The 52,932-nt window shown below is 45.0% G+C and overlaps 1 protein-coding gene and 1 pseudogene across 2 annotated transcripts; both read left to right on the forward strand.

Annotated features, from left to right (window-relative positions):
• Positions 1 to 6,024: 6,024 nt before the first annotated feature.
• LOC101104171 (etoposide-induced protein 2.4 homolog) lies at positions 6,025 to 19,445 on the forward strand (annotated as a pseudogene).
• Positions 19,446 to 41,849: 22,404 nt separating this feature from the next.
• On the forward strand, positions 41,850 to 52,002 carry HAUS5 (HAUS augmin like complex subunit 5). Of its 2 annotated transcripts, XM_004015168.4 has the most exons (19): positions 41,850 to 42,002; positions 42,779 to 42,841; positions 42,933 to 42,965; positions 43,100 to 43,124; positions 43,680 to 43,785; positions 43,865 to 44,024; positions 45,405 to 45,474; positions 45,567 to 45,649; positions 46,134 to 46,191; positions 46,346 to 46,470; positions 46,656 to 46,719; positions 46,827 to 46,957; positions 47,183 to 47,345; positions 47,564 to 47,644; positions 47,746 to 47,891; positions 48,076 to 48,187; positions 48,265 to 48,397; positions 50,370 to 50,502; positions 50,670 to 51,788. In XM_004015168.4, exons 1-19 carry the CDS (start codon positions 41,905 to 41,907, stop codon positions 50,785 to 50,787), a joined length of 1,902 nt encoding a protein of 633 aa, XP_004015217.2. In that variant the 5' UTR covers positions 41,850 to 41,904; the 3' UTR covers positions 50,788 to 51,788. The 2 variants fall into 2 exon arrangements, with proteins under 2 accessions (XP_004015217.2, XP_060254479.1); XM_060398496.1 differs by lacking the exon at positions 43,680 to 43,785 and having other exon boundaries at positions 50,670 to 52,002.
• The last annotated feature ends 930 nt before the right edge of the window (positions 52,003 to 52,932 follow it).

Genomic DNA, 52,932 nt, shown 5'->3' on the forward strand with positions numbered 1-52,932 from the left:
TGAAAATTCTCAAAGAAATAATAGAAAATCAAAAACAGAAGTATATAAATCGAATACAGCATCACCCACTGGAGTTTCTCCCGAGAATGCAAAGGTTGTTCAATATTAGAAAATCAATGTAATCCACTATATGAACTGTCTAAAAAAAAGGAAAACCACACGATCAATCGATACAAAAAAGGCATTTGAGAAGAGTCAATATCCATTAAGATTAGAAACTCAGCAAACCAGAACAGGAAACTTCCTCATCCTGATAGTGTCCACAGAAAACCTATAGCTAACATCGTATGTGATGGTGAAAGTGCTAAAGCTTTCTTCCCTCATATATGCAACAATGCAAGGATGTTCACTCTCATCACCCCTATGCTGCACCAGATTGGAAGTCCTAATTAGCACAATAAGTTAGAAAAGGGGGAGCGGGTGAGGAAAGGGCATAGAGGACTTCACTGGTGGTCCAGTAGTAAAGAATTTGCCTGCCAGTGCAGGAGATACAGGTTCAATCCCTGGTCCAGGAGATTCCACATGCTGCAGAGCAACTAAGCTCATGTGCCACAACTACTGAGCTCACAAGCCCCCACTACTGAAGCCTGTGCATCGAGAGCCCTTCTCTGCAACAAGAGAAGCCACTTCAGTGAGATACCTGTGCACTACAACTAGAGAGTAGTCCTCACTTGCCACAACTAGAGAAGGCCCTCATGCAGCAACAAAGACCCAGTGCAGTCAGATAAACAAATTTTAAAAGGGCATACAAAAAGATATTAAAGCTACCTTATTTGCAGATGACATGATTCTCTGTGTAGAAAAGCCCAAAGAATCTGAAAAAAAAAATTTAATGAAATAAAACTCCTAAAACTGATGAGTTTAGCAAGATGCAGGTAGCAATATCAATATTCAAAAATCTACTGTATTTCTATACGCTTGCAATAAACAATCAGAAACCAAAATTTAAAATGTTTTTAAAATACCATTTCCAGCAGCTCCCAAATAGGCAAGTAGTTGGGTGTACATCCGAGACTTCCAAGGTGGTACTAATAATAAAGAACTTGCCTTCCAATGCAGGAGACACAAGAGATGTGGGTTCTATCCCTGGGTTGGGAAGATGCCCTGAAGTAGGAAATGGCAACTCACTCCAGTACTCTTGCCTGGAAAATCCCATGGACAGAGGAGCCTGGCATGCTACATACAGTTCATGGGGTCTCAAAGAGTCAGACACAACTGAGCACACACACATTGGGTGTAAACCTAATGTATCGTGTGTATAAGTTGTGTGTGTAACTAGATGGCTGATGAAAAAAATAGAAGAACTAAACAAATGGAGAGTTTGCCCACAGTCGATAATTGGAAGGTTTGACACCTCTCTCAACTCATTCTGAAATTCTTATGCAATTCTTTAATAAATATTTTTTATTGAAGTATGGTTGATTTACACTGCTTCAGGTATACAGCAAGGTGATTCAGTTATACATACACACATAAATTATTTTTGAGATTATGAAATTCCTATTTAAAGACAAAAAAGATTTGTAGATCTAGACAAGCATAGTCAAAGTAATTCTGAAAATTAAGAAAAAAGTTGGAGTACTCACATGACCCAACTTTAAGAATCATTATAAAGCTACATGAATTAAGACAGTACGGTATTGGCAAATGGATAAATACATAAATCAACAGAACATAATAAGGAGTACAGATAGAGACGCACAATAAATACAGCCATTTTATTTAGAATGGAGTGCAAAGGTAATTTACCAAAGACATAGAAACAGTTTCAAAGAAATAGAAATAGTGTTAGATTAATTGGACCACCATATGCAAAACTTAATGTCAACTAAAACTTCACATTTGAAATTCAATATAGAGCATAGATTCAAATGTAAATTGTATTATAAATCTATTAAACTTTAAGATGAAAACATAGGAGAAAATCTTTCTGACCCTGGTTAAGCAAGAGTCTTAGGCATTATACCAAAAGCACCTTCATAAAAAAAAAATTTAGATTCCATCCAAATTAAAAACTTTTGATCTGCAGTGCACACTATTAGAAAATGAAAAGAAGAACTACAGAACCAGAGAAAATATTTGCAAATCATACATCTGACAAAGGACTTGTATCCAAAATATATAAAGTGAAAGTGAAGTCACTCTGTCATGTCCGACTCTTTGTGAACCCATGGACGTAGCCTACCAGGCTCCTCTGGCCATGAGATTTTGCAGGCAAGGGTACCGGAGTGGGTTGCCATTTCCTTCTCCAGGGGATCTTCCCAACCCAGGGGTCGAACCCAGGCCTCCTGCTTTACCGTCTGAGCCACCAGGGAAGTTAGGCTATAAAAGACCCTCAAACTTAACTGTAATAAAAACAAAGCAATTGTTTTAAAATGGGCAAAAGAGATGAACTGATCCTTCTTCAAGGGGGATATATAGGTGTTAAGTACATGAAAAGACGTTAATTCTCACAAACAGCAGCCGCCACTGCTGCAGAATTTGACTCAAATCGTTTAATGACCCCTCTCAAGGCACCTAAAGCAACCCAAGACGCCTAGGCTTACATCACTCTTTCCTCAAGCGGCGCTTTTTCCCTCAAGGCACCTGGGGAATAGATCACCTGAGAGAGTAGGAGGAGCCTGAACCCCTACAGACCAATCAGCAGCCACTTGAGTACTGGCTTCTCCAGCACACACAACCTCCAATCAGCCAATAGAAGTGGAACTACAGAGGCGGGGCCTGCCTGGTCTCCATGGTAATCCCTGGCAGGGCGGAGTGGGAGAAAGGCTCTATGTAGCCTTGGTAGTACCAAATCCAGGTACCCTAAAGGAGGGAGGTGGGGGGGGGGGGGGGGGGATTAGAAGAGGTAGGGAGAGAATTTATGGAGTGACAGGTGCCAGGAAGAGAGTTAAGAGGGGTAGGGGAGAATCAGGCCGAAGGAGAGTTTCATGAGCGGGCAGAGAGGGTTTATTAAGAAGAGTAGTTAGAGACAGTACAAGTTTAGCAGAACAGGGGGGTTGTGTAATTAGTAGAGGAAGAAGGAGTTCAAAGCTGGTTTCAGAAGTAGAAAGAAGACGTTAGGAGGACTCAGGGCAGGTCTTTATAAGGGACAGAGAAGAAGCTATGAGTGGATAAGAAGAGACTTCGAGTTTACAGTTGCTTAAAGAAGGTCTTAGAGGAGCCAAGTGAGAGGATATGGGCGTGGGGGATAGATGAGGGGAAGAGTTACAGGTGAACAATAAGGGTCATAACAGGACCATGATAAATGCTTAGGGGCAAAATGAGTGATATTATTATAAAAGGGACAAGCAGAGAGCTATTAAAGACATTAAAGTATTATAGGGTGAAAGTCTTTAAGGGGACAATGTTTTATATATGAAATGTGAATGTGTTAGTGCTGAGTGAGGATCTTCTCAGAAGGGTGGTTTATAGGAACAAAGAGAAGGTTGCTTGGGGGACAATGAGGGTGTTCATGGAAACAATGTATTACAGTGGGTCAGCTGAGGTACAAGGAGGTCAAGTGAGAGTCCTCAGAGTCAGAAAGAACTTTAGGGGGACAATGGAAGGCGTCAAGTGAGACATGCTGTAGCGAGCAGCAAGGCAGTTGTGGAAGACAGGCAGTAGCTTACAGGAGATGGAAAAAATGTCACAGAGAACAGAGGGGTTATAGGGCATGGGGTGGGGAGGAGAGAGGGTCTGGGAGTTATGGGGCAAATGGATTTATTTAAATGGATAGTAAGGTTTGAGGGAATACAGCGTGAGTTCAAGGGAGTCAGTGAGTCTTTTAAAGAGTGTCAGTGAAGATTTTATAGGAATCAAGGACAATCAAGGAAGGAAGTTACAGGGAATGGTAGGTCCAGAAGCCATACTGAGCCATAACCCACTCCCTTTCCCCAGGCATTTGAAATTATGGCTGAGACCCCCGCCAAGGACTACTTCATGCTGGCGATCGTGACCTATATCCTGTGCTTTCCTTTAGGCGCTGTAGCCTTGTACTATTCTTCCGAGGTGGGAATGTGCGTCGTGTCAGTCCTCACCTTCCCCTCCCTCTCCATCCTGGTCCTGTGTGTGTGTTAGTTGCTCAGTCATATCCACCTATTTCCAACCCCATGGTCTGTAGCCCGCCGGGCTCCTCTGTCCATGAAATTCTCCAGACAAGAATACTGGAGTGGGTAGCCATTCCCTTCTCCAGGGGATCTTCCCAACCCAGAGATTAAACCTGGGTCTCCTGCATTGCAGGCAGATTCTTCACCATCTGAGCTACCAGGGAAGCCCTAACCCTGGATAAATTTCATCCATATTCTCCACCCTTGCAGTGCCTTCACCCCCTCCAATAACCCTTTTAAGCTCATCTGTTCCTGTTCTGTCTCTCCTCTCAAACTCAGACAAGGCGCCACAACCGTAGGAATGAACGAGCCTTGGCAGTCAAGACCTCCCGCAAAGCCTTCAGTTATTCAGTGGCAGGAATTATTTTGGCATGCTTCGTTGCTCTCAATATCTGGATTATATTTGTAATAGGCACTTTTAGACGGTAAACTCATCTCCAGCTCATGAAGAAAACCACAAAAATATACAACAGCATTGATTACCGAAGCTCTCAGTATCCATTTGGGCCAGTGTTTGGTGTGCCAGGTGTTCTAACTTGAAGCACCGTGAGGTGGCTGATGGGGGAAGGAAGTGGTAACTCAGGCAGCCTATTGGACAGAGCTCAAACCAACCCTGGGACCCTGCCAAAGGAGTGGGGCTCATGGGAGATAGTGTAGGGCACTGTTTCTCTAGGGCAACCTCCCCTCCCGCCCACATACATGCCACAAACCTGTTTATGTCAACCAAGGGCCTTGACTGAGCTGCCTGACTTTGGGAATACTGCAGTCAACTTCAGATCAAATCCCCACCCTCTCAGAACTTATAAACCAGGGGGGAAGACATATCACCAGATAGTGACCATCCACATTAGAACTATCTGTAATTGGGGAAATCCAGTGCTGGGTATTGGAGGCTGAACCTAATTTGGACCTAATCTGGGGTACTTGTGGTCTATCAGGAAACCAGAGAGTCAAGCAGCTGTGAGTGAACTGACTAGAATTCAGGCCACGTAGGATTGTAGAGTTTCCATAACAGCTATGGTTGCCTCCTCCCCCCACCAACAGCATTGTTTGTTATTTAGGCATCAGTCAACAATACTTTATCAGCACCTACACTGTCTTGGCCACTAACTGGGAAAGCAACAGAGCAAAATGAATCAGACCTCTTTCTAATGGAGCTTATGCTCTGGTGAGAAGAAAACCATAAACAAATAGACCTCTAAGTAAACAAGGTTAATTACAGGGAATGTAAATTCTATGGAGAAAAATATCACAGGGTAATAAGCTAAAGCAATGCCAGTACTGGTCCAGCAACTATTAGTGTTAATTACACAAGATAGGTGCAGAAATTGCCAGCTTAGTTCAGTTTAGTCGCTCAGTCATGTCCGACTCCTTACGACCCCATGAACTGCAGCACGCCAGGCTTCGCTGTCCATCACCAGTAATTGCCAGTAGGTATGCTGAAAGTGAAAATGTTAGTCTTTCAGGCCTGACTCTTTGTGACACCCATGGACTGTAGCCCACCAGGCTCCTCTGTCCATGGGATTCTCCACTCAAGAGTACTGGAGTGGGTTGCCATTCCCTTCTCCAGGGAATCTTCCCAACCCAAGAATTGAACCTGTGTCTCCTGCATTTCAGGCAGATTCTCTACCTTCTGAACCACCAGGGAAGCCACATGTTGAAACTTACAGCAATTTGACATTGTCATGGAATCCAAGTACAAGATCAAGAATCTTGTTTCAATTAAAAATTAAAAAATAAAGAGTCTGTCTGGTTGAACCAAGTATAGGCCAGAGTATGGGTGCAGCAGCCTTGGCCCCAGAGCACGGGGGCAGGAGTGGGTGGCGGGGAAGGCTGGGCTGGGAGGAGCTGAGCGGGTCCGCGTGGGGCGAGAGGCCCGATTAGATCTGGAGCCCGGGTGGCAAAGCAGCTGTGTCCCTCACAATGAAAGGTCTGGGGACACCTCTCTCTCCTTTGTGTAGTTGATAGTTTGGGCAGTGGGGAAATGGCTTACAGTGTCAAAACCTTTCTGCAGGACCCTGCCAGGGGAATCAAAACCTCCATCTGGGGAATTTGTACCTTCCCGAAGCTAAATGCTCGAATTCAACAAAAGAGAGAAGAGCAGTGTCCAAGAAAGGCAAGCAGTGTCCTGGCTCAGAGGAGAGCCCAGAGCACTGAGAGGAAGCAGGAGAGTGAACCACATGTTGTTAGGAGAATTTTTCAGTGCTGCACTTGGAATGGTGGAGTTTTCTGGTTCAATATCCTCTTGTTTCATCACATGTTTATTCCTGCGCTTCAGTCAGTAGTGGCCCAGATTGTTGGTGATTCCATCACTACACGGGGATGTTTGGTCATGGCTGGAGATTTTCCCCGGGTCAACTTTCAGAGCTCTCTCGGTGCACTCCCTCTTTGCACTCACCAAAGTCGTAAGCTCAATTTGGTTCCATGATATAGCTGACCTGGCATCCAAGGTATCAGGAAGGAAGCCTCCCACATTCCCTGCTGCTACTGCTGCTAAGTTGGTTCAGTCGTGTCCGACTCTGTGTGATCCCATAGACGGCAGCCCACCAGGCTCCCTCATCCCTGGAATTCTCCAGGCAAGAACACTGGAGTGGGTTGCCATTTCCTTCTCCAATGCATGAAAGTGAAAAGTCAAAGTGAAGTCACTCAGTCGTCTCTGACTCTTAGCGACCTCACGGACTGCAGCCCACCAGGCTCCTCCGTCCATGGGATTTTCCAGGCAAGAGTGCTGGAGTGGGTGGGGTGCCACTGCCTTCTCCGCCCACATTCCGTAGTGTAGCAAAATAATTGCTGACATGCTCTTCAGCCTTTCGATGCAGGCTCTCTTCTTCCTCCAGGGGATGTTTGTGAGTCTCTCCTATCTACCTGGTTAGTCTGGTTAGTCTTCTGCATATGTCTCTTTTCTACTCACTACTCACAGTCCATGGAATTCTCCAGGCCAGAATACTGGAGTGGGTAGCCTTTCCCTTCTCCAGGGGATCTTCCCAACGCAGGGATTGAACCCAGGTCTCCCGCTTTGCAAGAGGATTCTTTACCAGCTGAGCCACAAGGGAAGCCCAAGAATACTGCAGTGGGTAGCTTATCCGTTCTCCAGCAGGTCTTCCTGACACAGAAATCGAACTGGGGTTCAATTCCTGCAAATTCTGTACCAACTGAACTATCAGGGAAGCTCTACTCACTATACTGCTTCAATGGATGGTTCCATAAAGGAATTGAAATGCACCAGCTGTTGTCAAATACAGAAAGGAATTGGCCTTGCTTTGGATTTGGTTTGCCCCTGGCTTTCCTCACAGCAAGGCAGTCCTCCAACATTGTCAGTGGCTGCCTCTTCTCTTTCCTCTTCCCTTTATTCCTTATCAGCGCCAATGAAGCAAAGATCCCTGGCAAAGCATACTTTTTCCAGTCGCACCTCTTCTCCTTAGTGATTTTCTTAAGCAGCAGACTCTTCCACAAGATGGGTGAACCTGCAGTAATTTCCACTTGTGCAGAATTTCTTCACCACACCCATCTCCTGCCCGAACTGAAGGCTGCTGCGGGGCCCCTGAGTCAATCACCTGCCATCTGGAGGAGATGGGAGGGACACCACAACAGCTCTTTTCCTAGTTCACCTCCATCCCCTCCCAGGGAAGGCAGGGCCCACCATGCCAAAGGCCCTAGACACATGCCCTTCTCTTTGAGGAATCCGGACTTTTGTCTCTGGTGCACGTAAGGCAGAATCTTCCTGACACCACTAGGGACTTTAAACACTGGTGAGTCTGAAAGGACCTCAGGCTTTTCTGCAGCTCTTCTCTAACACTTGCCAGCCTCATGCCTGGATTGCTTTGAATACTCTTTCTCCCTGCGCCATTTCCTCTTCCTCTTACCCTTCCTGCCTCCCACCACCCTTGGATGAATGGATTTTTGTGATTCTGGCTGCTGTATTTTGTAGATCTATTATTTTGGGGGTTTTTTGTGATGCACATATATTGGCTGTGGGAAGGACAGGAGGCTCTGCTGCTCCTGGTCATTCCCTTTTATAGCCATCACTGTCTTGTTTCTTTAACTCAAGTTAGATTTTGTTCTCTTGCTCCACTGCAAAAAAAAAAAAAAAAAAAGGAGAAACAAGCCTGAAGGGATGGGACAGGGAGAAAGACTGCACAGCCACATCTGCTGGGTTTTGAGGAATGATTTTCTTTCTTCCCCTTGAAGGAGAACAGCTTTTTCCACTGGTACATTTAAAGCTCACTTGACGATAGGGAGGTACCAGTTTTGGACAAGTGCCACTGCAACATGGAATGCTCAGAGAGCCTGAATGTTGGCCACTACTAGGTCTGGCTGGTATTTCAAAGGAATATTGGGTGCTGCAAATAGGAACTGAATGGGTAAACTTATTAAACCCATTAAACCTGAAAAAAAAAATACAGCCCCAAAATATCAATCCATGACAGACTGGAAAAGACAGCAAAAACAGATCCTATACTACAATCACAAATAGTTTGAGATGCAGTGAGCTAGGGGACACTGAGGTCTAGAAAGTATATTGTTTCAGGTCATGCTAGTGGCTGTAGTAAATATACTAGCTCACAAAATAGAAATATATTTCACATTCTCAGAACCTCAAATTTGGGCATTTCAAATGACCCACAAATAATTCAGGGATCCCATCTCCTTCTATTTGGTAATTCTACCATCCCCAGAGGACTGAGTCCTTTGAATTCAGGTAGAAGTAGACAGTGAGACTCCCAACTTGATTTTTAAAAACACTTGGCCTGCAAGTGAGCACTTGTACATTGTTGGTAAGAAGGTAAACTTGGACAACCACTATAGAAAAAAAAAAAAGGAGGACCCTCATGAGTATAATTTATAGATTAATTATGATTGTCTATCAACTGATGCAACAATTTCACTTTGGGGCATATGTCCTAAAGAAAGAAAATCACTGCTTCAAAAACACATCTGTTCACCCTTGATCACTGCAGCATTATTGACAATAGGCAAGATAAGGAAACAACTCAAGTGTCTGATAAAGGATGAATATCATCCACATAAAGAAGATGTGATTCATGTACAGAAAGGAATATTATTAAGCCATGAGAAATATGAAATTCTGCCATTAAGACAACAGAGATGGACCTTGAGGGAACTACCATAAATGAAACAGGTCAAACAGAGAAAGATAAATACTGTATGATACCACTTACATATGTAATTTTTTTAAAAAATATATTCCTATAGAAACTAAAACTAGAATGATGGTTGCCAGGGGCTGGAAAGTGGGAGGGAAAGGGACAAGCTGGTAAAAACTTTTTAAAAAGTAGAAAATTTCAGTTACAAGGTGAATAAGGTTTGAGGGTCTAATATATAACCTTATAACTACCATTAACAATCCTGTATTGTGAACTTAAAACTTGCTAAGAAATTAAGTCTTAAGCATTCAACACCCCCCCCAAAAAATAAAGAGGTAACTGTGTAAGCTAGCAGATGTGTTAATTAATTTGATTATGGTAATAATTTCACTACAGATATGATACAAATGAATAATCATAACAAAACAGAAACAGAGTCATAGATACAAATAGTTGCCAAAAGGAGGATAAGTGGAACAGGTGAGGGAGATTAACAGATCCAAACTTCCAGTTAAAAAATAAGTGAATCACATCTATGTACATCACGGGGAATATAGTCAGTAGTAATGAAATATCTTTGCACGGTGACTGATGAAACTAGACTTATCACAATGATTATTTTGTAATGTATAGAAATATAAAATCACTATATTATTCACCAGGCATAGGTCAATGATGCTTCAAACAAACTCATAAAAAAGAGATCAGATTTGTGGTGACCACAGGATGGGAGTGGGGGAGGAGGAACTGGATGAAAGTGGTAAAAGGAACAAACCTCCAGTTATAAGACGAATCATTACTAGAATATTACATACAATGTGATAATATAATCAACACTGCTGTAAGTTCTATATGTAAATTGTTAAGAGAGTAAATCCTAAATCCTAAGAGTAAATCATCACAAGGCAAAAAAAATGTTTTTTCTGTTATTTTGTATCTGTATGTGATTTGGTTTATTGCAGTGATCATTTCATGATGTAAGTCTGATCATCACGCTGTACACCTTAAACCTGTGCAGTGCTGCATGTCAATTCTATCTCAATAAAAATGCAAGAAAAAACACATACATACATATATATTCCTAGAATTGGTAACATGCATTTAGAAGATCACAGGGTACAATATCAACAAGCAAAAATCTAGGATATTAGCCAGTGCTAGCAATGAACAATAAGAATGCATATCTTTTTAAAATACCATTTTAAATAATTTTAAAAAACTAGTCGAGTGTATATCTAAGAGATTATGTGTATGCACTGTCTATTTAAACAACAGCAGCTGACAAAAGAAATAAAAGACTTAAAAGCGTTCCCACGATCATTAGTTGAAAGGTTCAACATCTCTCAAGTAGATATGAAATTCTAATACTATTCCTATTAAAAGACCAACAAAATTTGTAGATCTAGACAAGCATAGTCAAAACAATTATGAAAAATAAGAATAAAGTTATAGAACTCATGTTACCCAATTTTAAGAATCATTATAAAGCTACATTAATAAAACAGTGTGGTATTGGCAAACAGATAAATACATAGGTCAACAGAATAAGGAATGCAGAAAGAGACACACAATAAATATGATCAATTTATTTTAAAAAGAAGCCCAAAAGCAATTTATGAAAGATAAAAAGGGTATTCATGGTGTTTAATTGGATCACTATAACCAAAATATAATTAATCTCAACTAAAACCTCATGTCTTATACAGATGTACTCAATACAGACCATAGAGCTAAATGTACATTGTAAATCTAACACTTAGAAGAAAACATAGGAAAAAATCCTCCTGAGTTAAGCAAAGAGTTCTTAGACATGATACCAAAAACACCTCCATAAAAGAAAAAAAAGTAATTTAGATTCCCTCAAAATTAAAAACTTTTCTCTGCAATGGACGCTGTTAGAAAATAAAAAGATTAAGCTACAGGCCCAAAGAAAATACTTTCAAATCACATATTTGATATCTGGATTCCAAATATATACAACCCTCAAACCTAACTGTAATTTAAAAAAAAACAAAAACCTATTTTTTAATGGGAGAAAGACCTGAACTGACACTTCACCAAAGGGGATGTACAAGTGGCAAATAAGCATGTGAAAAGCTGTTCATCCTTGCAAAGATCACCCTCCACCTGCCACTGCTAAATGATCCCTCTCAAGGTGTCTGAAGCAACCTAGGTCTCTTAGGTTCATATCACTCTTGCCCCAAGCAGTGTCTCTCCCTTGCTGGGACTGATCAATCATCAGAGAGACTAGGAGGAGCCTGAACTCCTTCAGAGCAACCAGCAGCCAGATGAGAATGGGCTTCCTCACCCCAACACACAACCAATCAATCAGTAGAAGTGGAATGATAGAGTGTTTTAGGATAGGAGGTGGGGCCTGTCTGGTCTCCATGGTAATCCCTGGCAGATTGGAGTGAGGGACAGCCCCTATGTTACCTTAGTAGTGCCAAACCCATATGCCCTAATGGAGGTGAGGGGGGCAGGGAGAGAATTTATGGGGTGACAGGAGGGAGAAAGGGAGTTAGAGGGAGTGGGGAATGAAGGCTCAAGGGAGGGCTTCATTAGAGGGCAGAGAGTGTGTAGAGAATTATTCAAGGAGAATGGATTTTGGAGAACTGGAAGGTTGCAATTCGTGGAGGGAGAAGGAATTCAAAGGATCACCAAGCTCGTTTTAGAGGCAGAGAGAAGGTGTCAGGAGGAACAGGTTAGGTCTTTAAAAGGGGACAGAGAAGAGGCTACAAGTGGACAAGGGGAGGACTTAGAGTTTATATTTGCTCAAATAACATCTTAGAGGAGCCAAGTGAGAGGATATGGGGGTGGGGGAAAGGGAAGAATTTACAGGTGAACAATAAGGGTCATAACAGGACCATGACAGATGCTTAGGGTCAAAATGAGTGGTATTACTATAAAAGGGACAAGCAGAGAGCTATTAAAGACATTGGAAGTGTCATAGGGTGAGAGCTTTTAGGGGGACAACGGAGGTTTCACACATGAAAAGTGTGTTAGTGTTGAGTGAGAGTCTTCTTAGTAGTGTGGTTTATAGGGACAAAGAGAAGGTTGCCTAGGGACAAAGAGAGGGTGTTAATGGAAACAAACTGTAACAGCGGGTCAGTTGACGTACAAGGAGGTCAAGTGAGAGTCCTCAGAGTCAGTAGGGACTTTAGGGGAACAGTGGAAGGGGTCAAGTGAGACATGCTGCAGAGAGGAGCAAAGTAGTTACCGAAGACAGGGAGGAGATTATAGGAGATGGAGAGAAAATGTTACAGAAAACAGAAAGAGGTCATAGGGCATGGGGGTGGGGAGAAGAGAGGGTCTGGGAGTTATGGCGTAAAGGTATTTATTAGAGTGGGTAATAAGGTTTGAAGGAATATGGTGTGAGTTAGAGGGAGTCAGTGAGACTTTTAAAGAGTGTCAGTGAAAATTTTATAGGAATCGAGGACAGTGAAGGAAGGAAGTTACAAGGAATGGTAGGGTCCAGAAGCCATGCTGAGCCATCACTCACTCCCTCACCCCAGGAATCTGAAAGTGTGTCTGACGAGGCCCCCAGGGACCACCTCTTGCTGGCAATCTTGGCCTATCTCCTGTGCTGTCCTTTAGGCAATGCAGCCTTGCCCTGTTCTTCCCAGGTGGGAATGTGCGTCATGTCAGTCCTCACGCTCCGCTCCCTCTCCATGCTGGCCCCGACCCTGAACCAATCTCATCCATGTTCTCCATCCTGTTGGCTCAGATCCTACCCTGCATCCCTGCAGTGCCTTCACCCCCGCCCCCCCGCACCCCCCACAGTAACCCTTTTAAGCCCATCTATCCCTGTTCTGTCTCTCCTCCCAGACTCAGACAAGGCGCCACAACCGTAGGAATGAACGAGCCTTGGCAGCCAAGACCTCCCACAATGTCTCCAGTTTTGTACCAGCGGGAATTATTATGGCATGCATTGCTGCACTCAACAGCTGGATTATATTAATAGCCACTTTTAAAGGATGACCTCGTCTCCAACTCATGAAGAAAACCACCAAAATATACAACAGTTATTAACCTAGGCTCTCAGTATCCATATGGGCCAATATCTGGTGTGCCAGGCGCTTTAACCTGAAGCACCTTGAGGTGATTGACGGAGAAAGGAAGTGATAACTCAGGCCAGATCTCAAACCAACCCTGGGACCCTGCTGAGGGGTGGGGCTCTTAGGAGACAGTGTAGCTCACTGTTTTCCCAGGGCAGTCTCCCCTCCTGCCCAAATACATGCCATAAACCTGTTCATGTCAACCAAGGGCCTTGACTGAGCTGCCTGACTTTGGGGATACAGCAGTCAACTTCGAATCAAATCCCCACCCTCCCAGAACTTACAAATCAGGGGGGAAGACATATCACCAGATAGTGACCATCCACAGTGGACCTATCTGTAATCAGGGAAATCTAGCAGGGGATAAAGGAGGCAGGACCCAATCTGGGTACTTGTCATCTATCAGAAAACTAGGAAATCAAGCATCTGTGAGTGAACTGGCTAGAATTCAAGTCAGGTAGGATTGTAGAGAGCTCTCATTACAGTTATGGTTGCCTCCTCCTTTTTCCACCAACACCATTGCTTGTGATTTAGGCATCATTCAACAATGCTTCCTGCTGCTGCTGCTGCTAAGTCACTTCAGTCGTGTCCGACTCTGTGCGACCCCATTGATGGCAGCCCACCAGGCTCCCGCATCCCTGGGATTCTCCAGGCAAGAACACTGGAGTGGGTTGCCATTTCCTTCTCCAGTGCATGAAAGTGAAAAGTGAAAGTGAAGTCGCTCAGTCATTTTCGACTTCTAGCGACCCCATGGTTTGCAGCCTACCAGGCTCCTCCGTCCATGGGATTTTCCAGGCAAGAGTGCTGGAGTGGGGTGCCACTGCCTTCTCCGAATGCTTCTTGAGCGTCTACTATTTATCAGGCATGATAACAGGAACTAGGAATGCAAAAGAGCAAAAGAAATCAGACCTCTTTCTGATGGAGCTTACAGACAGAGCTCTAAATAAACAAGATAGTTACAGGGAATGTAAATGCTATGGAGAAAAATAACACAGTATAATAAGTTAGAGCGGTGCCAGTTACCGGTCCACTGACTGTTAATGTTAATTACAGCAAGCTAGGCAGAAATTTACAGTAGGTGCATTGAAATTTACAGCAGTTTGACAGTGTCATGGCCTCCAAGTATAAGATCAAGAGTTTTGTCCTCTTGAACAAAGTATTACCCAAAAGGATCAATACACAACAGACTGGAGACATATAAAGCAGATCCAATGCCACAGTCAAAACTAGTTTGAGATGCACTGGGCTAGTGGGCACCAAGGTCTAGAAAGTGTACTGTTTACAGTCATGCTAGAGGCTGTAACAAATAAACCCCCTCCAATCAAGAGCTCACAAGATACAAGTTTATTTCACATTATCACAACCTCAAAATGTGGGCATTTCAAGTGACCCACGTATACTTCACTAATCCTATCTCCTCCTGCTTGGTGATCCCACCATCTCCAGAGGGCTCAGAGTCCTTTGAACTCAGGCAGAAGAAGACCACAAGACATTTGCTTTTTAATTTTATTTATTTTTGCCTGTGCTGGATCTTCATTGTCGCACATGGGTTCTCTCTACTTGTGGTGCGTGGGCTTTTCATTGCAACGGCTTCTCTTGTTGCAGAATAGGTGCTCTAGGGCATGCGGCCTTCAATAGTTGTAAAGCTCAGGCTGAGATGCCCTGTGGCTTGTGGGATCTTTCTGGACCAGGGATAGAACCCATGTCCCCGATCTTGGCAGGTGGATTCTTAATCATTTGACCACCATAGAAGTCCTGCACCAGCTTTTTTAAATCCCTGGCCTGAAAGTGAACACTTGTACACTGTTGGTGGGAATGTGAACTTGGACAACCACTATAGAACACAGAATTGAGGACCCTCAAAAATATAATTTAGATATTAACTATGATTGTCTATCATATGATGCAGCAATTTCACTTTTGGGCACATGTACAAAAGAAATAAAATCACTGCTTCAGAGAGACATCTGCTCTCCCTTGATCACTGCAGCATCATTCGCAATAGGCAAGATAAGGAAACAACTCAAGTGTCTGACAATGGATGAATGGATAAAGAAGATGTGTTATATGTACGGAGATGAATAGTATTAAGCCTTGGGAAATATGAAATTCTGTCAATTAAGACAATACAAATGGACCTTGAGGGAATTACTATAAGTGAAATAGGTCAAATCAGAAAAATATAAATACTGTATTATATCACTTATATATAGAATTTTCAAAAAAAAACCATAGAAACAAAATAGAATGAAGGTTGTCAGGGGACAAGGTAGGGGAAGGTAGGGGACAAGCTGGTAAAAAAAAAAGTAGAAAATTTCAGTTATAAGGTGAATTTGGTCTGAAGGTCTAATATATAACATTGTAACTATGGTTGACAATACTACATTTTGTACTTAACATCTGCTAAGAAGGTGAATCCTAAGCATTCAACACTCCCCCAAAACAATCAAGAGGGAGCTGTGTGAGCTGATAGATGTGTTAATTAATTTGATTATGGTAATAATTTTACTACCAACATGATACAAATGAACAATCATAACAAAACAGAAAAAGAATCATAGACACAGAAGGGGGTGTGGGAATAAGTGGAATAGGTAAGGGAAAACTAAGAGGTACAAAGTCCTAGTTAAAAAATAAATGAATCACATTCATGTACAGTATGGGGAATATAGTCAGTAGTAACATAATATTTTTTATGGTGATGGATGATAACTAGACATCACAGCGATTATTTTGTTCTGTATAGAAATATCAAATCATAATATTGTGCACCAGGGATAGGTAAATTATACTTTAAACAAGCTCATTTTAAAAAAAAGGAGACCAGATTTGTGGTGACCAAAGGAAGGGAATGGGGGAGGGGGTATTGGATGAAACTAGTAAAAGGTATGAACTTCCAGTTATAAGACAGATAATTACTGGGATATAATGTTGTTGCTGTTGTTCAGTTGCTCAGTCATCTGACCCTCTGTGGCCCCATGGACTACAGCACACCAGTCTTTTCTGTCCTTCACTATCTCCCAAACTTTGCTCAAACTCATGTCCGTTGAATCAGTGATGCCATCCAACCACTTTATCCCTGTTGTCCCCTTCTCCTCCTGCCTTCAGACTTTCTCAGCATCAGGGTCTTTTCAAATGAGTCAGCTCTTCACATCAGGTGGCCAAAGTATTGGAGCTTCAGCTTCAGCATCAGTCCTTCCAATGAATATTCAGGACTGGTTTTCTTTAGGATGGACTGGTTGAATCTCCTTGCTGTCCAAGAGACTCTCAAGAGTCTTCTTCAACACCACAGTTCAAAAGCATCAATTCTTTGCTGCTCAGCTTTCTTTGTAGTCCAACTTTCATATCCATACAAGACTACTGGAAAAACCATAGCTTTGACTAGATGGACCCTCAAGGCACTCCTGGAATTGATCAGTCACCAGAGAGAGTAGGAAGAGCCTGAGCTCCTTCAGACCAATCAGCAGCCTCCTGAGTATTTGGCTTACCCTAGTCATCACACACAACCTCTAATCAGCCAATAGAAGTAGAAAGATAGACTAGGAGGCGGGGCCTGCCTGGTCTCCATGGTAATCTCTGGATAGTGAAGGAAAGGCTCTATGTAGCCTTGGTAGTAGCAGATCCAGTTGCTCTAATGGGGTGTTTGAAGGGGCAGGGAGAGAATTTATGGGGTGACAGATGGGAGGAAGAGAGAGAGGTGGGGGGAATAAAGGGGGGAAGGTTCATAAGGGGACAGAGACAGTTTTATAAGTAAAGAAGTATCTAGAGGGAGCACAAGTTTAGGAAAACATGGAGGTTATAATCAGTGGTGGGAAAAGGAGTTCAAAGGATAACCAAGTTGGTTTCAGAGGTAGAAGGTTTCAGTTGGGGACAGGGCAAGTCTTTATAAACGGATAGAGAAGAGGCTTTAAGTGGAAATGGAGGGAACTTTAGTTCACAGTTGGTCAAATAACAGAGGAGCCAAGTGAAAAGTTATGGTGTGAGGGGGAGAAGGGGGAAGTTTATGGATGAAAATAAGGGTCATAACAGGATCATGACAGATTCACAAGGACAAAATGAGTGGTATTATTATAAAAGGGACAATGAAATGAAATGTTAGTTACTCATTCATGTCTAACTCTTTGCAATCCCATGGACTGTAGACTGCCAGCTTCCTCTGCCTATGGGGTTCTCCAGGCAAGAATACTGGAGTGGGTTGCCATACTCTTCGCCAGGGGATCTTCCCGACCCAGGGATCAAACCTGCATCTCTTATGTCTCCTGCATTGCAGGCAGATTCTTTACCATCTGAGCCAGCAGGGAAGTTATAAAGGCGACAAGCAAAGAAAACTATTAAAGACAATAGAAGTATTATAGGGACTTCCCTGGTGGTCCAGTGGCTAAGACTCCTTGCTCCAAATGCAGTGGCCCTAGGTTCAATCCCTGGTCAAGGAACAAGATCCCACATGCTGCAACCAAAAATCTGAAGTGTCACAACAAAGACCCAGCACAGCCAAATAAATGTTTTTTAAAAGACATTCAAAGTATTATAGGGTGAAAGATTTTAAGGGGACAATGGAGGTTTTACACATGAAAAGTGTTGAGTGAGGTTCTTCTTAGTTGGGTGGTTTATAGGGACGAAGAGAAGGTTGCTTGGAGGACTATGAGAGTGTCAATGGCAACAAAGCATGACAGTGGGTCAGTTGAGGTACAGGGAGGCCAAATGAGAGTCATCAGAATCAGCAGGGAATGAAGGGGGACAGTGGAAGGGGTCAAGTGGGACAAGCTGTAGAGATCATCAAGCAATTACAGAAGACAGAGAGGAGCTTACAGGAGAAGGGGGAAATGTTAGAGAGAACAAAGAGGGATTCCAGGGCATGAGGGTGGGGTGGGAGGTTGCTACCAGGTCTAGTGGTCAGGGAGGCATCAAAAGAGAGAGGGAGATGTTACCGGGAGACAGTGAGAGTTTGCAAGGGCCAAGGGGGTGGTCAATGAAGAACTTATAGGAACCACAGAGAGATGTGTTGGTATAAAAAGGGAGGAGGTCAGAGAGACTATGAGAGATCAGAAGCCATACTGAGCCGTAACCCACTCCTTCCCCAGGTGTTTGAAATTATGTCAGAGGCGTCACCCAGCGAGGACGACATCATGCTGCCAACCGTGGGCTGCTTCGTGTGTTGTCCCTTATGCACAGCAGCCATGTTCTACTCTTCCCAGGTGGGAATCTGCATCTTGCGAATCCCAACCCTTCCCTCCCTGTATCTGGCTGTGACCCTGAACCACCTTCTTCCTTGTCCTTCCTCCTTGGTTTCAGGCCCCTACCCTGGGTCTGTAGACTCCCAATGGCTCACCCCCATTCAGTAACCCTTATAAGCTCATCTATTCCTGTTCTGCCTCTCCTCTCAAACTCAGACAAGATGCCACAAAAATAAAATGAAGGAAGGGGTCAAGTGAGGAGTGCTGTAGGGGTGTGCAAGGCAGTTAGAGAAGATGGTGAGGAGGTTGTAGGAGGCAGGGAAAGGGCTATAGGGAACAGAGAGGGATTAGAGTGTGTGGGGGTGGTGTGGGGGTACATGAGTTCTAGGGGACATCAAGATATTATAGTAAGGTTAAAGGGGGTATGGCACAACTAGTAGGGGTCAATGAGACGTTTTCAAAGAGTGTCAGTAAAGATTTCATAGAAGCCAAGCAGAGTGAAGGGTAGGAGGTATTGGGAATCATAGAGGCCAGAAGCCACACTGAACCATAACCCACTCTTTCTCCCCAGGCTTTTGAAATTAGGTCTAACAAGCCCCCAAGCGACCACCTCTTGCTGGCGATCTTGGCCTATCTCCTGTGCTGTCCTTTAGGCACTGCAGCCTTGTACTATTCTTCCCAGGTGGGAATGTGCTTCATGTCAGTCCTCATCCTCCCCTCCCTCTCCATGCTGGCCCTGACCCTGAACCAATCTCATCCATGTCTCCATCCTGTTGGCTCAGACCCCACCCTGAGTCCTTGCAGAGCCTTCAACCCCTCCAAGAACCCTTTTAAGCCCATCTGTTCCTGTTCTGTCTCTCCTCCCAAACTCAGACAAGGCGCCACAACCGTAGGAACGAACGAACCTTGGCAGTCAAGACCTCCCACAAAGTCTTCAGTTTCGCTGTCTCGGCAATTGTTTTGGGATGCATCATCATACTCCTCACCATGAGTGTATTCCTAACAGTCTTACTTAAGCGGTAACTTCCTCTCCAGGTCATGAAAAAGCAACCAAAAAAATATACAACAGTGTGTCTAACCTTGGCTCTAGGTATCCATGGGGGCCAAATGAGACTCCTGCCTCTCAGAGTCTGGCATTCTGAGTGCTGCCAACCTGAGCCAGTGCCATGAGGTGCTTGCTGGGAGAAAGAAAGTGGTAGTTCAGGCAGCCCCTCAAACCAGAGCTCAAGACCACCCTAGGGACCCCACCAAGATGTGGGCCATGGGAGACGGTAGCATGCTGACACCCCACGGCAGCCTCCCCTCTGTCCACATTCACGCATTGATGCCACACATCTACCTATGTGGACCAGGGACCTAGACTGTGCCGCATGACTCTGGGGACATAGCAGTCATCACCTGAGATCAAACCTTAGGCTGGAAGACAGACATCACTAAATAGTGACAGTCCATAGTGACCCCATCTCTAAAGGGTAAAACCTAAACAGAGGGATTGGAGGAGGCTGGACCTAATCTGGGATACTTGTGGGTCTATCAGAAAACCAGGGAGTTGGGCAGCTGTGAGTGAACTGGCTAGAATTCAGACCAGGAAGGATCATAGACAGCTTCCATGACAGCTATGGTTGCCTCCTCTCCCCACCAACACCATTGCTTGTAATTCAAAAATCAACAATATTTTCTGAGCACCTACTATGTATCAGGCACTAGACTGGGAATTAGGAAAGCAACAGAGCAAAGTAAATCAGACCCCTTTCTGATAGAGCTTAAGTTCTAGTGGGAAGAAAACCATTTAAAAAAAATAGACCTCTAAATAAACAAGATAATTACAGGGAACAGTAAATGCTATAGAGAAAAATAACAGAGTAACAAGCTAAAACAATAATGTAATGAACATTAACAGCTGGTCCATCAAACTGCCAATAGTTGTTATAAGACAGGTACAGGAATTGACAGTAGGTACCTTGAAACTTATAGCAATTTGAAGTCATCATGACATACAAGTATAAGATCAAGAATCTTATTAAAGTATAGACCAAAAGGATCAATCCTGACAGATTGAAAGTGAAAGTGAAAGTCACTCAGTCGTGTCGGATTTTTGCGACCCCATGGACTGTACAGTCCATGGAGTTCTCCAGGCCAGAATACTGAAGCGGGTAGCCTTTCCCTTCTCCAGGGGATCTTCCCAACCCAGGGATAGAACCTAGGTCTCCTGCTTTGCAGGCAGATTCTTTACCAGCTGAGCCACAAGGGAAGCCCAGGAATACTGGAGTGGGTAGTCTATCCCTTCTCCACTGAATCTTCCTGACCCAGGAATCAAGCCTGCATTGCAGGTGGATTCTTTACCAACTGAGCTGTCAGGGAGACCCTCCATGACAGATTGGAGATACCAAAAACAGAATCTATGCTACAGTCACAAATAGATTGAGATGCATTGGGCTAGTGGGTGCTGAGGTCTAAAAGGTATATTGTTTAGAGTCATGCCAGAGGCTGTAAAAAATAAACCCTCACCAAATCAGCAGCTCACAAGATACAAGTTTATTTCACACTATCACAACCTTTCCATGTGAGTATTTCTAGTGACCCATAGATTAAGCCAGGGATCCATGTTCCTTTTACTTGGTGATTCCACCATCTCCTAAGGGCTCAGAGTCCTTTGAGTCTGGGCAGAGGATGAAAGAGTTAAAACCTCCACTTGTTTCTTAATTTGGCCTGCAAGGAAATCCTTGTCCACTGTTGGTAGACTGTAAATATGAACAGCCACTATGGAAAATAAGACATGTGTGTGTTTAGTCACTGAGTTGTGTCCAGCTCTTTTTCAACCCCAAGGACTATACTCCACTAAGCTCCTCTGTCCATGGGATTTCCCAGGCAAGAATACTGGAGTAGGTGGCCATTTCCTTCTCCAGAGGATCTTCCTGACCCAGGGATTGAACCCAAGTCTCCTACACTGCAGGCAAGATGCTTTACCACTGAGCCACCAGGGAAGACCAGAAAATAGGATGGAGGTCCTCAAATATTAAAATTATAACTACATATGATGCAGCAATCTCACTTCTGAGTATACATCCAGAGGAAATAAAATCGCTATCTCAGAGAGGTACCTGGAGTCCCATATTCACTGCAGCGTTATTCATAATAGACAAGACATGGAAACAAATGAAGTGTCCATCATCAACTTAAGAAATAAACAGAATTTGGTATCTATATACAAAGGAAAATTATTAATCTGTGAGAAATATGAAATCTTGCCACTTGAGACAACACAAATAGACCTTGAAGGTGTTATGAAAAATGAAAAAAGTCTGACAGAGTCAAGTACTGTATGATATCACTTACACGTGGAATCTTAAAGAAAACAAACTCATAAGAACAGAAACTAGAGTAATGGTTGTCAGAGGGTGGAAGGTGGTGAGGAAAAACAGACAGGCTGGTAGGGAATTCCCTGGTGGTCCAGTGGTTAGGACTCAGTGCTTTCACTGCAGAGGCCATGGGTTCCATCCCTGGTCAAGGAACTTAGATCCCATAAGTGAGGCCACACAGTCCCCCAACCAAAAAAAAAGGATAAGCTGATTTTTTTCAAAAAAGTTCAAACTTTCAGTTATATAATAAATAAAGTCTGAGGGGCTAAAATATAATATAGTAACTGGAGCTAACAATACCATTTGGTATACTTATAATTTACTAAGAAAGCAAATCTTAAGTGTCCTCCCAACCTCGCAAAAAAAAGGTGAAAACTGTGAGCTGATGGATGTGTGAATTAACTTCACTATGGTAAAAATTTCACTATAGACATGTATATCAAATCACCACATTGTACATTTTAAATATATTACAATTTTATTTGTCACATATACCTCAGTAAAGCAGGGGAAGGGTTTTGAAATAAAGCTTTGGTCTTAAAATAACATGCATCACTTTTTTTCTTAATCACTTTTGTCTCAGTCTTGTACAGAAGTAGTTTTATGGTCTCAACTGGATGTAAGGGCCTCTGAGACTAAGCCCCCAGACAGATCCGCAGAACCTTCCCAGACCCTGAGATGAAGCCCAACTGCAGGATGTCCAGATGCTGGCTGAGAAGCCAGAAGCAGACAAGGACCCACAGGCTTCACAGACGTTGAAAATTCGGGGCCGCCTCCAGCTGAGGATCACCCAGGTTCCTCTGCTGCCCTGGTCAGCTTTCCATCCCTGGCATCCTGGCTTGCCTCGCCTCTCTCCAAATGCCCAGCACACGGCACCCACTGTGTCCCAGCCTCAGGGCCAGCACCAGCCTCTGGGGAGCCCTTGTGTGAGTCAGAAGAGGTGCCCATTCACCTGGGCAAGTGAAGCAGCTCCCATGCGCTCCCCTGTTGGGTCAGGTCATGGGCAATGGGTACAAAACCGAAACAGCTCTAGGTGGCAGCCCTGCCCAACCACTGTCACTGACCCCCATGAGCTTCTTCCTCCCTGCCCCTCCCCGCAACCTGCAGACCCAGAGAGCCACCCTCCAGCGAGACGTGATCTGAGCCCAGGTCAGCTCTGCTACCACCCTCTGCTTCAATGCCTGTTCTGCCCTCTGCTCGTTCATTACCTTGTTCTTGATCGTTTTCTATTGCAGTTGCGGTCATGGCCCTGGACCAGGACTGACAGACTCATCTTCACCTCAAGCAGTAGGACAGAGGAAGGCGGGGGAATGAAATGCTTACTCCATTTTAAGACACTTTCAGGAAATTTTACACACACATACACACACCTATTCTGCTGCCAGAATTTAACCACACATTGGCCAGAATTTAACTACAAGGCCTCTGGCTACCTCCCAGGGAACCTGGAAAATACAGCCTATTCCAGGAGGCCAAGTACCTGGATAAAATGAGAATTTCAGGTTTGGGGACTACCTATATGTGCCACCTTAATTCTAGTCTGGAGGAACAAGTATACCTGTGATAGTTTTTGTTTGGAAGACTGAACATCAGGAATGAAAACTAATAGAATTAAAATGGCAGTTGCAGAACGTGCATTGGTATGAATCAAACCAACTTCCAATCAATCTCATAAAAACCCAAGATGGAAGTGTATGCGATTACCACGTTGAGTGCAAAACCTTGTACTGGCTTTATTTTATCTGGCCTCAGGTATCGTCTGCAGAATTGTCTGTCCATGACTTGATGTTATGTTAGAAAAGATTTCTGCCGGTTAACACAAAACAAACAAAAAAGCCAAGATGAACAAAGTTGTTCTCTCCTCTGTGGCACATTTGGCACCCCACCCCAGTACTCTTACCTGGAAAATCCCACGGAGGAGCCTGGTAGGCTGCAGTCCATGGGGTCACTAAGAGTTGAACACGACTGAGTGACTTCACTTTCACTTTTCACTTTCATGCATTGAAGAAGGAAATGGCAACCCACTCCAGTGTTCTTGCCTGGAGAATCCCAGGGATGGGGGAGCCTGGTGGGCTGCCGTCTATGGGGTCGCACAGATTCGGACACGACTGAAGCGACTTAGCAGCAGCAGCAGCAGCAGCAGTGCTTCTCAGTGTGTCTAATTACAGCTGGAATTGCTCTTATCTGTATCGGCTGAGGAGGAGGGCAGGGCAACCCACTCCAGTATTCTCGCCTGGAGAATCATATGGACAGAGAAACCTCACGGGCTACAGTCCCTAGGGTCACAAAGAATCAGACATGACTGAAGCAACTTAGCATGGCATGGCACATGTCGGTTGAGAGGGTTGAGAGTTACTCAGATTTGAAGTTGGCTGCACTGTTCTTAAAATTTATCTGGTACATTGAGTCAATGTCTGTGTTTTTAAAATACAGGATGGATCATTTACAATCTGGGATCATGGAACTTTGGATTTATAAACACAAAGTGTAATTCCCAGGCATTTGTTTTTTAATTTTTCACTGGAATATAGTTGATTCAAAATATTGTGTTAGTTTTAGGGGTACAGCAAAGTGATTTAGTTATTCATATATCTATTCTTTTTCAGATTATTTTCTCATATAGGTTATTACAGAGTATTGAGTACAGTTGTCTATGCTATACAGTAGGTCCTTCTTGATTATCTATTTTACATATAGTAGTGTGCATAGGCCATTTAGTTTTTTAAACCCTAAAGAAAAGAATTATCTTGCCTTTAATCTCTTTTTTACTTACAGAATTTACTCTGTTGTTCTTTTATTAACTTAATCTTTCAGAGCTTTATCAAAGTATAATCGACAAGACTACATGATATTTTAAAATACAATGTGATGAGTTTTGACACAAGTAATACACTCATGAAACCATTACCACAATCAAGATAATGAACATATTCATCACCTCCGGCTTATTTCTCCAGCCACTTTGTCATCCCTCCCTCCCATCTCTCCCCAGGTGACTACTGATCTATTTTCTGTCACTATAGATTAGTCGGTATTTTCTAGAATTTTATGTAACTGGAATTACAAAGTATGCACCCTTCTTTTCTCTGATATCTTTCAGTCAGCATAATTATTTTGAGATTCATCAATGCTGTTCCATTATCAACAGTTCATTCCTTTTATTGCTGACTACTTCATTATATGATTGTGCCACAGTCTGCTCATCTGTTAACCTGTTAGTGGACACTACGATGGTTTCCAGTTTTTGCCTAATACAAATAAAGCTGCTGTGAGCATTCAAACACAAGCATTTGTATAGGTATGTGGGTACATGCTTTCATTCCTTATAGACAAATGACTAGGAGTAGGATGGCTAGATCATATGTTAAATACATGTTTAGCTTTTAAGAAATTGCCAAAGTCTTTTTCCAAAGTAGTTGTACTATTTTACATTCCTATAAGCCATGCATGAGAGTTCCAGTTGCCCCACATCTTTGCCAAGTCCTGGTATGATTAGTCTTTTTATTTTAGCCATTCTACTAGTTATATAATGATATCTCACTATGAGTTGAACATGCCTTTTCCTAGTGACTAATACTATTGAGTATCTTTCTGACTACTTATTTACCATCAATACTTGGTGATATGTTTGTCAAATGCTTTGCTTTTTTTTTTTTTTTTTTGTCTGCAACAAGTGGCTTACGGGATCTTAGTTCCCTGACTAGGCATGGAACCTGTGACCCCCGGCAGTGGAAGCATAGAGTCTTAACCACTAGACCACCAGGGAAGTCCCTTGCCCATTTTTACTGGATTGCTTCTTTCCTTTAAAAAAAAATATTTATTCATTTGACTGTGCCAAGTTTAGTTCCCTGATCAGGGATGCAACCTGGTTCCTCTGCATTGGAAGTGCAGAGTATTAGCCACTGGACCAGCAGGGAAGTCCACGTTTCTTTTCTTTATTATTGAGTTTTAAGAGTTCATGATATATTCTGGAATCAAGTCCTCTATCAGATTTGCCAGCATGTACCATGTCTTTTGTTTCTCTCAACAGTGTCTTTTGAAGATTGGAAATTTTAACTTTGATGATGGCCATTTTGTCAGTTTCTCTTTTATTACAGATCATATTTTTGTTGTTAGATCTAAGAAATCAAGGATTTCTTAACCCAAGGTTTCTCTTAACATCCTCCTCTAGAAGTTTTATGGTTGTAGTTTACATTTAAGTCTAGGATGCATGCTGGGTTCATTTTTATTAGATGCAAAGTATGCATCTGAGTTTACTCTTCCGGATGCATGCATGTGCGCGCTCAGTCATGGCTGACTCTTTGCGACCTCAGGGATTGTAGCCAGCCAGGCTCCTCTGTCCATGGGATTTTCCAGGCAAGCATGCTGGAGTGGGTTGCCATCTCCTTTTCCAGAGAATCTCCCTGACCCAGGGATTGAACCTGAGTTTCCTCATTAAAGACAGATTCTTTTACAACTGACCCACCAAGGAAGCCACATATAGATGTCCAATTATTCCAGGGACATCTTTTGAAAAGATTGGCCTTCTCCACTGAATTGCCTCTGCATATTTTTTAAAAATTCAAATGCTCAGATACGTTAAGATCTAGTTCTGGGGTAAAAATAGGTTGTACCCTTCTATTGATCTATTTCTCTATCTTGAGATTAATACCATACTTTTTCATTTTCCATGCCGTATAACAGGACTTGAAGTCAAGGAGCGTGACTGCTCCCCTTCTGTTCTTCTTTTTCAAAGTTCATTCTGGCTATTCCAATTCTTTTTTATTTATATCTGAATTTATGAAGACTCTTATAAATTTCTAAAACAAATTTTAAAGGCCTGTGAGTATTTTCATTGAAACTGCACTGACTCTATAGATAAATTTGAGGAGAACTGACATCTTAGCAGGGCTTCCCAGGTGGTGCTAATGGTAAAGAACCTGCTTGTCAATGCAGGAGACATAAGAGACACAGGTTGGATCCCTGGGTCAGGAAGGTCACCTGGAGGAGGGCATGGCAACCCACTCCAATATTCTTGCCTGGAGAATCCCATGGACAGAGAGCTACAGTCTATAGGGTCACAAACAGTTAGACATGACTGAAGCGACTTAGCACACACACACAACACCTTAGCAACATTTTATTTCTTTCTATCTATGAGCATGGTATACCTCCCCTTTTACATAGGTCTTCTTTTAAATCTCTCAGCAATGTTTTGTAGTTTCCAACGTACAAATATGGCATATCTTTTGTCAAATTCATCTCAAATTATTTAATATTTTTGACATCAGTATAAGTGGCATTTTTATTTTTTTTTAAGTGGCATTTTTAAATTGTGGTAAAATACATATAACACAAAATTTACCACCTTATAAATATTAAATGTACAGTTCTGTGGTGTTCAGTACATTTCAGATTGCTGTTCAACCAATCTCCAGAACCGTTTTCATTTTTATAAAACTATATCTCTATGTCTATTAAACACAACTTCCACTCTCTCCCTGCCACCAGCCCCTAGAAATCACAATTTTACTTTCTGTCTCTACACAATTGACTACTCTAGATTCTTTATATAAATGAAAATCATAGAATATTTGCCTTTTTGTAACTAGCTTATTTGTTTGTTTTTTGCTTGTTTGGCTGCACTGCATGGCTTTCAGGATCTTAATTAACTGATCAGGGATTAGTTCAAGTTCTAACCACTGAGCATCCAGGGAGCTCCCTGTAACTAGCTTACTTCACTTAGCATAATGTCCTTAAGGTCCATCCATATTATAGCATTTATCAGAATTCTTTACTTTTTAAAGCTGGATTTTGTGTGTGTGTGTATATATATATATTTATAATATACATACATAAAAATGTTTTATCCATATAAAAGACATGTATGGTATATATACCCAGGCTCTTCTGTCCATAGAATTCTCCAGGCAACAATACTGGAGTGGATAGTCATTCCCTTCTCCATAGCTTCCTGACCAAGGGATTGAACCCCAGTCTCCTGCATTGCAGGCAGATTCTTTACCATCTGAGCCACCAGAGAAGCCCAATACAAACATCAGTTCAGTTCAGTTCAGTTCAGTCGCTCAGTGGTGTCCGACTCTTTGCGACCCCATGAATTGCAGCACACCAGGCCTCCCTGTCCATCACCAACTCCCGGAGTTTACTCAAACTCACATCAATAGCGTCAATGATGCCATCCAGCCATCTCATCCTCTGTCATCCCCTTTTCCTCCTGCCCCCAATCCCTCCCAGCATCAGAGTCTTTTCCAATGTCAATTCTTCTCATGAGGTGGCCAAAGTACTGAAGTTTCTGCTTCATTATCATTCCTTCCAAAGAACACCCAGGGCTGATCTCCTTTAGAATGGACTGGTTGGATCTCTTTGCAGTCCAAGGGACTCTCAAGAGTCTTCTCCAACACCACAGTTCAGAAGCATCAATTCTTCAGTGCTCAGCTTTCTTCACAGTCCAACTCTCACATCCATACATGACCACTGGAAAACATACATGTATGTATATGCATGTGTGCTAAGCTGCTTCAGTCGTGTCTTACTCTTTGTGACTCCACGGACTGTAGCGCACCAGGCTCTTCTGTCTGTGGGACTGACTCCAGGCAAGAATACTGGAGTGAGTTGCCATGTCCTGCTCCAGATCTTCCCCATCCAGGGATTGAACCCTCATCTCCGGCAGCTCCTGCACTGCAGGTGGATTCTTTACCCCGAGCCACCCACATATATTATCATGTATTATAAATATGTGCTTATATATACATATGCAACATTTTGTTTATCCATTCATCCATCAATGTATACTTGGATGGCTGTCACCTTTTAGCTATGGTGAATAATGTTGTTATGAAGATGGGTATGCAAATTCTTTTGAAAACATGAGTGTTTTTAATTCTTTTGAACATATACCCAGAAGTGAAATGTTTGGATCATATAATAATTCAATTTTTAATTTTTTTTAATTTTTGAGGACTGCCATACTGTTGTCCATAGCAGCTCTGCCATTTTGCATCCCTACCATCAGTGCATAGGGGTTCCAATTTCTGCACAACCTTGTCCTCACTTGTTATTTTCTGGGGTTTTCTGATAGTAACCATCCCGATGGATATGAGGTGATAGATATATCATCATGGTTTTGATTTTTCATTAGGGAATGACTGGTGATGTTGAGCACATTTTCATATACTTATTGGCCTTTTACATATCTTCTTTGAAGAAATATCTAGTCCTTTGTCCATTTTTAATCAGATTATTTTGTTTTTATGAGTAGTAGGGGTTCTTTATATATTCTGGATATTAGCCCCTTATCAGATATATGATTGGCAAACATTTAATCCCATTCCATCATAGGTTGCGTTTTCACTGTTAATGTTCTATGATACATACTAGTTTTTTTTTTATGTAGTCCATTTTATCTATGTTTGCTTTTGTTGCCTATTCTTTTGTTGTCATACCCAAGAAATGACTACCAAATCTAGTGCCATTAAGCTTTCCCTGATGTTTCTATGAATTTTGTGGTTTTAGATCCTATGTTTAGGCCTTCGATCCAGTTTAGTTAATTTTGATGTATGGTGTACTTCATTCTTTTGCACGTGGATATCCAATTTTTCAACACCATTTGTTGAAATTACTCTTCTGCTTGGTTTTATTGTAATTTGCTCTCCTTTTTTCAGATACTCAAAGTGGAAGCTGACATCATTAACTTGAGATGATTTGCTATAGATCAAATGTTCATGTCTTCCCAAAATTCACATGTTTGAAGCCTAATCCCCAGTGTTATGGTATTTAGATGTACAGCCTTTGGGAAGTGATTAGGTCATGAGCGCAGGTATTAATGCAAACTATTGAGCATAAGATAGGCTCAAGGATGTATTGTGCAACATGAGGAATACAGAAAACATTTTGTAATAACTGTCAGTGGAAATAAACATTTTAAATTGTTTTTAAATTTTTTTAATTTTTAAAAAGATAGACCATATCTTTGATTATAAAACTAACTTTAACAAATTCAAAGAATTTAAATCATACAAAATCATATTATCTGACTGTGATATGCAGAATTCTAATGTGCCCCACCCCTAACCACAAAAGAACTCCAGTCCCAAATCTCTGAGATTGTGACTATGATGGGATATCACTTCTGTGATTTTAAGTTACAGCTGACCTTAAGAGAAGATTATATGGATGGACCTAACCTAAACACCGGAGAAGGCAATGGCACCCCACTCCAGTATTCTTGCTTGGAAAATCCCATGGATGGAGGAGCCTGGTGGGCTGCAGTCCATGGGATCGTGAAGTCGGACACGACTGAGCAACTTCACTTTCACTTTTCACTCTCATGCACTGGACAAGGAAATGGCAACCCACTCCGGTGTTCTTGCCTGGAGAATCCCAGAGACAGAAGAGCCTGGTAAGGCTGCCATCTCTGGGGTCGCACAGAGTCAGACACGACTGAAGCGACTTAGCAGCAGTAGCAGCAGCAACCTAAACACATGATGAGGCATTTAAACGTGGGTCTAGAGGTAAGAGACAGAAGTCAGACACAAAGCATGAGAGTGATTTTGATGGAAGGAGATTCTCTGTTCACAGCTTTGAAAATGAACAGGACCACACACCAAGGAATGCAGGTGTACAGCTTTGAAAATGAACAGGACCACACACCAAGGAATGCAGGTGTGCTATAGAAGCTGAGAATAGATCCTGGCAGCTCACCTGCAAGGAAGAGGATGGCATCAGACCCTGAGCTACAGGGAACTGAATTTGGTCACAACCCACATGAGTTTGGAAGAGTATCCAGAGCTACAGAAGAGACATTTCAGCAGACACACTGATATCAGCCTTGTAAGAGCCTGAGCAGGGAACTCAGGCACATCATTGCTGGATTTCTCATCCTCAGAACTGTGAGCCAATATATGGCTGTTGTTTTAAACCACTAAGTGTATGTGGATTTGTCATATAGAAATAGAAAACTAATGCGCTGACCATAATAAAAGTAATGCAGAAACAAATAACTGAAAGTTAACAGGAAAATCTTCAAACACTGGGAAATAAATCCTGCAAGTCAAAATAACTCATGAATCAAGGGAAATTAGAAAATGTATTTAACACATCAAAAAGGAATAGGGCTTCCCTGGTGGCTCAGCGGTAAAGAATCCCCACACTAATGCAGGAGACATGGGTTCCATTCCTGATCCTGGAAGATCCCACATGGTGAGTAGCAACTAAGCCAGAAAGTCGCGACTACTGAGCCCATGTGCCCTGGAGCCAGTGCTCCGCAATAAGAGAAGCCATTGCAAAGAGCAGCCTGCATGTCACAACTAGAGGGTAGCACCGACTCCCTGCAACTAGAGAAAAGCCCACACACGCATGAAGACCAAGAACAGCCAAAAAGAAAGAAGCGTAGACCTTATCAAAAAATGTGGATGCAGCTAAAGCAGTGCTTAGAAGTAAACATATTATACTCAATGCTTATTATATTAGAAAATAACATCTCAAATTAACAATCAAATATATAATGTAAATCTATCAAACATTTGGAAGAAAATATAGGAGAAAATATTTCTGACACTGGGTTAGACAAAGAGTTCTTAAACATGATACCAAAGCACGTTCCTAAAAGAAAATATATATATATATATATATATATATACATATATATATATACATATATACTCTATCAATATTAAAAACTTTTGCTCTGCAAATGACAAAAAATTAAAAGATAAAGACCCAAACATAATAATTGCAAATCGCATATCTGACTAAGGGCTTGTATGCGATACAGATAAATAACTCTAAATAAGATGAAAAGAACATTTAAAAAAAAAAAAACTAAATTGCAGTAAAAATAACTCCTAGAATTGATCAATCACGGGAGAGCTTAGGACAGACCCGCACTCCATGAGACCAATCAGCTTTGGTTCCCACCCCAACACGCAACTTCAAATCAGCCAATAGGAGAAGGTACAGGCTAAGAGGCGGAGCCTGCGTGGTCTCCATGGCAATCCCTGGTGGGATGGAGTCAGGGAGAGGCTCCATGTAGCCAGATCCAGATGCCCTAATGGGGGTGTTTGAGGGGGCAGGGCGGGAATTTATGGGGGGACAGGGTGGGAGGAAGAAAGCCAGCATGGGTTGAGGGGAATGAGGGGACAAAGAGTGCTTCATAAGGGGAAGGGAGGGTATTAAGTATTTAGAGGGAGGCACGGGTCTAGGAGAACAGGAAGGCTGCTGTCATTAAGAGTACAGGAAGTTCACAGGATATTGAAGCTGGTTTCAGATGTAGCGAGAGGGCATTAGAGGGCAACATGACAGGTCTTTATAAGGGGACAGAGAAGAGGCTATGTATAGACAAGGAGAGGACTTAAAGAGTTTATAGTTGCTCAAAGAAGGTCTTAGAGGAGCCAAGTGAGAGGTTATTGGTGCGGTCGGGGTGGGGCGGTGGAGTGGGGAGGAGTTGATAGGTGAACAATAAGGTTTATAACAGGACCATGACAGATTCATGGACAAAGTGAGGAATATTAAAATGGAGCAAGAAGAGAGCCACTAAGGTCATTAGAAGTTTTCATAAGTTGAGAATTTTGCAGGAACATAATGAAGGTTTTACACATGAAAAGTCAGAGTGCAAGTGTTGAATGAGGGTCTTCTTAGTAGGGTGGTGAACAGAGACAAAGAAAAGGTTGCTTGGGGAATGATGAGGGTTTGTTTTATAGGAACAAAATGCTCTTAGGGTGTCAGCTGAGTTTTCAGGGAGGCCAAATGAGAGTCCTTGGAGTCGGTAAATGATTTTGTGGGGACAATGGAAAGACCAAGTAAGATGTGCTTAGGGATCTGAAAGGCAGTTATAGAACATGGTGAGGAGTTTACAGGAGATGGGGAAAGCCTTACAGAGAACTGAGCGGGATTATAGGGTAGGGGGGATGGAGGTGGAGTGGGGGGCTGACAGTTCTAGAGGACAGAGAAGGTATTAAAGGGAATAGGGGGAGGTTAGAGAGAACGCAGTAGGAAGTAAATGGAGTCAATGAGAGTTTTAAAGGGTGTCAGTGAAGACTTTACAGGAAAAGAGGAAGGTCAAAGGGAGGAGGTCAGAGGGGATGTTAGAACCCAGAAGCGATACTGAGCCATAATTCACTTCCTACTCCCAGACGTTTGAGATTTTGCGTGCCAAGCCCCCCAAAGACTATATGTGCCTGTCCATTTTGGCCCTCTTCCTGTGTTTTCCCATAGGAATTGTGGCAGTGATCTTCTCCATCCAGGTGGGAATCTGAATCATGCCAATCCTTGCCTTCCCCCACACTCTCCATCCTGGCCCTAACGCTGACTCAAATTCTTCCTTGTTTCCTGCCTCTGGGTTTATGTCCCCACCCTGTGTTCCTATAGTCCCATGGCTCACCCCTCTCCCACACAAGAACCTTTTTATGCCCCTCTATTACCTCCAATCAGACAAGGCACTGCAACAGATGGAACAATCGAGCCATGGCAGCCGAGACCTCCCACCAAGCCTTCTACATTGCAGTCCTGGGGATTGTTATGGGAAGCGTCATCATACTCATCATCTTGATTTTCACCATGATGGACTTATTTTCTCGGTAACCTCCTCTCCAGCTCATGAGGAAAAAAAAAAAGCACCAAATATATCCAAAACTGTTCCTTACTTTGGTTCTAAGTATCCGTTTGGGCCAAATGAGACACCTACCCCTCAGTGTCTGGTGGGTCAAGTATTGCCAACCTGAGGCAGCACCTTGAGGTGGCTGATGGGGGAGGAGGGCCACTGGACCAGAGCTCAAGACCAATCAGGGACCCCGCCGAGATGTGGACCATGGGAGACAGGGTAGAACACTGTTCTCCTCTGCCCATAGTCACGTATTCATGTCATAAATCTATTTATGTTGACCAAGGGCTTTGAATGTGTTGCCACACTCTGGGGACAGAGCAGTCACCACTTAAGTACCACTGGTACCTCCTCTGAACTTATAAAACAGGTTGAAAGACAGTCATATCACCAGACAATAACAGAATAGAGGGTCCGGTCTCTACTGGAGGAAACCTAGGGAAGTGGGTTGTAAGAGGTCATGTTGGGTGCTGTGGTCCACCAGAAAACTCGGGAGTCAGCAACTGTCAGTGAACTCATTGGAATTTGGAATTCTGGTTGTAGAGCTTCTGTAATAGGTAGATTACCTCCTCTCCCCTCTAACCACCAAGTATGAGGCTTATTCATCATTCAACAAGTACTTATTCTGTTGAGTAAATTGAATATTCTGAGCACTTATGATGTACCAAGCACTGTACTAGGTACTAGAATCACAACATAGAGCTTACATCTGGGAAGTTTTCCCCACGTTGTAGTGGGCAGAAAACCACAAACAAATAGAAATAAATAATTACAGGGAATGGTGAATGTCACAGAGAAAAACACAACAGGGTAATAAGCTATGGCAATGATAATATTGGTCTATCACTATTAATAGTTTGCAATAAGGTAAGTGTGGAAATTGCCAGTAGGTGCTTTCAGACTTACAGCAATTTGGCCTGTTATGACATCCAGGTATTTGAAATAGACTTGTCTCGTTGTGCAGAGCATAGGACCAGTCCACGACAGATTAGGAGGTATTTTAAAAAAAAAAAAAAAACAGGTCCTATTCCACAGTCACAAATAGTTTGAGACGCACTGGGATAGACAGCAAAAGTCTAGAAGGTATATTGTTTAGGGTCATGCTAACACTGTAACAAAGAAACCCCACCATTTAGTAGTTCACAAAATAGGAATTTATTTCTCACTCACAGAACCTGCCAAGGTGGGCAAGGGACCCAGGATCCTTCCATGTGGTGATTCCACCATTCCCTAAGGATCCAGAATCCTTTGAGTCCAGGCAGAAGATAAGAATGGAAAACTGCCACATGTTTCTTTAAAGCCTTGACTTGAAAGTGAACACTTGTGCACTGTTGGTGGAAAGTAAGTTTGTAGAGCCACTATGAAAACCAGGATGGAAGCTTCACAAAAATTTAACAATAGAACTACCATATGAATCAGTAATCTCACTTTTGAGGGTATATCAAAAGGAAATAAAATTACTATCTAAAAGAAATATCTGGACTCCCACATTCAGAGCAGTATATTCATAACAGCCAAGATATGGAAACAACTTAAGTGTCCATCAACAGATTAAGGGATAAAGAGGATTTGATATCTATATTCAAAGGAATATTATTAAGCCACAAGAAATACAAAATTCTGCCATTTGCAACAATATGAATGAAACTTGATGGCATTATGCTAACTGAAATAGGTGGAAAGTAACAAATACTATATGATATCACTCATATGTAGAATCTTTTTTAGATTTGTTTTCAAACTCATAAGAACAGAAAGTAGGATGGTGTTTGCCAGGGACTGGGGGTGGGGGATATGAGGACAGGCTGGTAAAAGGGTAAAGACCTTCAGTTATAAGATGAATAAGGTCTGATAATTTAGCATATAACAAGGTGACTGTGATTAACAATACTGTATTGTATACTTAAAATTTGCTAAGAGAGTAGCTCTTAAGCACTCTCACCAAAAACAGACAAAAACAAAGGTAACTCTGTGAGGTGATGCAATTTAAGTTGGTTGTGGTAATAACTTCACAGTGATACATACAGCAAATCACCATGTTGTACATTTTAAACCACATTACAATTTTTGTCATTTATACAATTAAGCAGTATAAATTTTTTAATAAAACTTTGGCCCTAAAGTACCAACTATCAAAAAATAAATAAAGTACCAAGTATCACATTTGCTCTCAGACCATTCAACAAAACTAATTTCATGGCCTCAACTGGACACAAGGGCCTCTGGGAAATGTAGTCCCAGACTGGACACCCAGTGCACACCTTTCTAAGATGTTCCTTGAGCCAAAGTGTGACAGCTATTCCAAGAGCTGTGAGAACAGAGTTCCCACAGAGTGGGAATAGCAAGTGTAAATGTTCATAAGCTGGAATGAGCTTGGCAATTCAAGGAACACAAAGGAAGCCAATGTGGCAATAAGTAATGTCACACATCTCCTACTCTCCAAAATAGGGGGGGTGCTCTCCTCCTCCTGGTGAGAATCCTTGTAGGTGCTTATGAAAGTCCCAAAGATATCCCCCATTTCCACCTTTCCTGAAGAGGAAACCCAGCACCGGTTCTCACAGATCTGCTCACAGGAATATTTTTGCACATACAGTCACCCTCCTATAGGACCGCCCAATCCCCTCCGTGCCTGGCTCTGTGCTGGGTGATGCTAGAAACACAGCTGTAACCAAGACATACCCCATCCCTCTTTCAGGAAACCCACAACCCAGTGGGCAAGGCAGACTCACCCCCACACAGGGCTGTGAGTTGTTCTTTCTTCTTTCATTCAGCAAATTTTTACTGTGCATCTATTTGTTGCGCCAGGCACAGGGCACAACAAAGCAAACCAAAAAACTACCTCATGGATCTCATGTTCTTGTGGGGTGTGAAAGGTAACAAATATAGTAAATAGTGAAACAGTAAGAGAACTGTGGGGAGAAATAAAGCAGAGTAAGGGTGATTGGAAGTAACCAATCACCAAAACAACCACCAAAATGACGGTGAGGGGCTGTCATTTTAAACAGGGAGGCAGGTAATGGTCCAGTGAAGAAATGACTTTTATTTATTTTTGGCTGTGCTGGCTCTTCATTGCTGCTCATGGGCTTCCTCCAATTGCAGTAAGCAGGGACTGCTCTAGTTGCGGTGCTCAGGCTTCCCATTGCGGTGGCTTCTCTTGTTGTGGAGCACAGGCTGTAGTGCGTGGGCTCAGTAGTCGTGGCACATGGGCTCAGTTGATCCGAGGCATGTGGAATTTTCTCAGACCAGGGATCGAACCTGTGTCCCCTGCATTGGCAGGAGGATTCTTATCCCCTGGACCACCAAGGAAGCCCCAGATCTGACTTTTGATCTAAGTCCTGTAGGACTTAAGTGAGGAAACAAGGCAGATATCTAAGTGAAGCTTATCCCAGGGAGATGAAATGCTAGTTCAAAGGTCTGGAGGGAGAAGCATGTCTGATATTTCTGAGATATATTAAGGAGGCCAGATGTAGCTGAAGGGCAGAAGGCAAGACAGGAAATGGTTAAAAGAGAAATCAGGGAGGAAACAGAAAGTAAGATGGAAGTGAGCTTACTTTACTCTGAGTAAGATGAACAGCCTTTGAACAAATGAGTGACAAGAGCTGACTCAGGTGTTAACAGGCTCTCCCTGACTTTGGAGGGAAGCTGACTGTGGGGGAAATGTAACAGCAGTAGACTGCTGTCAAAGTCTAGATGGGATGCGATGGAATATCAGGGCAGTGTAAGGGAAGTGGAAGAGGAAAAGCCTTGATGAATTTTAAAGGTAAGGTAAATAAGATTACTGATGCATGAGTATAAGAGAAAAAGAGGGATTTGGGGCCTCAGAAGCTTGAAGGAGAGAGCTGCCCTCATCTGAGCTGGAGAAGGAGGTGAGAAACACCTCTGGGATGTATGATGTAGTAATCATTATGAGTGTGGGGAGTCATATACTGGCTCAGAGATTGCTTCAGCAGTGGGCAAGTGACCCTGCTTGAGTCAACGAAACTTAAATAAATGGCTTCTAGAGCATATGGAGAGCTTCCCCAGTGGCTCAGTAGTAAAGAATCAGCCTGCAATGCAGGAGCCACAGGAGACTCGAGTTCGATCCCTGGGTCAGGGAAGATCCCCTGGAGGAGGGCATGGCAACCCACTCCCAGTGTTCTTGTCTGGAGAATCCCATGGACAGAGGAGTCTGGTGGGCTACAGTCCACAGGGTTGCAAAGAGTCGGACATGACTGAAGCGACTTAGCATGCATGCAGAGCTTATGGAAGGAAACAGAGCACCTCTTCCAAATTAGCCTATAACCACATCTTTCTCTCTCACCTCGAAGGAGCAGGGAAAGTCATTCTACAACCACATGAAAAAGCCTGGGGCTTTCAGGATGAAGGAGGGGCTGAGGAAAAAGCAAGTACTAAGAAGTGGAGAAGCAGGAAACTGGGTCTTGCTCATCAGGACCATCATCATCACTATCATCACCATTGTAGCTACCGAGCAGTCAACTGTATCAATCACAATTCAAGGAACTTATGCATATTATTGCATTTAAATCCCACTCACTAACCTTAGAGTACCTGCCAAATGGGTAGGGACCTACTGGAACTCTCTCCAGGACTAAAGGTTCCAGCAAGCAGCATTGTTTGATCCCCCAGGACTCCCCACAGCCTGTGCCTGCTCCAGCTCCAGCTGCCTGCTAAGGCTCCTACAGCATGACACATCCCTAGACTGCCCAGGCCATGTGTGCTCCAGCTCCAGCTGTCCACCAAGGAGGCCTTGGCACAACATGCTCCAGGGTTTCCTCTGGCCCCACAATAACTTCCAGGTATCTACCAAGGACACCAGCAGAGTGCCCTGGGACTAACCCTGGCCCCTGCCCAGTTCTTCCCCAGTAGGCCTGCCAAAGCCACCAGGTACAGGCAGTCTACACCAAGGATGCTGCCACACAAGGCTGCTTTTTCCAGACTGAAAGAGGTGCTGGTTCATCTAATTAACAGAAACGAACACAGAAAGTCAGACAGAATTAAAAGACACACAAAAAAAGAACAAGTTAAAACCCGAGGGGGAAAAAATCCCTAATGAAATGGAAATAAGTAATTTATCCAATGGGCTTCCCTGGTGGTTCAGACAGTAAAGAATCTGTCTGCAATGTGGGAGACCTAGGTTCAAGCCCTGGGTTGGGGAGATCCCCTAGAGGAGGGTATGGAAACCCACTCCAGTATTCTTGCCTGAAGAATCCCCATGGACAGAGGAGCCTGGCAGGCTGCAGTCCATGGGGTCACTAAGAGTTGGACACAGCTGAGCAACTAAGCACAATTTATCCAATAAAGAGTTAAAAGCAATGATCATAAAGATGCTCACTGAACTCAGGAGAAGAATGGATGAACTCAGCAAGAACTTCAACAAAGAGTTAGAAAATATAAGAAAGAAGCAAACAGACCTGAAAGATACAATAACTGAAATAAGAAATACAACAGAGGGAATCAACAGCAGACCAGATGATATAGAACAGATAAGTGATCTGGAAAACAGAATAATGGAAATCACCCAATCAGAACAGCAAAAAGAAAAAAAAAATTAATGAGGACATTTTTAAGGGACCTCTGGGACAATATCAAGCATATTAACATTCCCTGGTGGCTCAGATGATAAATCTACCTGCAATGCGGGAGACCTGGGTTCGATCCCTGGGCTGGGAAGATCCCCTGGAGAAGGGAACGACTACCCACTCTAGTATTCGTTGCCTGGAGAACTCAATGGACAGAGAAGCCAGGCAGGCTAGTCAATGAGTTCACAAAGAATCAGACATGACTGAGCAACTTTCACTTCACATCACTTCAGAAGGATAACAGAGAGAGAGAAAGGGACAAAAAAAAAAACTTATTTGAAGAAATAAGAGCCAAAAACTACCTTTGCCTGAGGAAGGAAACAGACATCCAGGTCAGGGAATCATAGAGAGTCCCAAACAAGACGAGATTAAAGAGATCTGCACTAAGACATAATTAAAATGGCAACAGTTAAAGAGAGACTCAAGGTAAGAAAAAAAAAAATCCATTCAAAATAACATCAAAAAATAAAGTAAAATACCTGGGAATATACTTAACCAAGGAGATGAAAGACCTATATTCTGAAAACTATAATATACTGACTAAGGAAACTGAAGATTATTCAAAGAAATACTAAGGTATCCTATGCTCTTGGGTTGGAAGAATTAATACTAAAATAGTCATATTACACAAAGCAATCAACAGATTTAATACAATCCCTATCAAAATATCTATGATAGTTTTTACAGAACTGGAATAAATAAACTTTATATGTAACCACACAAGACTTCAAATTGCTAAAATGATCCCAAGGGGAGGGGGGAAAGTTGATGGTATAACCCTTCCAGACTTCAAACTATATTACAAAGCTACAGTAATCAAAACAGTATGTTGTTGTCACAAAAAATAGATCAATGGAACAGAATAGAGAGCCTAGAAATAAACTCATATACCTATGGTCAATTAGTAGAACATGCAATGGAAAAAAGACAGTCTCTTCAACTAGTAGTGCTGGGAAAGTTGGACAACTACATGTATAACAATAAGATTACAGCATTCCCTCACAACATATACAAAAACTCCAAATGGTTTAAAGACCTAAATGTAAGATCTGAAACCACAGAAGAGAACTAAAACTCCTGGAGGAGAACATAGGTGGAACAGTTTTTGACATAAAGTATAACAATATTTTATTGGATCAGTCTCCTAAGGTAAAAGAAATAAAAGCAAAAATAAAATAATGGACCTAATTTAACTCAAAAGTTTTTGCACAGCAAAGGAAGCCATCAACAAAACAAGACCATTATTGTTTCAATTTGCAACTCCCTGATGACATTATGCTGAACAAGTTCTCGTATGCTTACTTGCATTTATCTGTATATTTTCTTTGGTGAGACATATTTCATAATTTTTGTCCATTTTTAAACTGGATTATTTTCTCATGGTTGAGTTTTAAGAGTTCTTTGTATATTTGGGGTACAAGTCAATAATCAGATATGTGTTTTGCAAATATTTTCTCCCAATCTGTGATTTGTCTCTTTATTCCTTTAACAGTCAATACTTTCTAACACCCCTTGAAAGGCTCAGCGACCCATAGCAAACATGCTGTCTAATTGCTTTTTTTAATAGCAGAACAACCCACAAAAGTTGGAAGGGTGAAGATGTTTGAAAGAAATCAAAACTGCTGAGAAATCAAAATGGTGAAGTAGAAGCTGCTAATCTTTCTTCCAGGAAGCCCATCTGGATTTTACATCAGCCCCAGGCACCTTCTTCTGCATCTCAGCCCATAAGAAGCACCTGAAGCTCAATTCAGCTTTCCCTGAAATCTGCTATCTCAGTGGAGACCTTGTAGTCCCCTTGTTCCTAGAGCAGAGACTCAGCTGACCCTTGGACACCTCCTTGACTCCTCACACCCACAGAGTGTGTTGATAACATTGTTGTCACCGTCTCCTCCAAAGCTGTCCCTTCTCTCATCTCCCGGTATCAAGGTCTGTTCCACCTAATCCCTAGCCTAGAATGCTGTATTTCACCCCTCTACAGCCAGTCAGCTTCACATGAGATCCACTCAGTTACCTCTCTACTCAACATCCCTACAGTTGTCCAGCACTGTCCTCAACACCCTCCTCTCCCTCACCCTGCTCCATCCTCTTCCCTGGGTTCCCAGCTTTTAGTCTCACCCCGCCATCTGTCTCCCCCATTTGTTTATTCAACAACTATTTAGAGATTCAGGCTCTGTATTGGATACTGAAGACAATGATTAATAACACAATCACATTGAATGAGAGGTACCATTTCTCAGGACCATGTCTGAGGCTGAGTGGGCTCTCCAGGACTCCAGCCCTAGTATTACCGCTTTCTGGGGGCACTCCACAGACCTCTCACGTTCCTTGACCCCAAAGTGACCCGCCCCTGCTGCTTATGTCCTATCCATCCCTACCTGGTGATGCGTCTACGTCCCTCACTGAACTGTGAGCTCCGTAGCATGGAGACTGGGGCTGTCTCAGCCACCGGGGTGTCCCCAGCACAAGGTCAGCTCACGAATGTTACAGATTGGTAAGGACGAACGAATACCTAGAAGAAAGCACGCCAGGGAAATATTAGGCTCATGCCAACTGCCCCCGTCCCTCACTCAGACCTGACACCCTGTTTCTGAAATCAAAGGGCAGTAATTTTGGCATCCCCTCGCCTGATAGTCATCCTCCTAGGATGAAAGCCCCGTTTTGTCGAGAAAATGAAGGGAGGCATTAGGGACCTTTAGCTTTTTAGGGAACAGCTGGTAGTAGGAAGGAAGACGAAGAAGGCAAGCGGATCCCACCGTTTCTTCAAGTTCTTTCATCTTCGTTCACAGGAACCCCGAGGTAAGAGAGCTGCGGGTGGGCTCTGAGACCCCGCAGAGCAGGAAAGCCCCCATCTTCCTGGAGACCGTGGCGTCACTTCCGGCGCGTGCGTGACGTCAGAGAAGGACGCCACAGTTGAAGAAGGGGCGGGAGGCAGCGGCCTGGTCACTGTCATGGAGTTAGCGCAGCAAGCGCGGGAACTGGGTTGCTGGGCGGCGGAAGAGATGGAGGTGCCCGTGGCTGCCCGGGTCCCGGAGTCCACGCTGCGCAGGTGAGAACCACTCTGGGAGTGAGGACTCCCCACCCTGGAGATGGAGTCTCCCGGGATGAGACCCACATCTTCATCCAAAACGCGCCATCCTCCCCTTACCCCTCTGCCGCAGTGAAAATAACCTTTGAGGGCGCTCCTGCCGCAGTGCAGTTAACCCTCGAGGGCGCTCCTGCCCTGCAGGTAGTAAATCCAGGCAGAAGATCCTGAATTGAGTGAGGGCGTTCTGGTGGTGACTCCCACACTCCCACCTCCATCCTCTGAGGCCACCCAGAGTGGGGTCCCTTGCACTAGTGGGGATCCTCCATGAGTTAGTAATAAAGCTCTCTTTTATCAATGTGAAAATTGGATCTCCAGGGGAAGGCTGTCCCTCAGTACATCACCACCCACCCCAGCTAGTGAGGACACTCGAGTTAGCAAAGACCACCCCATTCGAGACTGAATGTATAGGAGTAATGACCCACAACTGATCATGAGCGGGCCCTTTCTGGCATTGTAGCCCTCACCCCACTTCTGGAAGTAACTGGAGATAACCTTTGCCAGGAGAAAGGGAGCACTCCACCGGGGAATTAGAATACACCTACCCCCAGTGAGACGCCCACCCTCTCAGTGGCTGAGAACTCCCCAGGAGAGAATACCTTACCCCCAAAAGTATGGACCCTCCCTCCCGTACACATGAGAATTCCCTAGTAAAGGTCTTACCTCCTCACCACTCTGCTAGTGAGGCTCCTCCATCCTGTGTGATGTCCCAGGCATACCTTTTCATGCTGTTACCACAGGCTGTGTCTGGGCCAGGGGACCGACATCTGGGCCTACGTTTTGCGGCACGTGCACAGCCAGAGGTGAGCCTGGCCACAGAAGGGAAGCTTTGGCAGAGGAGAGGACCCAGGAGAGCCCCACTGTAACTCCCCTTCCTCCTACCTCTCCATTTAGGAACGTCAGGAAGATCCGGGGAAACCTGCTCTGGTAACTGGTCCTCAAAGCTGTCCCTTCCTGTCTTCCCCAGCCCCATCCAGCCACGTCCCTGCCCCCAACCTCACACTTCCCATCTCTCCCATGGAAGTCCCCATCATCCTCTCACTCTGCTCTCATTTCCTCAGGTATGGCCACCAGGACAGTCCAGAGGTGAGAAGCATGTGCTGCCAGGTTTTATTTCACCCAAAAAATGGACTGATAGATTTTCTGCTCTGGGCCCAGGCTTGTGCTGGGTGATGCCAAGGGTCGCTGTGTCACAAGACAGCCCAATCCCTGCACTCACTTGCAGTCTGGGGGAAGGAGGCATGAGCTGTGAGTGGGGGCACATGCATATGAGGCATCAAAGCCGGTGAGGTTGGTGGGAGAAGAGACGGGCTTCGGAGAAATGCTGAGGCCAGTATGGGACCCAGCATGTGCATGGTGCCCAGGTGACGCCTCAGGGGAGGCTTCCAGGAGACCTCAGGACTCCAGGTTTGGGGCTCAATGGGAAGATGAGGACTGGGACAGAGGCAGTAAACAGGTTGGGGGGACAGATGAGACAATCCCAGAAGGAAGAAGGGGGACAGGATAGTACCCTGGTGCTCTTCTTCAGACACTGAAACTGCCTGGGGAAAACCCTGTACCACGTAACTGGGCAGGTAAGAGACTACTGCCCCACAGAGAGCAGTCAGGCTATTCATCTGACCCTGTACCTGATTCCACCAGGCCCGCCGGAAGTTGGAGTTGGAAGCCGCTGTTGCCCGCCTGCGGGCAGAGATCCTGGAGTTAGACCAGAGCCTGGAGCTGATGGAGCAAGAGACTGAGGCTCAGGGTGACCCATGGGGCTGGAGAGATGGGCAGCAGGATAGGGTGAGAGAAAGCGCTGATGGCCACCCCTGTTCCTCTCACAGACATGGCCATGGAGCGGAACCTACAGAGCATGCAAGATACCCAGCGCCGTGCTCTCCTCCTCCGGGCTCAAGCTGGGGCCATGCGAAGACAGCAGCGTGGGCTCCAGGAGCCCATGCAGCGACTGCAGAATCAGCTCAAGCGCTTGCAGGACATAGAGAGGTGGGCTTCAGGTGTCCGGGGAGCATCCCTCACCAGGCTGGGCGTATGCCCATTCTTAGAGACCCAGTACTCTGCCCAGACCCCTTCTGGGTTCTAGAATTCTGAGCTTCACTCCATGGAGCCAGAAAGTTTTGCCATCTCAGCCACCTGTCTTTTCAGTGCTTAGCATGGTGCCAGCTGTATATCTAGAACAGTGCTGGGAGGAGGAAAAAAGACAGTAAACAGGGGACAGTCCTGCCCTCATGGAGCTCACAGTCTGATGCAGAGGAGACAAGTGGTAAACTAGGACACAGACAAACTCTATAATCATAGGTGGAGATGAGTGCTATGAAGAAAAGGTGATGTAGAAAGGGAGAAGGAGATGCTACTCTAGGTACAATGGTCAGAGAAAACCTCTCTGAGGATGTCAACATTTGAGCTAGGGGAGGAATTTCCATAGAGAGGAACAGCAAGAGCAGAGTCCCCTGAGCCTGGCATGTGGGAAGAACAGCCAAGAAGCCAATTCAGCTCAAATTTTGAAGGCAAGAGGCAGAGTAGTAAGGGGGTAGGTTGGAGAGGTGGACAGAGCACTGTGGAGGCACTGGAGTTTTATTCGGAGGCTGGGTTCATGCCCTGACTCAGCCACTTACAGCTGTGTAACTTTGGGCAAAGTATTTAACTGCTTTGTGCCTCAGTTTCTAAGTTCTGTAGAAAGGGGATAATATTAATATCTACTCTAAAGGGTAGGTAGAAGGAGGCAGTGGCAACCCACTCCAGTACTCTTGCCTAGAAAATCCCATGGACGGAGGAGCCTGGTAGGCTGCAGTCCATGGGGTCACTAAGAGTCGGGCATGACTGAGCGACTTCACTTTCACTTTTCACTTTCATGCATTGGAGAAGGAAATGGCAACCCACTTCAGTGTTCTTGCCTGGAGAATCCCAGGGATGGTGGAGCCTGGTGGGCTGCCATCTATGCAGTCGCACAGAGTCGGACACAACTGAAGCAACTTAGCAGTAGCAGCAAAGAGTAGGTATGATAATTGAGTTAAATCATGCAGAGTGCTTAGAAGCGTTCTAATTGTTATTCTCTGTGTGATGGAAACCCATCACGTTTTCAAAGGTTTTGAGCAAAACAGGGACATGATCTGTCTGAGGTTTTAGCAGGATTGTTGGCTTACTGCTGGGTGGAGAACAGACTGCAGAGAGTAAGAGCAGGGAGATGGATGAGGAGATTAATGCAGCTGAGAGATGACCATGATCTCATTTGGGGGTTGGCCTCTGAGATCCAGGCTCAGTGATCCCTGTGACTAGCTTTGCTGGCAGCAGGAGGGAACACCAACCTCTGTGCTGCCAGCTGCCTCCTCCCAGGAACCCCAGCCCCAACTGAACTCCTCCCTCTAGGAAGGCCAAAGTGGATATAAACTTTGGACCCTTGATATCAGCAGCCCTGGGCCTGGAGCCTGCAGTCCTGGTAAGAGTCCTGTGCCAGAAGGGAGAAAGGTGGGGTGTCTAGGGTTAGATGGACCTCTTGGCCCCCCTCATACTACACCCTCTTCTTCACAGCATGATGTCCGAACAGCCTGCAGCCTCCGAACCCAGTTCCTGCAGAGCCTCCTGAGTCCTCAGGCCCAGGGAGGCAGCATTCCGTGAGTAGCCCTCGGCCAGCAGAGACCCTGTAAAGAACCTTGTTACAGACACTGTACCTCTGGGCTCTCTCAGCCCTAGGCCCTGCCCTGACAGGGCTCCCAGGCTGGGAAGAGAGGAAGCAGACCTTTAGAGACAGTGACGACCCAGGTAGTTAGGGCTCTCAGAGGGTGGGCAAGCCTGGGAGGCTTTGGGTACCCAAAGGAGACACCTTACCCAGCTAAGGAGGCAGAGAGGAGGGGTGCTTTGGTGAGGAGGGATAAAAGGTTGAGAAGATGTTCCAGGTAAACAGCACACATGAAAGGTCCAAGGCCAAGGTGTTGATATGCTGTTAAGTGGGACACTCAAGTCTAGCTGGTATAGAGGAACCTGGTTTCCAATCTTTCACATGGGGCAGTGACAGCCCCTACCTTACAGAGTGGCAGTGATCATTAAAGGATGAATTAATGGTTCTTGTAACATCTGTCCTCTTCCCCAACTCCACAGAACCCTGCAAGATGACCACTTTGGAACTTCCTACCAGCAGTGGCTTAGCTCAGTGGAGGTGAGGGGCACTCTCAAGAAAGGCTACACCCCCTGCCCCATGATTAAACCTCAGGGTGCCAGGACGTCACTCATGATCCCTACCCCTTCTCCATGGAGTCCCAGCTCGCAGCCCTGCCCCCATCCTGGCCTGACTTCACCCCTCTCCCCACCAGAGCCTACTGACAAACCACCCACCGGGCCACGTCCTGGCTGCCTTGCAGCATCTGGCTGCAGAGCGGGAGGCAGAGATCCAGTGCCTGTGCAGTGTGGATGGGCTCCAGGATGCGGAGAGAACCAGGTGAGGTGCTGGCGCTCCCAGTCAGCACAGGGCGGGTGGCTGGGTGAGCTGGGACAGGTCAGGACTGGGCAGGGTGACCTGCCGATGGGAACTGAGGCCCAGGAACCAGTCTGGCAGGTAGGCTGACACTGGTGACCTACAAGGGGACAGGGCTTCTCCCACTACAGCTCAGCCCTTATTCTCAGGTCCCAGGCATCAGACCAGTCAGACTCCAGCCAGACCCTGCCATCCATGGTGCATCTCATCCAGGTGACCCCCCAGGACCCTCCCCAGGACTCCGTCCCCTTCCCAACCCCAAACACCTCGGTCCCCTCCCTGCCAGGGACCATGTCACCCTGACTTTGTGCTCGCTCCAGGAGGGCTGGCGGTCTGTGGGTGAGCTGGTCACCCAGCGGGGCCCCCTCCTGAAGGAGCATCAAGTCCTGACCCTGCGCCTCCAGGGCCTGATGGAGAAGGCGGATAGATGTATCCTGGGATCCAGCGAGAGGTGAGGAGTCTCCAAGGGCCATGGTCTCTAGGCCATGTCTCTCCCAAGTGTCTCAGAATATGGACTTCTGCACCCTGGCTCCTGTGTCAGCCTCCCTGCTTGCTCTGCTGGGTCGTCTCCCTATGCTTACGGCTCCTTGTGCATCCTTGCACCTCTGATCTCCCTCCTCCACTGAGAGTCTTAGTCACCTTCCTTCTCCTTTGCTCTTTTCTACTTGGGCCACAGGCAGACTTTGGTGCTGGGGCTCCGGGTCTGTGCCCTGAGGGCCGAACTCAAGGCCCTGTGTGCCCTGAGCCAGGAGCTGGAGGAGGCTACTGGGCGTCGGCAGATTCTGCTCCAGGAGCTACAGGCCAAACAGCAACGGATCCTATGCTGGCGCCAACTAGTGGTGAGACGTGGGACTGCAGGAGAAGTGGCCAGGCCTGATGGAGGACCTGAGTCAGGCTGGGAGCCCTAAGGAGCCAGATCTGGGCCTCCTGGTTAGGGGAGGGGGCCTCAGTGAGACTCCCAAGAGGGGTCAGGGCCTGTGCAAAGGGGTGAGCAGGGGCAGAGGCTGGGAGGTAAAACAGAAAATCAGCCCATCTCCGTGGCCTCTTGGTTGCCTAGGAGGAGACACAGGAGCAGATCCGCCTGCTCATCAAGGGCAACTCAGCCAGCAAGACACGCCTGTGCCGGAGCCCCGAGGAGGTGAGATGGGAGTCGGGGCCAATTCTGGGGAGGGCTGGGCCTCCTCAGGAGGGGACTAAGCAGCCTCACACTGTCCTTCCCATCCCTTTCCTTCCCCACAGGTGTTAGCTTTGGTTCAGCGAAAAGTGGTCCCCACGTCTGAGGCGGTGGCTCCACAGAGCCAGGAACTGGTGCGGTGTCTGGAGCAGGAAGCCCAGCACCTGCCCCGTCTTCCTCTGGGCCCCTTGCTGCAGCACGGCCCCGGAGGGTGAGATAGGGGTTGCCACATACCCTGTCATGGGTGACTGATACTCCCTGGGCCCACTCCTAAAACACAATCCTAGGGTTCCCAGGCTGCCAGACCTCACCCTCAGCCCTACCTCTAAGTTCCTGGGCCTCTGGAACCCAGCCTCCCTCTCTGTGACCCTCCCAACCTGGACGTCACTCCGCAGATTGCAGCCCCTCCCCACGGTCCTGCCGTCCATCCAGCAACTGCATCCTGCATCCCCAAGGGGCTCCAGCTTCATAGCACTGAGCCACACACTGGGGCTGCCCGCAGGGAAGGTGAGTGCCTGTCCCCTTGGCTCTGTCTTCCGAACCCAACCTCCACCCCAGGTGACTATCCGTCCTCCTCCCTCCAGGCTCCGGAGCTGCTCCTCCCGAAGGCTGCCTCTCTTCGCCAGGACCTTCTGTTCCTCCAGGACCAACAAAGTCTCCGACGCTGGTATCTGCTCCACATGAAGACCAGCCTGCCACCAGGACCATCCACCCAGGGTAGGCCTGCCCTACTTCCTTATCTAGCATCCCAGCACCTTTCCAGAAGAAATCACAAATACCCACTGCTTACACAGTGCCCACTGTGCATTGAGGTCTTTGTATGCTCACTAGTGTCCCCTGCACAGCATCCCCGGGGGTCCTCTCCATGTTACAGCGGGCTTGCAGGCTGCCCAGATGGCCGAGCTAGATTTGAACCCCAGCCATCTAACATGGGTCTGTGCTCCTAACCACTAGGTGACGCTGCTCATCAAACTGCCGAATATTCATCCATCATCAAACAGCAGTATACTTGAGTAGTTACAAAGCAGGCTGTATAGTTAAACTATTGGATTATTTTCTCAGCAGTCCCTCTTCCTTGCTGCATGGTCTCCCTCTGCCTTAGTTTCCCCTGCAGTGGACTAAGCATAATCATATTAATAACACCTTACAGAACGGCTGGGAAGACTCAGTCAGGTGGCCTGAACAGGGTGTTGAGCTGTGGCTGGCTGCAGTTAAGCATTCTGTGTCCCTCGCGTGATTCCAGTCTCTGCTGTCTGCACATGCACAGCCTCTTCTAGTCCTTACCATGAGGGAAAGGAGTATAAGACTACAGTTTACAGAAAGGAAGCTAAAACTCAGAAGTCCTTTATTCCTGGGTTCACTAAGCAAGTACTCACTGCATATATGCCATGTGCTAGCCCCCGAGAATTCAAAGGGGAGAGAGGTGAGAGCTGTCCAGCCCCAGAGTGTCCCAGTTGTAGAAGCAAAGAATTCAAAAGAGAAATAGATGGTAGAGGTGGCTTGAAGAGAAGTGAATCAGTGTACTATCAGCAAAGCAGGAAGAGACCATTTTCAGGCCTTTGAGTTTTGAGCTGCTTACCACCCCTACTCTTCAGTGGGCAAGGAGCAGTGTGAAGGAACAGCAGAAACAGCCCAAGACGTGGCACAGCATTGTCTTACATCATGGGCATCAGGGACTTTTAACACGTCTGTAACTGGACCTCAGTTCCCTTTAGTCCAGAAAGCAGTTCTTTTTTTTTTTCCCTCCTGGTTTCCTTCCCTCAATAAATGACCCCACTGCCCTCACGCAGGTGCTAAAGCCAGAAATCCAGGAGCCATCTGTAATTTTTCCTAGTTCTCTGTCAGTAAGCCTACCTTCAACCTGTCAGTAAGCCCTGTGGGTCCCCTCTCCAGAGTGCTCCCGTCTGCCCCCTGCCTCACTAGCCTATGGCTCAAATAATTCCATCTGTGCCTAAGAGTGCCCAAAGAAAGGGCAAGTGTCACGCCTGAGGCTACACGGCCAGGAAGGGGTTCAGGCCCGAAGGGTCTGGCCACACTCCCGATCTGCCTCTGCTCTGAGCTGGGCTTATTCTGAGTCTGGAGAGAGACCTGATGAGTCACAGTCCCCAGGGAAGACGCCAGTGGAGGGAAGGGCTGCAGCAGTCTAAGGAAGCAGCTGGGGTGAGGAATGCTGGGAAGGGCTGCCAGCAGGAAAGATGGTGTCTCCAGTGGGCCTCGTGGACAGGTGAGGCTTTTGCTCTGGAGTAGTGAGCAGAGGCCACACGGTGCCTTCCTCAAGTACTAGGCTGAGAGCTTGGGCTTGGTCTTGAGGTGCTGAGGAGCCTTGGAGGGTTCCAGGCAGGAGAGGGAAAGGATCAGGTTTAGGCCGTGAGATCGCTCTGGCTGCCACGTGAAGGATGGACCAGTAAGAGGCCGAGGCTTGGAGCCTAGGAGGGAGGCTGGGGGCAAGCAGGGGAGCAGGTAGGACACTGAGGGATGGACCATGGAGACTGAGGGGGAGGGAGGAAGGTGTTCAGAAGGCTGCCTGGGGCATGGTGGGCTTGCAGCTGGTAAGAGGACCTGGGAGGAGAGAGAGGCTTAGGAGGGATGCTGAGGTGAAGACTAGATGACTGGAGACAGTGACTTATTAGCTGCAAGGCACCCGGGAGCCCGAGGAGTCAGTGCTGCCCCCTGGGTTTCTAACCTACAGAGCTGCTGCAGATCCAGGAATCCCAGGAAAAGGAGCAGAAGGAGAGCCTGGGCCAGGCTCTGAAGCAGCTGGAGAACCTGCTGAAACGAGCACTGAAGCGAGTCCCCGAGCTTCAGGGAGTTGTGGGGGACTGGTGAGAGGGGTCATGACGAGGCGGGGGCTGAACTAGGCGCAACGGGCAGAACTTAGGCCAGGGGAGGGGGTGGGAGGCTGGTGACAAGCAGACCATAGTGTTGAGGGTTGGCTAGTGAAGGTCTGGAGGTCCTAGACCTTCCCTTTTAACCCCATCCCCTTCTCCAGGTGGGAGCAGCCAGGACAGGCCGCCCTTTCCAGGGAGCTCTGCCAAGGCCTTTCTCTGTCCCAGTGGCAGCTGCGCTGGATCCAGGCCCAAGGTGCCCTGCAGCAGTTGTGCAGATGAAGAGGTAGCTCAAAAAGAAGTCAAGAGCTTCGCACTTGTTTATCCCAAAACATCACTTCCCTTAAGACCTCTGGAAGAAAGCATTGCCTGAACACATCAGCCCATGGTCTCTACCACACCTGCCGCCCGCATCCCCGGCTGTTCTCGGTTGTTCTCTCAATTGCCTTGCCCCGTCCTGTCATTGCACTAAAGCCAAGATGGACGAGATACTATGGGCCCCACCCTAGCTGAAACTCACCTTATCGCTTTTACCCTCAGTAAGAAGTAATCAAGTGCCTGCTGTAAACACTGAGAATCCAGCACTGAAAAAATGAACAGAAGTCCCAGCCTTCAGGGAGTTGTCATTCTAGGAGAGAACAAACCACTGACAAAATAAGCAAGCAAAATAGCTAGTACATGGAAGAACTACTGTGAGAAAAAGCGACTGCAGAGGTGCAATGTTAAATCGAGGGCAACGCAGCAAGGTGACACCCTGTAAAGGCCATGAGAAGGAAGCCCCGGCTGTGTGAGGAGGGCCTGCAGACTGCAGCGCATGCAGAGGCCCCAGTTCACAGGTGTTGCTGTGAGGGCTGAGGAGGCAGTGTGGCTGTTGGAAGAAGGGAAGCTTTAAGAGATGGGATTGTTTTTGAGTTTTTATACAGTTTTTTTTTGTTTTTTTTTTTTACATTTAAATCTTTGAGCCATTTGGAATTTATCCAAATGGATTCCATTTTGTCTTATTTTAAGCACTTACTAAAATTCTCATTCAGAGCAGTGGTCACTTCTAAGGGAGGGGTGGGTGGCAAGGAGGAGACAAACTTTCTAGAGTTAAAAGTGTATTGTGTGTTGAAGGTGGTGAGGGTTACACAGGTGTATAGATTTGTCAGAACTAATCTGGCTGTACTCGTTAGGTCTGTGTATTTCACTGTGAACTATCTTCAATTTGTAAAGTAAAATTTTACCCACCTAAACTTTATAAAGTAGATTTAGATATTTTTCATACACTAAACTTCCATGGCTAATTGGGTTGTATCTGGATTGTATCTGTTTTATCTGGCTGTATCCAAGACTGCTATCTGTCTGACTCTTGTGTGCCATCCCCAGTGTTTTAATTTTAAAGGCTGTGTAATATGTCTTAACTGCAATGACTGGTTGCCATCTTGCTCTTACTTGTCAGTGTTTCCCTGTCTCTACTTGCTGTCTTTTTCTCTTAAATGAAGTTAACTTTATACCAAATTTGGCTGGTTCCAGAAGAAATACATAGATAGGAGTTTTACTGGGGTTGCGGTTAGTCTACCAATTAGGGATATTTGACATCTTTGAGATTTTAAACCTGATTTTCCACCTCCCTTCCCATAACTCCTCTCTTGACCTCCAGAGCACCCTCACTCCCAATGCCCCTCCTATCCCTCGCTGCTCTTTCTGTCTTCACACATTTGCTCTCCCATGTGCCACCTTAGTGTCCCCCCCCCCTTTTTCTTCTCTTCGTCTCACTTCCCAGCCACCTCCCTACTGAACAAGGTGATCCTTACTCTGTCCTTGCTTAATTTTTTTCTGTAACATACCTTCTAACATATACTATTTTATCTTTTATTGTCCTCCTCAAAATGTGACCTCCACAAAGGCAAATTCCCCTGTAAACTAGAAGCTGAACAAACTTTCTTCAATATGATTTGAAATCCACATGCAATAAGGGGAAATAATACTGACAAAAACATAAAACAAACTTTTACATGATTGAAAAAAAACAGGCAAAATTAACAAGAAGACTAATTAGGGGGAAATGTTTGCAGTTTATACCATAAAAGGATATGTGTGTGTAGTGTAAAAATGGAAAAGAAAAGTTCCAAGTCCATAGAAAAATGGACAAAATATATGAATGAATAGTTCCCAGAAAATATGCTCAAACTCAATAAGAGAAAAGCTAATGAAGACCCCACTTTGATACATTTCCTACCTATCAGACAGGGAAAAGGAAACCTGGGATTTTGGCAGCTCCCTCTCTCGACAAAGCAGAGGGAAACAGCACTCTGATGTATCAGTGGGTGTGCCATATGGAGCACCTGTGAGATAATCTCCACCAAAACTGTACAAGGACATGCTCTTTGCCAAAACAATGCTACCTATAGGAACCTATCCCGAAGACATACTAGGCAAAACATAAGA

This window comes from Ovis aries, chromosome 14 (genome assembly GCF_016772045.2).
Source record: "Ovis aries strain OAR_USU_Benz2616 breed Rambouillet chromosome 14, ARS-UI_Ramb_v3.0, whole genome shotgun sequence".
In the NCBI taxonomy this organism is placed as follows: Eukaryota; Metazoa; Chordata; class Mammalia; order Artiodactyla; family Bovidae; genus Ovis; species Ovis aries.

Excerpts from the sequence above, each read along its gene's own strand:
- HAUS5 (XM_004015168.4), top strand. The coding sequence starts at position 41,905 with ATGGAGTTAGCGCAGCAAGCGCGGGAACTGGGTTGCTGGGCGGCGGAA. Across the intron at positions 44,025-45,404 it reads CGCTTGCAGGACATAGAGAG|GAAGGCCAAAGTGGATATAA; the intron begins GTGGGCTTCAGG and ends TCCTCCCTCTAG. Across the intron at positions 46,720-46,826 it reads CCATGGTGCATCTCATCCAG|GAGGGCTGGCGGTCTGTGGG; the intron begins GTGACCCCCCAG and ends TGCTCGCTCCAG.